This window comes from Jatropha curcas, chromosome 10 (assembly GCF_041381405.1).
Source record: "Jatropha curcas cultivar XTBG-Jc1 chromosome 10, XTBG_Jcur_1.0, whole genome shotgun sequence".
In the NCBI taxonomy this organism is placed as follows: domain Eukaryota; kingdom Viridiplantae; phylum Streptophyta; class Magnoliopsida; order Malpighiales; family Euphorbiaceae; genus Jatropha; species Jatropha curcas.
In genome coordinates, this window is record NC_143160.1 from 24,846,486 (window position 1) to 24,918,574 (window position 72,089).

The 72,089-nt window shown below is 35.9% G+C and overlaps 1 protein-coding gene, 1 long non-coding RNA gene, 1 other non-coding gene and 2 pseudogenes across 3 annotated transcripts; 2 read left to right on the plus strand and 3 right to left on the minus strand.

The window, feature by feature from the left end:
* Nucleotides 1-1,489: 1,489 nt before the first annotated feature.
* LOC149493326 (LEM3 (ligand-effect modulator 3) family protein / CDC50 family protein) lies at nt 1,490-7,927 on the plus strand. Its single transcript, XM_089715412.1, has 8 exons — nt 1,490-1,749; nt 2,555-2,613; nt 2,708-2,782; nt 2,876-2,989; nt 3,105-3,175; nt 3,796-4,093; nt 6,638-6,927; nt 7,649-7,927. The coding sequence occupies exons 1-8, from the start codon at nt 1,662-1,664 to the stop codon at nt 7,701-7,703; spliced, it is 1,050 nt and encodes a 349-aa protein (XP_089571538.1). The 5' UTR covers nt 1,490-1,661; the 3' UTR covers nt 7,704-7,927.
* Nucleotides 7,928-22,969: 15,042 nt separating this feature from the next.
* LOC149493327 (uncharacterized) lies at nt 22,970-24,165 on the minus strand (annotated as a pseudogene).
* A 4,641-nt stretch (nt 24,166-28,806) lies between these two features.
* On the minus strand, nt 28,807-28,914 carry LOC149493328 (small nucleolar RNA R71). The gene has a single exon (XR_016318612.1). It is a non-coding gene; the product is annotated as a small nucleolar RNA R71 (small nucleolar RNA).
* A 27,058-nt stretch (nt 28,915-55,972) lies between these two features.
* On the plus strand, nt 55,973-57,992 carry LOC149493329 (uncharacterized). Its single transcript, XR_016322806.1, has 3 exons — nt 55,973-56,162; nt 56,293-56,377; nt 57,784-57,992. It is a non-coding gene; the product is annotated as an uncharacterized LOC149493329 (long non-coding RNA).
* Nucleotides 57,993-58,384: 392 nt separating this feature from the next.
* Nucleotides 58,385-59,489, minus strand: LOC149493330 (uncharacterized; annotated as a pseudogene).
* Nucleotides 59,490-72,089: the final 12,600 nt, after the last annotated feature.

Sequence of the window (72,089 nt, forward strand, 5' to 3'; positions counted from 1 at the left end):
TTAATTGAATTTTATTTAATTACTAAGTCGAACTAAATTCATATACTAGGGATTCAATGTAGTTTATTTTCTATTCCAATTTATAATATTAGATTTATTTTTTCTTGTTCAAGGTATAATTTATTATTAAACTTAATACTTCAAAGAAAAGTTTCTCCTCTGGATTGATTTATTTTATTAATTACTACGAGAGAAAGGTTTTTGATATGAAAAAGAGTAATAAATGACATGGGAATAATAACTTGATATAGAAGCTTATGGTTTGAATCATTGGGCGTGTTTATAAGTTAACGAGTTTAGGTTATGAATTCATTAATAAACTATAAAACTTAATGAGTTAATTCATATTTGATTGCGCTATTGGAAGATAGGTAATTAAACCGGGTTAAAATAGCTAATAATACATCGAGAGAGTTTATTAGCGATTTTAGAGTTGTTTTTCCTACTTGAACAATTAAAATTGATTATCAAACTAATAAACTAAATTGGATAGAAATATGTGAAGTTAAAAATCCCTATTAACTTTCAATTCTTGATTTCTTTTCATCAAATTATCTTGTTTGATTTCTTATTGCTTTCATTTATTTCTTTTACTTTTCAATCTATTCTCTTTATTGTCGTTTAAATAATAATAGGTCAATACAATTTAGATACTTGGTATACAATCTTCGTCGGACAATACTCTACTAAATCTTTATTACTTGTTTGCGATTTTGCGCACTTGCGAATTTTCATGTCAATGAGCTCTCAAAACCTATAGGTTACAAAACTTAAACAAGATAATAAATATAAGGAGCTAGAGAATTATCAATTTAAGTAGGGTTGAATACATAAATTCTTTCCTGAACTTTGTAACTTTAACCTTGTGGCACCCTGAATTATACGAATGACCTATCATGCACTTGAATTTGTCAATTTTGGTAATATCACACACCTTTCAACATTAATATCTATAATTTTTAGGATTTTTGGCTTTTATCTGTGATAAATCGACTTTATATGTAGTTGATATGTAGTTAGCATGACTTTTGGAAAATAATTTCATAAATTTCAACTTTTTAATAAGTGTGTAATTGATCTAATTTTACAAGTCAGAGTGTTCAATAAAATAATTTTAAAAATTAAAGTGTTTAATAGTCTAATTTTATAAATTGAAATATTTATGGCTCGAAGTAAAAGTTGAGGGTGATACAAAAGTAAAGTCACAAAGTTTATGAGTGAATTTATGTTTCCACCGTTTTAAGTAGTTGATTAGCTTTTATGGTCATCCATTAATATATGAGTTATAATAAAGATGAAATAATTATAAGAATAATAGTTATAATAATAATAATCCAAAAAACAACATTAAACCGGGTCCAAGTCCAACTAGTAAAGCGAGTTTTGGCATAAAGAAAAGGTGCGTTGTTAAGTTTGACGGCTTAATAGTCTAATAAAGCGTACTCTGCTTTTCTCTCTAAGAAAATTCAGATTCAGTCTTAATTCCTTGTTTCTAGAAATACAAGGAAGTAACGCGTTTAGCCGGCTGGCTCAGCGAGCACATTGCCTACTCTTTTCCAAAGTCAACAATTCTTAAACGCTCTCATATCTTTCTCGTAATCAGAATCCACCTCTCTGTCTTCTTATTTTGACAACAAAACAAGCTTGCATCTGTTCGTCCGATGAGTAACAATACGGCGTCGTCTAGTGCAGCAGCCAACGGATCGGCTGATTCTGCTGCTCCTAGAAGAAACTCTAAGCGACCTAAATGTGATTTTCTCTTCTCTACTCCTTTTCAGTTTTTAAATCCCTTGCGAGGTTTATCCCTGTGATGGGTTTTTGTGATTTTGCTTTTCTGTTTGGTTCGCGATTTAGATTTGTTACATATGTGCATATGCCTGTGTGTGTTATATAATCGATTAGTTGTCTTGTTGTTGATTTAGTTATAACTAGATGTACTAGGAAATACTGCTTTGATATGGTAAAAATGTGTTAGTTGAACTTCGTTATTAATAAACCTGATCGGGTTTGGTAGAGCACAAAGTAGTTAATTCAACAAATTCTAATAATTTGAATTTTCTGTTTCAAATTTGATACTTTCTGATAATTTGAATTTTCTGTTACGAATTCTAAGCATGAAATGCAATTATTATTGTTATTTTGGGTTTCACTTGCTGATATTTAAATTCTTGCTTTCAGCTAAAACTGAAAGCTGAATATTTGAAGTATCAATCATATGTCTAACTCAAGGACTCGTCAATACAAATCCTCATAAAACCTAAACGTTGAATGACTATCTAAACATTTGACATTTTTGAGAATTTATTACAATGGATGGTGAGCCATCTAGTCTGGGGATATTCTTTATTATTTCCTTATAATCTGCAAATTATGTTGCCTTAGATGTGCGAATTATTATTTTGGCCTTTTGGGTATCAAAACGCAAGTATTTATGTACAAAGCAAAGTGAAGAAATTGTTAAACCTCATTTATCTTCTATAGTCTTGGAGCAACGAGTTACAAATTCTCTGATTATTTTTTTTTGCAAAAAATTTTTAAATTCCTCTCTTTTCAGATTCAAAATTTACCCAACAAGAACTCCCAGCTTGTAAGCCAATTCTCACACCACGATGGGTAATCTTTTATAATTTCTTTTTTTATTCCAGTATCTAATTTATTATCAAATCAACACAATTGAGAGTGATGAACTTTGAATGGCTCTGTACAGGTGATTTCGGCATTCATGCTTGTTAGCATTGTCTTCATTCCAATTGGAATTGCTTCATTGTTTGCTTCCCGAGATGTAAGCTTTAGTTCAACCTAACTCCTCTATTTGTTTTACAGTTTCATTAGTAGTTGATCATGGATTACTTTGTTGAAACCATTTTGTTATCAGGTTGTTGAAATCATTGACCGATATGAGACTGAATGTATTCCTGCACAAAACAGAACTGATAAGGTTGCTTATATTCAGAGCTCTGCTGATAAAACCTGCAACAGAACAATAAAAGTGAGGGTCCACTTTATCATTGTATTATGTTGGCAATCATGATATCTGGTTATTTAATTGACGAACTATCTTCTTTTTATTTTTAATCTTAATTTGTTTTTTCCCGTCCTGATAGGTTACAAAGAAGATGAAGCAACCTATTTATGTGTATTACCAGCTTGACAACTTTTACCAGAATCATCGCAGGTACATAACTAGATAGTGCCATTACCTTCTCAACTGCTAAGGTGTCAAAAAACCATGTAGAATTTATATATCAGTAAGGTGATTATTCATTAAAACCTTGTTGTGATTGTTAATGTCTAGAATTATCATGATGCATTAAGATATGCAGAACATGGACATTAGCAATTCTGAGAATGGATGAATCATGGTACAGTGAAGTGTACTGTTTTTTGTTAATTTTTTTGTTAGAAATTGGGGAACATGACCTAGGATGTTATGTAATACTGCAATTTGTTTCCTGTTGAGAAAATTAATTCATTGCCTACTTAATTTCTCTTTACTATTGCTGCTCTTGTAAATATAAAATTTACATCATTTTTTATTTTCCAAGTATTGTATGTAATATTATAATTATAAATAGTTTAAGTATTTGTCAGTAATTATTTTCTTATTAAAAAAAGATAGTATTATAGATATAAATATAATATACACCTGTTCATTGCTTTTGACCTACTGATTTTGCTTGTATGAATTTCAATCTTATGAAATGGTGGGTGGTTGGTTGATAGCTTAAATACAATTAATTGAATTCTTCTGTAGTGATTATTTGATATCATTGTAATTATGGCTTGATAATTCAGGTATGTGAAGAGCCGAAGCGATAAACAATTGAGAAGTCGAAGTGGCGAAAATGAAACCAGTGATTGTAAGCCCGAAGATACTGTGAATGGGAGAGCAATTGTACCTTGTGGTCTTATAGCATGGAGTTTGTTTAATGACACCTATAGCTTCACTCGCAACAATCAGCAGTTGCAGGTGAATAAGAAGGGGATCTCATGGAAAAGTGACAGGGACCACAAATTTGGCGATGATGTTTTTCCTAAAAACTTCCAGAGCGGAGGTCTCAAAGGTGGTGCAAGTCTGAATACATCAATACCAGTAAGTATATAACTATTGCTCGTTTGATCAGATTATATCAGAAATATTATATTTTCATGCATAATGCTTTTTTGTAATTAAACTGATTTGTATCCATGTCTGCAGTCACTGTGTGAAAACATGCATTTTTTCCTATAAACTTTATTGCTTGTTTGTAATATTTCTTATCAGTTAGCATGATGTTGGAATGCTAACAATTAGAAAGTTGACCTCTTAGTCAAAACTTGTATGTTCATTCCCTGCTCGAACAGAACTGCCAGCTAATCCTTGCACAATAAGCGAATAAGATCCACCTTCAGAATGGCTAAAAAAGCACCCATTTTCTTTTGTTTAACTTTTCCAATTTTCCCTCAGATGCTAATTACAGATCCAAAACAAGACACTCTGATTTCCTTCCTTTTTTGCCCATTTTCCCAACAAAATGTAACACTCAATTGTCCAAAATGCCCCCTAGGCGCCAAAGAGCAAAATAACAATTAAAAAGTAATTTAAGTTCCTTGTGACATTCCTCTGTGTTGTGTCACTACTCACATGGCCAGCTCTTTAGGTTGCCTAGTTGGAACTGGGATTAGCCTTTTATTACATTAGATTATACTGTTTCTTAATTACTTTAGTGATGCCCCTAATGACCAAGAAAAGATGAACTTTAGCATTTTTCACAAATTTGTCCAATTCTTTTAATTTTGTTGATTAGGCACATATATTTGGGCATTGTTTGGTTCAGTGGTTTGGGCCATTGTTTGGTGGTTGAGTTCTCTAATTCCCAACAGATACAAAAAATAAGAAAAATCATTAAAAGGCCAGGACTGTAATTGACAGCAATTCTCACAATATGCTTTTATTATATTATATTTGTGATCCTTTTGTAAGAATAAGTTAAAATGGCATTGTAGATTTGTTACCCTTTCCTTCCATAGATATTTTTCACTTTCATCAACATTTCTGGTACTCAACAGCTGACCACATAGCTGAAGCTCATATGTGACCATGATCCTGCATTTTCACATAACCCTGTTATCAAGTACTTGCATTAAGCCAACTTTATCTGTGCATTATCTTGCTGCCGTTAAGTTTCCCTTAATACTATAGGTTAAAACCTTAAGTCTTTTAGTTTGGTGATAGTAATTTGCAAAAGTGAATGTGCATCAATGATGGGAGCAAAGATAATTATATGATTCATCTCATATGGTTAATGATCCTCCCTTGCAAGTTTCTGCTCAATTTCATATGCCTTTGGAAACCAGAAGTCTGAGGTTGTATAGGAGGCTGTTCCCCTTTTTGACACTATTTAGATGGAAATTTAGTATGTGTTTACTTGTTGAAAACAGTTTTCATAGAAATAATTTTTCCAGAAAATGAAAAATACAAAACAGAAAATGGAAAATATATTAACTTGCTAATAGTAAAAAATAATATTTCAATTCAAAAAATTAACAAACAATTATTCATAACTTTCGTAATTAAAAAAAATAAAATATTATAAAACATATTAGAAACTTTTTATTTTGATTTTTTTTAAATATTTGATATTGATTTATTTCTAATAATAATATCAATTTTTTATAATTTTGCAAACTTTTTTTAAAAATAGACATTATCATTATAATTATATTTTTTGCAGTGTTAAAATTAATTACATATTAAAGAATAATATAAAATTAAAAATAATATTTTGTTCTTTAAATATTTTTTATGATTTTAATAAAAATATTTTTCAATAAAGGCCATATGTATTATAATTTAAATTATGGAAAAATTCATGTGTTCTTTTAATGGAAAATAGTTGTAAAAAATGACTTTTTCTGTAAAGAAAAACTGTGGAAAACAACTTAAATTTGTTTTTTAAATCTTAAATTTCAGAGAACTGGTTGGAAAATAGGTTTTCCATTTCTTGAAATGGAAAATTGGCATATTTGAATACGAAACTCTGTTTTCTAATTTTCTTGGAAAAACTTTTTTGGAAAACTACTCCAGTTTTCTATAAATAAACATGTCCCTATATTCTCTGGGTAAAGAAGTGGAAAAGAAGTCTGAATTGTTGATGGAATTCATTTTCTCATCAGGATTCCTCTAATTGAAAGGTCTCAATAAATATTTAAAGGAATTGTATAATGACTGCATATATAGCAACTTTAAAGTGCAAGTGGTAATTTTGGATTGTTTAATTTAATTTGATATTGATTTTGACATCAGTTTTTATTTTATACATATGGCGTAGTAGCAGTTATATAAGAATTGTTGATTTTATTAACAGCTGGCAATGGGAACTGAAATTCCCATGACAATGAAATGTTAAATGTTTAAATTTAAGATGAGTGGCACTCTTAAGGAAAAAAAAAAAAAATTTACAAGAGGCATATTTTAAAGCCATGAACTATTAGAAATGCAAGTCTGATTTCCCTGCTTTTTGTTTCTCATTTTGAACATTTTTAAAATTTCCTTTAGCCACAACATTTTTCTGTATTTTCTTTCTCTCTGATAATGGAAGGGCTTTTTAAGCTTATGCCACGTCGCTGACCTTGTTATATCTGTCCTTTATAATAGTTGGATGAGCAGGAGGACCTCATTGTTTGGATGCGGACTGCAGCTCTGCCAACTTTTAGGAAGTTGTATGGGAAGATAGAGCAGGATCTACAAGTCAATGATGAGATACATGTGATATTGGAGAACAACTATAATACGTACAGTTTCAATGGCAAGAAAAAGTTAGTGCTTTCAACCACAAGCTGGCTTGGTGGAAAGAATGACTTTCTTGGCATTGCTTATCTCACCGTCGGGGGCCTCTGCTTCTTTTTGGCAATGTGTTTCACTGTTGTATATCTTGTCAAGCCCAGGTAACATCTTTTGCCTTATAAACTCAAATTATTCTTAGATTGAAGTCTTAAAATAGAGAGCCTGTCAAAAGTACCTCACATCTAAGATCTCCCATTTTATGTTGAGAATTCTTGTATATGCATTTGTCATGTCGGGAAAAAATATAATAGTTGGTTCTGCTACCTGTCTTATGAACTTCCTACAACAGCAATGCAACTCATAATTTAGTGAAGGGATTAACAAAAGGAAACTGATACAGTTCCCTGTTGACTCAACAGGCACATTTATGCCAGTTCTGCAATTCCTAAAAGAAATCCAGTTTAACATTTGTTGGAATTTGTATAATTTATGTCTAGGAACTACTTTGGTCTTAACGGTCTTTATAAAACCATAGTACATGTTCATGAGGTATCATTTGATTATATTTCCAATCTCAGTTTATTTTGCTGTATGTTCTCCGAATTGGATTATGAGCTATTCTTCGTAAACATTGTTGCCTGTTTTAAGGCAACTATGTGAACAAGCTTTGTTTTGTTCGAGTTATTTGTGCATATAATGGGATTAGAATGTTTTCAAGAATTTATCATGTACATTAAGAACAGGTACAAAGGCATACCATTCTACATTTTTCTTGGACCAGTAGTATAGCATGTGTTGATGCATATTTGAAATGACGAGTTATTGGCATATTGGTTGGCATCTGTCGTGTTTGCTAACTCATAGCTTTTTGCATTATATCAGGAGGCTTGGAGATCCTTCTTATTTATCATGGAATAGAACTCCAGGAGGCCGCTGAAAAAAAAAAAAAAAGGGCTTTTGGGATTTCACACCAAGGGATCTCACTGGTTGATGCAATTCTTTGTATTAAAAAATATTGCCTCGGTTTGGAAGCTTCTCAGGCTTACTTTAATTTTTCAGTAGCAGCAAGACATGGATTTAACTGCAGCAATAGAGTTGGATGTGATATAAATTGTGACAATATATGACATTCCGGTAATGTCAGTATATACTATTTGTTTATCGTTTGTATACGAAAATTCGTTTCTGGTATAATGTAGTAAGGTATGAGCCTACTGGAGTATAAAGGTGATAACTTCTCTGGTGGAAGTTGTCTTGGGATGGCCATTAGAAACCAGCACCGTCTCAGCCACAGGTAAAACAGATGAAGCGAAAAAGGAAAAAAAAAAAAAAAAATGGAACAAAATTACAGGACTCGTTATTTTATCCACAAAAGTAGAAAGGAAATTGTTTTAATTATCATTAACTATAACGTTCTGCAAACTCTACATCCATTCGCCAAACATATAAATTTGCTTTTAAAGTTTGCGAATTTGCTTGCTACCCCACAAGTTTATGGAGAATCTTTTATGATCTTATATTTTAACATTTTAGAAATAATTATACTTCAGTTTATGGAGAATTTTTTATGATCTTATATTTTAACATTTTAGAAATAAATAATTATACTTTTGGCCAAAATAAAATTTGACAAGAGATTATTATTAAAATGTGAAAGTGTATTCGTGACAGGTATCTCCCAAATTTGAGAGTGTCATAAGGTAAATTGCACAACGCAAATTTGGAAGTGTCACACAAATTTGGGATTGTTACAAGGTAAACCGAGCAACGCAAATTTAAGAGTGTCACAAGGTAAATCGCATAAACTTTAAGAGTAAATTTATATATTAAGCCGTTATAGATCATGGATCCAAGACATAGGCATGGCCAAATTACGGTTCCGGGAACCGGAACCGTCGGTTCGAACCGGCCCGGAACCGTAACCGGAACCGGTGAGAACCGGGACGAACCGGAACTGGAACCGGAAAAATCCGGTTCGGTTCCGGTTCCTGCAAATGAGGAACCAGAACCGGCGGTTCCAGAGAACCGGTCGGAACCGGACTAGAACCGCCGGTTCTCCGGCCGGTTAGAACCGCCGGTTCGAACCGGCGGTTCTAGCCGTTGTAACTGTCAGATTTTTGATTTTTTTTTTTGTTGTGAAATGTCTTAATTACCCCTCCCAACAGCCATAAACGGCTATATAACGGCTAGTTTTAAGGGTATTTTTGGAAAAATGAATTTTTGGATTTATTATAAATACCTCATTTTATTTACAAATTCATTACAAAAAAATCTCAACTCTCTCTACTTACTCTCTCTACAATATACTACACTCTACTCTATATTATTCATTTATTCTTCTCTACTCTACAATATCTCTTATTAAGTAATTATTCTCTCTAATTTTTTTTATTCAATTTTCCAAATTATATTTTATTATCATATAATGGCAAGTGGAGAAAACTCAAATTCGGGTAAGGGCAAGGGAAAAATTGGAGAATCATCTATCCCTACAAACGACATCTATGATATGATTCCCGACCAATTTAATTTTGAAGGTTTTCCAAATGAAAATTTGGATATTCCAACTCAAGAATCCGAATTTAATGAGCAATTTCAAGAAGATGAAGAGCAAGAGCAAGAGCAACGAGCAAAAATTGTTAGAAGAGCAAGACAAAGTTCCGACATATTCTCCATTCATTTCACAAAAAAATTCAAAGGTGAGAAAATGTACGATGTAATTTGCAATTATTGTGGAAAATCTTATAAATTTAAACAAGCGGGCGGCTATGGATCATTTTGGAAGCATTTGGAGGCAAAACATCCAACAAAAATAGGAGTTGATCGGTCTCAACAACAAATTTCCGGGTACGCTTCTAACCTTTCTTTATTTAAATATTCTGATAAAATACAAAAAGAAGAATTAGCAAAAATGATTTTTATGGAACATTTATCTTTTAGTTTTGGTGAAAAATTAGGTTTTAATAATTATTGTCAAAAAGCTTTAAATCCTTGTGCTAAAAGAGTACCAAGAAATACTGTAAAACAAATTATTATTTCTTTATATAACAAAGGAAAAAAAGAGTTAGAACTTTTATTTTCTCAATTGAAAATTCGTGTTTCAATTTGTTGTGATGTTTGGAGTGATCATTGGCAAATGCATTCTTATATGGGTATTACATGTCATTGGATTGATGATGATTGGAAAATTCAAAAAAGAATTATTGGTTTTCGTGTTTTTAATGATAAACATACTGCAATTAATATTTATAGAGTAATTGTTTCAATTTTAGATGAATATAGGTTGACAAAAAAAAATTTTTCTATTTCATTTGATAATGCTTCTGCAAATACTAGATCAATTATTGAACTTAAAAAAATTTGTGAACCAAATATTGGTGGTAAATTTTTTCATATAAGATGTGCATGCCATGTTTTAAATTTATGTGTACAAGATGGTTTGAAAATTCTTGATTCTTTTATTTCTCCAATTAAAAAAGCTATTTCATATTTATGGACACATCCCCAAGTGATGAAAAGTTGGGCTAAATTTTGTAAAGAAAATAATAAAAGACCAAAACGTTTTCCAAGGGATGTCCCAACTCGTTGGAATTCAACATATGAATTACTAAACGAGTCTTTTTCTTATAAAGAATTATTATGTTTTTTTGTTACTAATAATATTGAGGATATTAATTTATATCCACAAAATTGGGAGATTTGTGCAAAAATTTTAGATATTTTAAAAATTTTTAATGATGCTACCTATAAATTTAGTGGAGTTTATTATCCCACATCTAATTTATTTTTACCTATGTGTATTAATATTGTTACTGCACTACAAGAATTTCAAAATGATGATTTATTAAAAGATTGTATTTTTTCAATAAAAAAAAATGGTTATTTTATTTTAAAAATATACCACCTCTTTATCTTGTTGCTATTGTATTTGATCCTAGATGTAGAATGGATATTTTATGTGATTATTTGACTATTTATTAAGACGTATTAAATCTTGATGTAGAAGATAATGTTAATATAAATGTACTAGTGCATGAAGTTAAACAAAATATTATGCAATTATATAATGAATTTGTTCAAGTTTCTAGTTCATCTACTTCTATTTCTACTTCTTCTCAATCTAATATTCCATAATTTTCAACACAAAGGGTAAGTGGTGTTGATGTTGCTCAACAAGTTTTATTGCAAAGACAAAAAAGAACAAGGGAATCCAGTTCTATTTCTGAATTTGACAATTATCTAACAACTTCTTTTGAGTTTGGTGATAATTATGCAGATGCAGATTTTCCAATTTTAGATTGGTGGAGTCGTCACGCAAATACTTTTCCAATTCTTTCTTTACTTGCAAAACAAATTTTAGCAGCTCCGGTCTCCACTGTTGCGGTTGAACAAGCTTTTAGTCAAGGAGGTAACATACTTGATGAAACACGATCTCGTATGACACCCGATTCATTAGAAGCACAAGCGTGCGTGGATGATTGGACCAAAGCCGAACTAAGAGCCCAAGAAAATCCAAAAGAAAATGAAGATTTATTTGATTTATACGATGGGTCCTCAACGGGAACATCAACCGGTGGTGCAAATAGCGATTAAGGTAAAAAGGGGTGAAATTGATATAAGGTAAGTAAGAACTACGTGGGCTTTGATTCCTCTAAATCCCAAGAGGATACGTAGGCAACTTAATTTTTTTTTTAAAAAAAAAAAAAAAAAAGTTCAAGCCCATTTTTTTTTTTAATTTTGTTCAAACTTAAAAAAAAAAAAAATTCAGTTCAAAATTTTTTTTAAAAAAATCATTATGTTCAACACTCAACAATTCAAGTCTTTAAAAAAATAAATTTAATTGAAGTATTTTTTAATTTTTTAGGTGTATTTTTTAATTTTTTATGTTCAAATAATTTTTTTTAAACCGATCTTCAAAATTTAAAATTTTTTAAGTGTATTTTTAAATTTTTCATGTTCAAATAATTTTTTTTTTAACCGGTCTTCATATTTTAAAATTTTTTAACTGTATTTTTTAATTTTTTATGTTCACATAAAATTTTTTTTTAAACCGGTATCCAAAATTTAAAATTTAAAATTATGCGATTCGCCGGAAAACCAATTGGAACCGTCGGTTTTGTAATCGGATCGGAACCGGAACCGGAACCGGACCATTTCGGTTCGGTTCCGGTTCCAGCTTTTCTGGAACCGGAACCGCCGGTTCCGAAACCGTGGCCATGCCTACCAAGACATATATGTGCGTTGTCTATTTTTTTTTTAAGGTATTTACTGATAAAACTTGTATAGGTAGGTACTAAACAATAGAAAAAGAATAAAGCAAAGATAGGGGACAAAGTTTATCTAAAGAACAAATAAGCCTTCCTCGTAGCAGAGTCATTTGACAAATGGGCAAAAAAAAGGACAATTTGTGAATACTCAAATTTTGAGGCTCAAAGAGCCATTTTTTTCGGACTGCAAACAGTCCGGTCGGACCGGAGGTCATTCAAAAAAGTTCACCGGAAGTGTGCCAATATGGTACTTGAAATGTCCGAAAAATTACGAGGATCACGGAACTGGTCTCGGAATATTTTTCTGAGATCCGGAACTCCCGGAAAAGCCTCCGGAATAATAAGGAGAAAAGGCACACGTGCCCGCCCACGGGGGCGGGCCTGCCCGCCCAAGCCAGGCGGGCATGCCCGCCTCGCATGGGCGGGCACACCCGCCCAGCTTGGGCGGACACACCCGCCCAAGCCAGGCGGGCATGCCCGCCCAGCTTGGGCGGACACGCCCGCCCAGCATGGGCGGGCACACCCGCCCAGCTTGGGCGGACACGCCCGCCCAGCTTGGGCGGGCACACCCGCCCAAGCCAGGCGGGCATGCCCGCCCAGCTTGGGCGGACACGCCCGCCCAGAATGGGCGGGCACACCCGCCCAGCTTGGGCGGACACGCCCGCCCAGCATGGGCGGGCACGCCCGCTCTCTTAGGCGGGCACGCCCGCCCTCGAGGGCGGGCAGGCGCGCCCGGGGTGCGTTTTTTTCCTATAAAAAGAGGCCCCGGGGCTCCATTTTACTCACTCAGTCTGTGTTGACGGACGCTCCTTCTCCCTACGCTCTTTGCGATTCTTTACTGCTTTCTTGCATTTTTTTAGTTTTAATTTTATTTTATTGTTGTGATACCTGGTCACTTAAAATTAAATTAAAATTAATTCCCTTAACGAGGAGCTTAACCTGGAGTTAAGAAGCGGTCGACGATTAAATCAGGTATGTAAACAAAACTCTGCCTATTTAATTTTAGCACTTCATGCATGCTTCTCTTCTACTCCGCCTAAATTCTATAACGGCATAAATGCATTCATATCATCCACCAGGCAAATAAAATGGTCTTAAATAAATAAAATTAAGCTTAAGTGCCCGGTTAATTAATAATCGCGATATTAAAGCTTAAATTCGACAATATTGGCTAAAAGCCTAGTTAATCAATAACTATGGTGAAAGTGCCTTATTTCGAACAGTTTTTTTTTGCCTAAGTCTAATTAATCAATAATTGTGACTAAAAGGCCCTGATTAAACACTTTTTCTTTTTATGGCAATAAATTGCCTATATTTCAATTTAATTAATCACTTTAGGCAAACAAATTGCCTATAAGTGAGAATTGATTCTTTTCCATAGCGACAAATCGCTTCAAGCAATATTTTGGCTAAAAGCCTTTAATTAATCACTTTAGGCAAACAAATTGCCTATAAGTGAGAATTGATTTCGTTCTCATAGCGACAAACCGCTTAAATCAAAATTTGGCTAAAAGCCTTTAATTAATCACTTTAGGCAAACAAATCGCCTATAAGTGAAGATTAACCTTTTTGTAGCGACAAATCGCTTAAATTAAATTTCTTTGGCTAAAAGCCTTCGAACAATTTTTTTTGGCAAATAAACTGCCTTAAATCAATCCATTTAGGCGATAATCGCCCAATTAATATCATTTGGCAAATTAAGTGCCTAAACCAATATTTTGGCTTTAAAAGCCTTAAAACAATTCGTTTTGGCACAAATGCCTTAAAAAATCAATCTTTTGGCAAGAATAAGCCCAAATTAAACTCCTTTGGCTAAAAGCCTCAAAATCAACATTTTGGCACCAAGTGCCTAAATCAATCAGTCTTTTGGCAAAAAAGCCTAAACAAAATGCACGGAGCATACACACACTCATGCATAAAGCATCCCATTCAAAGCCCTCTAAAAGAGGCGTATCGAACTACGTCGACTTTGATCTTCCATTCAAACGGAAGTACGTAGGCACGTTTGGGATTTAACCCCGAGCGGCAAGTCAAAATCACATAAACCTTTTATTTGGTCCAATCACATCATTTACCTTGCAAAGCATTCAAGCATTCATTCATGGTTAGTTTATCAGCATGACATAGTCTCGGGATCCATCTCGGGTTTGCACACCATGCTTTAGACATTGGGTAATTAATCTAGTAACTAGGTTAATTAAAAATGGAGTCACTTAGGGTTTTTTCCTAGTTTACCCTGAAACAATTAAACAAGGTGGCGACTCACACATCACGTGCATTTCTTCCTTAGTCACATGCCTTCATATTGCATTTGATACTTTGGGGAGGGGTTCACACAATTTTACCAAGAATTTCATCGGGGCAAATCTATCCATAGATGGATTAGTAGGTGCATCAACTACAGTTGTTTCATAAACAAATTTTACAAATTAGTTAGCCTAGAAGAGACAATTTGCAAAAATTCTAGCATCTACTCCAATTCCATCAAAGATAACCACCAAAACTACAAATTCATCTTCATTTCTCGCTTCGTTCTTTTGGCTGCAGCCCATCAAAACTCGTTGATCAACAATTATTACAACATTTGTTTACCCTATCATATATTTAATCGTGCCCAGATAATTGCAACTGAGCAAACTATCTCTTCAATCGAGTCACAGAGGATTTTGCTTTGATATTTGGAAGCTGCAGATTCTCACTCCAAGCTAGTGTGAGATCTCCCACTCCCAGCTAGCTCCACCAAGCACCCCCATTTTTTTCTTTGTCAAAAGTATAAGATGTAAATGATTTTATATCCATTTAACTTGACCATAGGAATTAGAACAAAAAGAATACATAATGATTTTTCTAGCTAGACGTTAAGCAACTGAATTACAATTACTTTTTACAAAAGAGAAGATATTACTAGATTTTGAGCATCCTCAATAATTCAGGCTTAAGGAAGCCATTGAGGAAATTTCCCAACGACAGCATCTATTATGTTCATGTTAGGGTTTGCTAACATAAATCTAGAGTTAGCACAAATCAGGGTCTGTTCATAGATGAGAAGTGAGAGAAAGAGAAGTCTAGAGAGAAGAAATTATGTGATTAATTCATCGATTCTAATAGTCTTTGACAGCTCATATATATAGTGTAGCTTATGTAGCATACATTTCAGCAATACTTTACCACATAGGCTCCAACTCAGCAATACTAATATATAAAATATAATCAACTAAAAGATGCATAAACTAAATAAGAAATAGCATTAATATGCTACTTCATTACAATATGACCCATATTTCCAATTACTCTAACATGTATGTCCTCACAATTACCCTTCTCTTTAACTGCAATCTTGTCCCCAAGATTAAACTCAAGAAACTGCTTCTGAATAAATGATGCATCTTCCCAGGTAGCTTCAGTAGGAGATAGATACTTTCAGAGAATAAGCACTTGCAAGAATTTATGGTGGTTTGTGATGATGCTTCTGGTTTGAAGGATCTATTGAGATTCTATAGTGATGTCACCCAAATCTGAAGATAAGGGAAGTGTAGCAGTAACTTGAGATTGTGGAGGCAAGGACTTCTTAACTGAAAAACATGAAAAATAGGTGAAAAGAGCCCTAAGGCAGGTTCAGTTTGTAAGTTGTTGTTCTAGTCTTCTTAAGAATGGAAAAGTGCCATAAAATTTTGCAAAAAGTTTGAGATTCTTCTTGAGAGTCACAGTTGTTTGTCTGTAGGATTGAAGTTTCAAATAGACCCAATCACCAACAAAGAACTATCTCTCAGTTCTATTTTGATAAGCAAACTGCTTCACCCTATTTTGAGCATGGAGAAGGTTCTACTTAAGCAAATGAGACATCTGTTGTCTCTCTAACAATAAATTTTCCACATAAGCAATAGGAGAGAATCTAGGACTCAATTGAGGCAATAATGGAGGGTTAAACCCATAAAGTGCTTTTAAAGGAGACATACTCAAACTGATATGAACGCAAGTATTATACCACTACTTTGCTAGGCTTAACCAATGGACCCAAGCAAAAAGCTTAGAAAAGGTCATGCATCTGAGATAAGCTTCTAGGCATCTGTTTAATCTCTCAATTTGACCATCAGATTGAGCGTAATAGGCAGTAGTATAATGCAATTTAGTTCCCAAAGAATTAACAAGTTCTTTCCAAAAGAGACTAGTAAAAACTTTATCCCTGTTAGAAACAATAGTTTTAGGCATACCATGCAACCTAAAGATATTATCAATGAATAATTGAGCAACTTTAGGGGCTGTGAATGGGTGGGAAAGGGCTATGAAGTGGCCATACTTTGTAAATCTATCAAACACTACCAAAATAGCATTTTTGGTAGCAAACTTAGGCATTCTGTCAATGAAATCCATAGATATATATAACCATACTTGATCAGGAATAGTTAGGGATTGTAAAAGACCAGGGTAGGGGACTGTTTCTGGTTTACACCTTTGGCATTTATCACACTGAGATCTATTGAGTGACATCCTTATGTAGGTTAGGCCAATAAAAATATTGCTGGAATCTATGACAAGTTCCTTTTATACCAGAATGGCCCCCCTATTGGTGATTGGTGAAAAGATGAGAGAGTTGGAATTTAAGGTCACTAGAGCTACCAATGTATATTTTGGAATTATGCATGAGTAGATCCTATGAAAAAGAGAAAGGAGGTTTGGCTGGCCTGTGGAGAAATGGTTAAAGTTTTGATGAGGTTTTAGGCAAAAAGGTCATTGTTATAGCTGGCAAAAACTTCATTTAACTAGACTGGAGTTACCTAAGAAAGTGCATTTAAGGTTGATGAAGTGTTATCATGCTCACGAAATGGTAATGCATATCTAGATAATGCATCTACCACTTTGTTTTCAGCCTCTTTCTTATATTAAATGACATAAGATAAACCCAAAAGCTTAGTTACACCCTTCTGTTGAACATAATTATGTAGTCTTTGTTACAACAAATGGGTTAAAATGGAATGATAAGTTCTAATAATGAAAAAGTGTCATGCTCAAGATAGTGTCTCGCTCAAGATAGTGTCTCCAGTAGATAGGCCCAAGTGCTTGGAATTTAAAGGTTTGCTAATGAATGCAAGTGGTTTTTTAGTTGCATGAGTACTACTCCTAAACCTTCTTGACTACAATATGTCTCAATGACAAAGGGGAGTTTACAATTTAGTTAGGCCAAGATGGATGGGAAGATAAAGCTTGTTTGAGTTTGGTGAAAGCCATGTCAACAGTTGTTTGAGTTTGTTGACCAATGAAAGGCATCTTTCTTGAGCAAATTTGTCAATAGTTTACTAAGAATACCATAACCCTTTATGAACTTCCTATAGTACCCTGTTAACCCAAGGAAACCCCTTAAGGACTTAAGACTGTTAGGCTTTGGCTAATGCAATGGCTTCTATTTTCTAAAGATTAATAGCAGCTCCATCACTACTTATAACATGACCTAAATACTCTACAGAGGTAGTGCCAAAAGGGCACTTAAACATTTTTTTCTCCGGTTTCTGCGTTGACGTTTCCGGCGACAGGCGACAACTCTATTTCGCGCCTGTCAGTCTAGGTTACCCACCTAGGCCTTTGCTTTTGTCTCACCACCACCCAAAGGAGGAAGAGTGACCTTCGATCAGCGTCTCCACCAAATCCGGTGACCTGAAGACCGGCGAGTGTGCCTCACGCGCCGTTAGAAGAATTGGACGTCATCTTACGCGCCGGCGAGTGGAGGCACGTCCGGCAGTTTCCGGTGACCGGATTTCATCTCCCAGGATCGACTCGACGTCCAGATTCTTTTCCAGTGGTTAGTTTTCAGTTTCGGAAGCATCTGGTAGGCGCTTTCTTTGTTTTTTGCTACTGTTGTTTGCTGCTTTCGGTTTCTTTTGGTGTTGCTACTGTTCTGTTGGGTTCGTGCTATTATTTGGTTGCTGTTGGGGTATTTTTTTTTTATTAATGGAAACTACACCCACAGATTCTAAAGCTATTATTACTGAATTGATCCCAGCAATGAATAAAATCACAGAGCATAAATTGAAAGGAACTAATTATTTAGATTGGAGTAAGACAATTAGAATTTATTTGAGGAGTGTTGAAAAAGATGATCATCTAATTGATGATCCACCAATTGGTGACAATAGACAAAGTTGGCTAAGAGAAGATGCTAAGTTATTTCTCCTGATTCGCAACTCTATTGACAATGAAGTGGTTGGGTTAATTAATCATTGTGAGTTTGTTAAAGAATTAATGAATTATCTTGAATTTTTGTACTCGGGAAACGGTAATCTGTCTCGTATGTATGAGGTCTGCAAAGGATTTTATTTGGCCGACCAGCAAGATAAGCCCCTTACAACTTATTTCATGGAATTTAAGAAGATTTATGAGGAACTTAATGTTTTAATGCCTTTTAGTCCTGATGTTAAGGTTCAACAGACGCAGCGAGAACAAATGGCTGTAATGAGTTTTCTTGCAGGTCTGCTCCATTTTTTGAAACTGCCAAATCACAAGTTCTTTCAGGCAGTGATATTACCTCTCTTCAGGAGACTTTCGCTAGATTGCTACGTATTGAAGGTTCTCATACGCCTTCCCCTTTTGATAATAGTGCCTTTGTCGGTCGTAATCAGGTAGCTAGATAGCCAGGACACAGAGGAAGATGAGGAAATAACCGTAGTAATGGAACAATCACTCGAGAGGCAAGCATTCTTATTTGCCATTATTGCCATGAACCTGGTCACACTAAACGGTATTGCAAGAAACTGATCAATAAGCCACCAAGGGTAAATATGGCAACTCACGATTCCGCAGTTACTTCTTCTGACGACAATGTAACAATTTCTGCTGCGGAGTATATATGTTGAGCTCTCTAAATACCGTTCTTCTAAGTCTACTGATTCCTCAATTGCTGCTGCTGCTGCCAACTCAGGTACTCCCCCTTCATGTCTTATGTCTACCTCATCGGAGTGGGTCATTGATTCTGGTTGCACCAATCACATTACAGGTAACCCTAGTCTCTTATCCTCATTAAAAGAACCTGAACAATTTAATCGTCATGTTACTCCAGCTGATGGGTCCACATCTCCTATCAAGTGCATTGGCACCGCCAATCCCATTCCATCTCTTCCATTGTCTTCTGTTTTTGGTTTGCCTCGTTTTTCATTTAATTTATTATCTGTTAGCAAAATTACTCGTATGTTGAATTGTTGTGTCAAATTTTATCCTACATATTGTGTGTTTCAGGATCTTTTGATGAAGCGGATTATTGGTAGAGGATGTGAGTCTAGTGGCCTTTATCTTCTGGACGAACACGTTTCATTATCTCTGGCTTGTGCTGGTGCTCTATGTCCTCTTGAGGTTCATTATCATTTGGGTCATCCTTCTTTGTCTACTTTAAAGAAGTTGTGTCCACATTTTCAGTCTTTATCAATTTTAGAATGTGAATCTTGTCAATTTGCCAAACATCATCGTTTACCTTTAGTTCCTCAAGTCAATAAATGGGTTTCATCCCCTTCTGAGTTATTTCATTCTGATGTTTGGGGTCCATGTCCTGTTATTTCTAAAACTGGCTTTCGGTATTTTGTAACTTTTGTGGATGATTATTCACGTGTTACTTGGTTATTTTTAATGAAATCTCGTTCTGAGATATTCTCTATTTTCTATTCCTTTTGTGCTGAAATTAAAACTCAATTTAATACCTCTGTTCGCATATGGCACAGTGATAATGCTAAAGAATACCTATCTAGTTCCTTCTAATCTTATATGTCACAGAATAGTATTCTCCATCAAACATCTTGTGTTGATACTCCTTCTCAAAATGGGGTTGCAGAAAGAAAAAATCGACATCTTCTTGAGGTTGCTAGGGCACTTCTATTCCAAATGAAGGTCCCTAAACATTTTTAGGCTGATGCTGTCTCTACTGTATGTTTTTGATTAATCGCGTGCCTTCTTCTGTGCTTAATGGTGCAATTCTTTATAATGTTTTGTTTCCTTCTAAACTTCTATTCCCCATTGAACCTCATATTTTTTATTGTACTTGTTCTGTTCGTGATGTTCATCCATAGGTTTCCAAATTAGATCCAAAGTCCCTTTGTTGTGTTTTCCTTGGGTATTCTCAGCATAAAAAAGGGTATCGTTGTTTCTCTTCCGATCTTGACCGTTATCTTATTTCTGCAGATGTCAAATTTTTTGAGAATACTCCATTTTTTCTTTCTTCTATATATAAGAGTGAGGGGGAGGATGATGACCTTTTAGTCTATGCTATCCAGCAAGTTCCTAACTCTCCTGCTCCCGCTCCTGCTCCGATTCCTGACCTTGCTCCTGCTCCTACTCCAGTGTCTGCTGCTCCTATTCCTGCTCCTGCACCAACATCTACATGCCCTCGTTTTGAACAGGTTTATTCCAGGAGACCAGGAACTCTTAACTCACTTCCTCCACCTGCCGCTTCAATAGAAGATCTAGTTCTCTCCACTCAACCTGAGCCTATGCCATCTACTCCCCAATCAGACCTTGACCTTCCCATTGCTCTTCGAAAAGGTAAATGCAAGTGTACCTACCCTATTTCCTCTTTTGTCAGTTATGATCATCTTTCTTCTTCATCTCGTTGTTTTGTAAGTAACCTCGACTCTGTCTCTATTCCTAAAATTGTTGTCCAAGCTTTGTCCCATCCTGGTTGGTGTGCAGCAATGAAAGAGGAGATGGCTGCCTTAGATACAAATGGTACTTGGGATCTTGTGCCTCTCCCGGCAGGTAAGAAGGCTATTGGTTGTAAGTGGGTTTTCACCGTTAAAGTGAATCTTGATGGGACTGTTGCTCATCTCAAGGCTCGATTAGTTGCAAAGGGCTATTCTCAGATTTATAGCCTTGATTATTCTGATACTTTTTCTCCTGTTGCCAAATTATCTTCTGTTCGTTTATTTATTTCTTTAGCAGCCACTTTTGATTGGCCTTTACATCAGCTGGACATTAAGAATGCCTTTCTTCATGGGGATCTTCAGCATGAAGTTTACATGGAGCAACCACCAGGCTTTGTTGCTCAGGGGGAGTCGGGTAAAGTGTGTAAACTTCGAAAATCTCTTTATGGTTTAAAACAGAGTCCTCGAGCTTGGTTTGGTAGATTTTGCAATATGGTACATCAATTTGGCATGCAGAAGAGTACTTCTGATCATTATATATTTTTCAGAAGTACTAGGACTGGTTTGATTCTACTTGTGGTTTATGTTGATGACATTGTTATTACAGGGAGAGATTCAGCCGGGATTACATCACTCAAGTCAATTCTCCAGACCCAATTCCAGACAAAAGACTTAGGATTGTTGAAGTATTTTTTGGGTATTGAAGTGTCTAGGTGTAAGAAAGGCATCTTCTTATCTCAAAGGAAGTATGTCCTTGGCTTACTGAAGGAAACTGGAAAGTTGGGTGCCAAGCCATGCAGTGCTCCAATGACTCCTAATTTGCAACTTTCAATTGATGGTGAGTTGTTTGATCATCCTGAGATGTATAGAAGGTTAGTGGGCAAATTGAATTATCTTACCGTAACACGTCCAGATATTGCTTACTCTGTGAGCGTCTTAAGCCAGTTTATGTCTTCTCTTACTGTTATCCATTGGGAAGCTTTAGGACAGATTTTGTGCTACTTGAAAGGTAATCTAGGTCGTGGCCTGCTTTACAGTAATCATAGGCATTTGAACATTGAATGTTTTTCAGATGCGGATTGGGCAGGTTCGAAGGTTGATAGAAGATCAACTTCAGGATATTGTGTCTTTGTAGATGGAAACCTGATATCATGGAGGAGCAAGAAACAAAATGTAGTCTCACGATCAAGTGCTGAATCAGAATATCGAGCTATGGCGCAATCTGCTTGTTAGTTAATTTGGATTCATCAGTTGTTAGAGGAAATTGGCTTTAAGTCATCCTTGCCTGCAAAGTTATGGTGTGATAATCAAGCTGCTCTTCACATTGCATCAAATCCAGTATTCCATGAACGAACAAAACATATCGAGATTGATTGTCATTTCATTCGTGAAAAGATACAACAGGGTGTTATTTATACAAGACATGTTAAAACAAGTGAACAGTTAGGAGATATCTTTACAAAAGCTCTAAATGGACCTCGGGTTAACTATCTTTGTAACAAGTTGGGCATAATTAATATCTATGCTCCAACTTGAGGGGGAGTGTTAAGGATTAGTTGTAAATAGAACTCTATTAGGAGTTAGATTTCTAATAGGTTTATAGTATCTTGTATGTGTATATATATGTGTCCCCATTGATGAATCAAACATAAGAAAATATTTTCCCCCATTAAATTTACATTAATGATTGAAAAGTAGCAAGGGCATTGGTAAGGCCAAATGGTATAACTCTAAAACTCAAAATGGCCATGGTGTGTCCTAAAGGCTATTTTTAGGATATCACTCTCTAGCATTTTGATTTGATAGTAACTTGATCTTAAATTAATCTCGAAAAATATTTAGCTGAGGAAATTTCATCTAAGAGGTCATCAATGATTAGGATAGGGTACTTGTTTTTGATTGTAAAGGTGTTAAGCTGCCTATAATCTATGCAAAGCCTCCAAGTGTTGTCCTTTTCTTAGCAAGTAAAACAGAGAGGCATAAGGGCTCCGATCATGCTGGATGAGGGAAGAGTTGAGTAATTTTGTTATTTATTTTTCTATTTCATCTTTCTATGAGTTGTTGTATCTGTATGGTCTAATAATGACTGGTTTAGAATGAGACAGTAAGGGTATGGAATGTTCATACCCTTGGAAAATGTCCTAAAACTATTAAGAATATCAAGAAGGGGAGGATAGTGGCAATTGGAAAATGGTAGAATTGGGTACAATTGGACAAGGTTGAGTGGAAAAAAGATGTGTAAATTGGTCACATTTTTTCTTAAGGAATTTATGAATGGATTTGCAAGAGATGAAAGTAAGGGAAGCTGATTCAGTGATACCTTAAAGTACTAAAGGTTTGCTATCCATTTGAATGGTAAGAGAAGGAGAAATAAAATCAAACAAAACATGATTAAATTGTTTAAGCCAGTTGACTCCCAAAACCAAATGATATTCCACTAACTCCAAAACTCTAAGACTATAACAAAATAAAGTACCCTGCATTTTCCACACCAAGTTGTGACATTTAGTCTTACTTACTAAATTTTGACCATTGGCTACCTTAATATAAAGGGAAAAAGCTTTAATCAATCTCAACTGAACTTGTTTGGCCAATTTAAGATTAATAAAACTATAAGTGCTGCCACTATATATCAATATGACAATACTAGTGCTTTGAAGCTTTCCTTTAATCCTAAAGGTAGTAGGTGACACATTACCTTTTAGAACACTAATAGAAGTAATGGTATTCTCAGGATTATCCTACCCGAATTCCTCTACACCTTCCTTAGAATCAACTAAATTACCATCCAACTCAAGATCACAAGCATCCATGGTTAACAATTGTTTAGCTTTACAAACATGACCAGGGAAGTATTTTTCACCACATTTAAAATAAGGCCTAGGATTTCTAGGCGGTATTTCAGAGGGTTTAGGTGGGGCAAGTTTAGTTAGCTTAGTCATAGTGGAAGGTGTTGGGGGCTCAGGTGTGTAAGGCCTAAAAGATGGCCTATGGACTTTGAACATAGCTTCAATTGATTGTTCTTGGAGTTTTACTTATTCAAAAACCTGAAATAAAGTAGTTGGGTTAAGGAGCTTGACCATAGGCCTAAATTGTGAGTTTAAGCCACTAATAAAGCTAGAGATATAAAGTAAGGTTCAGTGAGGCCGGAGTTGTGATTTTACATCAAGGATTTGAGGTATTCAAACCTCTCTTGGTAGGCATGGACTATTTTGTCTTGATGGAGTTTATTGAACTCCTCAACTATATCAGTGGGAGTCGATTCACCAAATCTGCTGCAAAGATCCTCATCAAACTAATTCCAAGTAGCATTAGGGTTATGAACTTGCCAATCTTGGAACCAAGCATTTAGGACCTCACTCAAAAAATAGGTAGCAAGTTCTATCATGTGGTTTTCAGGGATAACATAAATAAGGAAATATTTATGGCATTTTCTTATCCAGCCACGGGGATTGGACTCATCAAAATATGCAAGGTTCATTTTCAAGTTCAAGGAATTATTCCAAGGATTGCGTTGGGTAGGTTAGGGTAAGGGTGGGGTTATGGTGGTCACAGTTGGCCTAGGTGGGAATATGGTTCTTGGAGGTGTGTGAGTAGGTATTATGACTGAGTTCCCCCCTAATATCTATGAGACTATGGCCAGGAGCAGTACTATGCAAACCAAATAACCTTATACTAGCATTAAATCTAGGCATACCCAATGTAGAAGAGGGCCAAAAAGGCCAAAATTAAGTATATTGGGATTTGGGTGGGTGGGAATTGAGGATTCCCCCAAATCTTGCCCTTTAGGAGTCTATAATGATCCTTTGTCCACAGACAAGTGTTTACCATCAACAACATCTACAAAAGAAAAGACAGGGCCCTTACCTTTTTGTGAAGCTTTAAAAAGCTCAATGAGCATTGTGAGTTGTTGTGAGAGATCGACCAATGTCTTTGATTGATTTGCATGCATTGAATCTACCACCGATCAAAGCTCAAGAAGGTTGGCTTGAGTATTCGCCATACTACAGTTGACCATCTCTTCGAGCCTTTGGAACCAATTGCTAAAAATCCCAATCTATTTCTCATGGTGGGAGGAACTTTCTTCTGAGGTTTGAAGTCTCGCGGCATTAGTCATTGTCATCTTTTTTTGGGTTATGAGAAATGAAATCAGAGATTAGTCAAGGTCATTGGTCTCTGATACCAAGTTTGTTAGGGTTTGCTAACATAAATCTAAGGTTAGCACAAATTAGGGTTGTTCATCGATGAAAAGAAGGGAGAAAAAGGGAATAAGAGAGAGAAAGAGAAGTCTAGAGAGAGAGAAGAAATTATGTAATTGATTCATTAATTCCAATAGTCTTTGATAGCTCATATGTATAGTGTAGCTTATGTGTACATCTCCAACAATACTTTACTACATAAGCTCCAACTTAACAATACTAATATATAAAATATATAATTAACTAAAGATGCATAAACTAAATAAGAAATAACATTAATATCCTAATTTATTACAATATGACCCATAATTCCAATTACTCTAATATGTATGTCCTAACAATTCATTGCATCTCCTTCAACGATTGCCTTATTTAATCTATATTGTTTTATCATAAAAGAAGATTTTCTAACTCTAAGTGCCATGGTTTGAAGGACAGCAAGGTTCATTGTAAACTTGAATTGTTCAACTCTTCATGTAAAGCTTTCCTAGTTGAATCTCGTCAATGGCATGCAAATTCACCAATCTTTTCTCCGATTAACTTGTGCATCAAAATTTAAAGCTTATATGCTATCTGCATACTAACATATAATCTAGTAGTAAGTGCATTACGATTTGACAATAGATCCAGGTTTGAATCCCTCCTCCCCTAATATTAAAAGAAAAAAAAAAAAGCTTATATGCTATCTCAGCTCTTCCAAGCAGTCTTTTTAGCTTATATGCTATCTCAGCTCATCCAAGCAGTCTTTTTGAAATCCATATTAAAGCATTGGAAAATTAAAGACGGGGAGGAGAACATCAGAAAACGGAGTTCAAGAATGGTACTAAACATTAGGGACAAGCTCCATCCATCCATTTACCTAGTTGGCCACCTTGCTCAAAGCCCTTCAGACCTGATTGACTTATAAAAAAGATAATGGAGAGTCCTTGAGGCAATAACAAATTCTAGAAGCTAGCCTTGCAAATGGATAACTTGAATGATGAAGTTGTCATCAACACCGAAGCAAAAAATTATTTGTATTATAAACTTTTTAAATTAGTAAGTGATGCGAAGCAACTTGGACTTTTAATATATGGATGATTTGGATCGTTGCAAACTAAAGAAGAAGGGGCATCACCGTGCCATATCCAGCACGTCCGTGCTAGCCTCCGGAAGTCCAGGATGCAAGACACGCCTAGGCTTAAGAAGCACAAGCACGCCCGTGTCACAGCCAGCCTGCTCGTGCTACCCCTGAAGTCCAAGCACGCCCGTGCCATGTCACGCACGCCCGTGCCGACGCCGATGAGCCCAGTTATGTTTCAAGTGCCGGCACGCCCGTGTCATACCAAGCACGCGGGTGCTAGCCCTTGGAAGTCCACGTACGCCCGTGTCATGCTAAGCACACCCGTGCCACCGACTTTACTAGGGTTTTAACCAGTTACGACTTTGTGTTATTTTAAGTCTTTTTATATGAACAACCTAAACCTATAAATAGGTTGTTTTTGTATCTTTGACATTATTATCTTTTGATCATTATTCCTATCAATAAACTTCTTTCAAGAGTTTAGTTCTTGATAGGTGTTAATTTTATAGTATTTTTAATATAGTTTTTATTAGAATTTTAGTCAATTTTATCACTTTGATTTGTTTTTAAATTCATTTTTAGTATAATTTTGTTAAAGCTTCCTTGAATCATAACTCGCTTGATCTGAGAGAATTTTGCAGGGTTTTGGCATAGAAAAGGGCATTTCAAGGCAAAATACTCAGCCTCCAGCACTCCCAGCCCGTGCTAAGTAGCACAACCATGCTAAAAACTAAGGAAATCAAGGGAGAGTCAGGAGTCAGCACGCCCGGAGGCATGCCAGAAGGCACGGGCGTGCCTAGAAGAAATTCAGGGCGTGCCAGCCTAGCACGCCCATTGCAAACTCTAGCTGGGGAGGACAGCCACAAGCACGCCCAGCCTATGCTATATGGGACGCCCGTGCCACAAAGATTCAACAGGGTGTGCTTGCCTAGCACACCCCGTGCTGCATCAGCCAAACTTCCAGACTTAAGCACGCCCCAGCCGTGCATAATGGCATGACTTAAGCACGCCCCAGCCGTGCATAATGGCATGCCCGTGCTTCGAAGGTAGAACTAGAGTGAACTAAAGACGCAAATCAATCTTTTCCTCACATGGGCCCGCCTCGGAGAGTTTCCTAAACGTACTAAACAAGACCTAGACCTATTTTGGAAGAGAAAGGAGTCCTAATTAAGAAGAAATCCAAGACCTAAATAGTCATGATCTCCTATAGAGGATTTGCACTAAATAAGGATTCTATTTCCTAAACGGAGTCAGATTTGCCTTCAGGAGCTCTATATAAAGAGGGGAACTTTTCATTGTTGGATATCTCGTTTTTTGTGCTATTCTCTGCATAATTCTCTCTCTCTCAAAAGACTTCAAGCATCCAAGGTTTGTGCCAAGATTCAAGGAAGCCATCCACATAGCTGTGATCTAGTTTTTATCTCAACTCTTCATCTTGTTTTTCTTTTCATTGTTATCATTAAGTATGATGATTGATTCAAGTATGATTGAGTTTTATTTAATTATTATGTCCAGCTAAACTCTTATACTAGGGGTTTGATGTAACTTAATTCGATTCCAATTTATAATATTAGATTTGCTTTTCATTGTTCTCGTTATAATTTATTATTGTGCTTAAAGCTTCCAGGCAGAATTTTTCCCCTGGATTGAATTATTTCAATAATCGCTATCGGGAGAAGGGTTTTTGATATGAAAAAGATAATAAATTACTTGAGAATAATAACTTGACGTGGAAGCTATATGGTTTGACTTAAGGGGGGTTTTCATAAGTTAATGATCTTAGGTTATGAACTCACAAAACAACCACAAAACTCAAAGATCTAATTTATGTTTGATTTCACTATTGGAAGATAGGTAATTAGACTAGATTAGAATAGCTAACAATACATCGGGAGAGCTTGTTAGTAATTCTAGGGTTGTTTCTCCTACTTGAACAATTAAAATTGATTAATGAACTAATAGAATAAGTTGGATAGAATTAAGTGAAATCAAATTCCCTAGTAGTTTAAATCCCTGATTTCTTTTCACCTAAATTTTGTGCTTGATCTCTTTCTGTTTTTACTTTCAAATCTATTTTCCTTACAGCAATTCTCTCTTATTATCGTTTAAATAATAATAGGTTAACATAATTTTGGTACTTGATATACAATCCCTGTGGATACGATACTCTCTTACTCTATATTACTTGTTGCGATTTCATACACTTGCGAAAATACTGTCAAGTTTTTGGCGCCGTTGCCGGGGATTGGCGTTATCAATATCAATACGAATTACCCTATTGTTAATTTAGACATTCTTTTATTTTTATTTAATTTTCTTTTAGAAATTAGTTCAGGTGTTTTATGCAAAGAAGATCAAGAAAGACTGAGCCTCTAATCTTTGATCCAGAAATTGAAAGAACTTTTCGTAGGCACAACGCTGCAAGAAGAGCACGAGAAATAAAACTCGAACAACAAGCAGACATGGCCAACGAAAATGAAAACGAAAACGAGAATGAGAACGTAATCGGACCTCCACTTCAACATCCGGTCCGTACCTTGCGAGATTACACAACACCTAATCTGAATGGGACAACCTCAAATATTACAAGACCTAGGGTGGAAGCTAATAATTTTGAGATTAAACCCGCAATTATCCAAATGCTCTCCACTTCGATCCAATATGGGGGTTTGCCTAGTGAAGATCCTAATGCCCATATCACAAATTTTCTGGAAATTTGTGATACTTTCAAACAGAATGGTGTTTCTGAAGACACAATCAAACTAAGACTTTTCCCTTTCAATCTTAGGGATAAAGCGAGATCCTAGTTACAATCATGTCCCGCTGGGAGTTTCACAACATGGGATGAATTAGCTCAAAAGTTTCTAGCAAAATTCTTCCCATCCTCAAAAACCACAAAGTTGCGCAATGAGATAATGACATTTGCTCATCATGATCAAGAGAGCCTGTATGAAGCTTGGGAAAGATTTAAGGACTTGTTGAGAAAGTGCCCACATCACAGTTTGCCTAAGTGGCTACAGGTACAAACTTTCTATAATGCATTATCTCCTAACATCAAAATCACTTTAGATGCAGCTGCAGGTGGATCCTTTGAAAAGAAGGGAATTGATGAAGCATATGAGTTAATAGAAGAGATGGCAAGCAACAGCCATTACCAAAACAATTCCGAAAGGAGAAGAACCGTAGGAGTCTATGAAATAGACGCCATTACAACACTTAATGCCAAGGTGGATAACATGGTAAGAAAATTGGACATGTTAACCACTAATCCTGTGAATTCTATTATGCAAGTTTGTGATAGGTGTAATGGACAACATGGAATTGGAGAATGCATGATGGACTCTTTAAATCCACAAACTTTGGAGCAAGTAAACTATGTGATGAATCAAGGAAGGAAGAATTACCCTTATTCCAATTCATATGATAACAGATTAAGGAACCATCCTAATCTATCCTATGGTAATCCTAATAATGCCTTGAATGCACCACTCGGTTTCCTTCCTCCAGAAAAGAAATCTCATGATGACCTCCTCACTGCCCTTTCTAAATCGCACATGGATTTCATGAACGAAACTAGAGAAAACCATAAAATCCAGCAGGCTGCGATAAGAAATTTGGAGATTCAGCTAGGACAATTTGCAAACATGATGGCATCTCGACCTCAAGGTACGTTACCTAGCAATACTGAAAAGAATCCTAAAGAACAAGTGCAGGCTATCACCTTGAGAAGTGGCAAACAATTAAAAGAACCACCAAGGAAAGAGAAGGAAGAAAAAGAACAGCCAAAGGTGCCCATCATTGACCTAGAAGAACAAGAAAAGGTAAAACCCTATGTTCCACCTGTTCCCTTCTCACAGAGATTAAATAAAGCACAAGACGACAAGAGCTTCCTCAAATTTCTGGACGTATTTAAAAAGCTTCAAATCAATATTCCTTTTGCTGAAGCTCTTGCTCGAATGCCTAGCTATGCTAAATTCCTAAAAGATATCCTGAGCAAGAAACAAAAAATCGATGATGAAGGAACAGTAATGTTAACTGAGGAATGCAATGCAATTATCCAAAACAAATTGCCTCCAAAGTTAAAAGGATCCAGGAAGTTTTTTTATCCCTTGCAATATTGGTAATCTTGACTTTGAAAAGGCTTTGGCAGATTTAGGTGCTAGTATTAATCTTATGTCCTATGAAGTCTTTAAGATGCTAGGTATGGGAGAGCTCAAACCAACAAGAATGTCTTTACAATTAGCGGATCGATCAATCAAATATCCTAGAGGAATTGTAGAAGACGTGCTTGTAAAGGTAGGTACATTCATCTTCCCTGTTGATTTTGTTATTCTTGACATTGATGAAGACAGGGAAGGATCTTTAATCCTTGGAAGACCTTTTCTTGCAACTGCAAGAGCACTGATTGATGTCTATGAAGGTAAGTTAACTCTAAGAGTTGGACAGGAAGAGATTGTCTTTGATGTGCTTAAATCTTGCAAACTTCCTATGGACTATGGAGATTGTTTTCGAATTGATGTTGTTGATGAGTATGTGGAAAACACTTTGCATGTCGAAAATAACATTAATGAATCAAGCATCATGAATGAAAAAGAAAAGGAACCTCCTAAACAAGAACTGAAACAACTTCCACCTCATTTAAAACATGCATTCTTAGGTGAGAACCATTCTTTTCCTGTTATTATTTCTTCTCACTTAACGCTTGATCAAGAAGAAAGGTTGTTGCAGGTTCTACGAAAGCATAAGAAAGCACTAGGGTGGTCTATCTCAGATCTACAAGGAATAAGCCCAAGTGTATGCATGCATAAAATCTTAATGGAAGAAGACTACAAACCTTCAATCAAGCATCAAAGGCGATTGAATCCAAACATGAAGGAGGTAGTCAAGGCTGAAATCATAAAACTCTTAGCTGCCGGTATCATTTATCCAATTTCCGACAGTAGTTGGGTAAGTCCTGTCCAAGTTGTTCCAAAGAAGGGAGGTATGACTGTCATCTCTAATGAAAACAATGAATTAATTCCTACAAGAATAGTCACAGGTTGGCGTGTGTGTATAGATTATAGAAAATTAAACAAAGCAACATGCAAGGACCACTTTTCCCTACCCTTTATTGATCAAATGCTTGAAAGACTTGCAGGTTATCCTTTTTATTGTTTCTTAGATGGCTATTCAAGATACTTTCAAATACCAATAGCTCCTGAAGACCAAGAGAAAACTACTTTCACCTGCCCTTATGGCACTTTTGCCTATAGGAGAATGCCTTTTGGGCTATGCAATGCCCCCGCAACCTTCCAAAGGTGCATGATGTCCATCTTCTCTGATATGGTGGAAAAATTTATTGAAATATTCATGGATGACTTTTCTGTATTTGGTTCTTCTTTCGATGCATGTCTTCATAATTTATCTTTAGTAATGCAACGATGTGAAGACACTAACCTTGTTTTAAATTGGGAAAAGTGTCACTTCATGGTTAGTGAAGGTATTGTCTTAGGGCATAAGATCTCTCAAAAAGGGATTGAAGTAGACAAAGCCAAAATCGAGGTGATTGAAAAACTACCTCCTCCTAACTCAGTAAAAGGAATAAGGAGTTTTCTTGGTCATGCAGGGTTTTACAGGAGATTCATAAAAGACTTCTCGAAAATCACAAAACCTCTTTGTAATTTATTAGTTAAAGATGTTCCTTTTAATTTTGACAAAGAGTGTTTAGACGCTTTCAACAGGTTAAAGAAGGAGTTAAACTCAGCCCCTATCATCACTACACCAGATTAGACTCTACCCTTTGAGCTCATGTGTGATGCTAGTGATCATGCTGTTGGAGCTGTTCTTGGACAAAGAAAGGACAAGAAGTTGCATGTTATCTATTATGCCAGTCGCACATTGAATGATGCGCAATTAAATTATGCAACTACTGAAAAAGAATTGTTAGCTATTGCTTTTGCTTTTGACAAATTCAGGGCATATTTAATTGTAGCCAAAACAATAGTTTACACAGATCACTCAGCCATTAAATATTTGCTGGAGAAGAAAGATGCAAAACCGAGACTAATTCGTTGGGTGCTTCTATTGCAAGAATTTGACTTAGAGATTCGTGACAAAAAGGGGACTGAGAATCTCGTAGCTGACCATCTTTCCAGGCTAGAATTGGGGGAAGAAGATACAAGCGAGCTACAAATCAATGAAAGCTTCTCCCATGAGCAACTTCTACTATTGGCAAATACTCAAACCCCCTGGTATGCTGATATAGTTAACTATCTTGTTTGCAAAATTCCCCCTCCCAATTTTTCTTACCAACAAAAGAAAAAGTTTCTTCATGATATCAAATACTACTATTGGGAGGAGCCCTTCTTGTTCAAGTATTACAGTGATCAGCTATTCCGGCGATGTATACCGGAAGCTGAAATGGAAAGTGTCCTTAAATTCTGCCATTCAATGGAATGTGGAGGTCACTTTGGAGCAAACAAGACAGCTGCGCGTATATTAGAAAGTGGTTTGTATTGGCCTAATCTATTTAAAGATGCTTTTAACTATGTTCGTCTTTATGATCGTTGTCAAAGATTAGGTAACATTTCGAAGAGACATGAGATGCCCTTAAATAGCATCATTGAAGTTGAAATCTTCGATGTGTGGGGTCTGGACTTCATGGGACCTTTTCCACCATCATACTCCAATCAATACATTCTGGTGGCGGTGGACTATGTGTCAAAGTGGGCAGAAGCTGTTGCTCTTCCAAATAATGATGCTAAAAGTGTAATGAACTTTATCAAGAAAAATATTTTTACACGTCATGGCACTCCCAAGGCAATAATCACGGACGGAGGTAAGCATTTTTGCAATAGATATTTAGATTCCCTTCTTGCAAAATATGGTGTTACTCATCATGTAGGTACTCCATATCATCCTCAAACAAGTGGACAAGTAGAAGTCACAAACAGAGAAATCAAAAAGATCCTGGAAACCACTGTTGGACAATCAAGGAAGGATTGGTCCAAAAAGCTAGACGATGCTCTATGGGCCTACAGAACTGCATTCAAGACACCTATAGGTATGTCTCCATATCGCATGGTTTATGGTAAGGCTTGTCATCTTCCTGTTGAGTTAGAACATAAGGCGTTTTGGGCAATTCAATTTCTTAACTTCAATGCAAAGGAAGTTGGTCAAAAACGGTTACTTTAATTGAATATGATGGATGAAATGCGCCTCCATGCTTATGAAAGTGCCAAAATATATAAAGACCGCACCAAACAATGGCACGATAAGTATATTATCATGAGGAATCTAAAGGTAGGCCAGTAGGTATTACTCTATAACTCTAGACTCTGCCTATTCCCTAGTAAATTACGCTCTAGATGGTCCGGTCCATTCACAATCAAGGAAATTTTTCCTCATGGAGCCATAGAAATAGTGGATGGTAAGTCAAATCGAAGTTTCAAGGTTAACGCTCAACGTTTGAGAAATTATCAAAATGACAACTTTGAGCCCATCAAGAGTACAATCGGTCTCGTTTAACCTGAACTAGGTTAAGTGCGTCGAGCTTAACGACGTTAAACAAAAGCGCTTGTGGGAGACAACCCATACTATTTGCTTTTTTTCATTCCATTTATTTCTTTTATTTTCTATTTTTATTGCAAAAATTTCCAAATTTCTCCATAATTGTTCTTTTGTTTTAGTTAGACCTTTTACTTTTAGGAACAAGTGAAAGTCCAGAGAAAAGCACGCCCTGGCCATGCCCCATAGCACGACCATGCCATGGGGTGAGAACTCAGCACGCCCAGGCGCGCCCTACAACACGCCCGTGCGCTTCAGAAGATGGATTCGCTTGAGAGGCAGAGAAAGAGCACGCCCGTGCTTTAGAAAAGGAAAAAAACTCATTGAGAGTCAGGGACAAGCATGCCCCAGGCGTGCCCTGTAGCACGCCCGTGCTATCTGCGAGAACATCTTTCCGCTTGAGGGACAGAGAGAAGCACGCCCGCGCCGTGCTTGAAAACACGTCCGTGCCAGGTACGCCCCATCTTTTGTCTTGTAGGTCAGAAGAAAGCACGCCCTGGCTGTGCCACGATCAGACATGAGCATTAATTGGCGCCCCTATTTAAAGAGCACGCCTTAACTGTCTCATCCCTCACTCGCACGCCCTAGCCGCCAACCCCTTTTCTCCCAAAAATTTTCTCTCTTTTTCTCCCCTTTCTCTCAAATCAAACCCTCTCCACACCAAATTTTCATATCATCAACCTCAACCATGCCTCCTAGATACAAACGCAGCAGACCCGCATCCTCAGTTGCCGCTAGAAAACGGCCAATTGCAAGATCCTCCACGGCTCCTCAACCTCCTTCAACGCCTGCCCTTCCATTCGAGTTCACCTCATCCGAGCAACAAGAAAGGTACAATAAACTATCACTTCGGCTTATTTTACCAAATAGATTTATTGATGAGGCTGCTTTAGCACAAGTGGGTCTTGGGGATATTGTGCTAGAACAACTTAGGCGTATAGGATGGGGTCAATTTTTAGAGATGAAGGATCTAGTTTATGCACCTTTAACTCTAGAATTTTTAAGTTCTTATTCCTCTTTCATTCGGTTTTTGCCGACATCTCCGCCAAGCAAAATTCGCTTTAGGCTAATGAGTAGAAATTTTGAATCATCTGTGAATGAAGTTAGCCATATTTTTGGATTCCCAACGGAAAATGCTCAAATACAAATATCTAGTGATTTTAATGCACGTAATACTTGGAACCATTTTACTGATAAAGTGAATTATAATCCTAGATATTCAAAAGCTTCTAAACTGAAAAATCCTGCCCTAAGATACGTGCATAAATTCTTATCTAATACTATCTTTGGAAGGAGTGAAAGTGATGGAGTTCTGAGTTTAAATGAGTTATACTTCTTATGGGCAATTGAACGAGGAATTTTACTCAATGTTGGGTATTGGTTGTGCCAAAAATTTGCGAGGGTGGCTAGAGCCGACAAAGGGGCTATAATGATACGGTGCTTTGTGACCCGCATTACTAGATATTTATAGGTCTGGAACCCGACTAGACTAGTACATGATAGTGTTGGAGGAGGAAAGGGCACCCGACTAGATTTGGATGTTATGATCCACATGAAACTAATTGAAAAAGTCGGAGATGCATATCGGGTAGTAGGTGCTCGAGAGGATAATTCTGATGATGAAGAAGCTGAAGCCGCAGGTGGTGCTGACATGGAGGAGGATAATCCTCCCCCTTTCACTTCTTCTTTTGGTGCAGGTACATCCGGTGCTGGTCCATCCTTTCAAGGTACGTCAAACATGTCCAACGATGAAGTCCTTGCAAGGATGATGTCTCGAATGGACATATTTGACACGCGCCTTAACGGGATGGAGACGATGATTGCAGACCGTTTCCAGTCCATCAAAATTATGAACGGAAGCCTTAATTCTAGGGTGGATACAATGCAAGGCCAGCTTCAGACCATTCTCCAGCTTTTACAGCCACCCCCACCACCGGAGCAGTGATGGATTTTTCATTTATCACTTGTTTCTTATTTTTATTTTTGGTTCTAATTCATTGATCTGGTTGATTTTGTTTTTATTTTTAGTTTGTCTGTTATTTAAACTATTATAACTTTTAGTAGTTTCTTTTCTCTTAATATTTAGTTTGCTCTTTTAGTTATGACATGTTCCAGCACCCGTTCTATTGTATTGTTCAATACAATTTTGGTAAAGTTTCTTCTGCTCTCTTAATGCTTTTCTTCTGATAATGCAATACGTTTGGGGAATTTATTTTGTACACATTGGGGACAATGTGTTTGATTGAATTGGGGGAAGGAAATTTTAGCTAAAAATTTTTTTTTTTCTTAACATGGTTGGAATGATTACAAGCAAGCTTGAAGGTTCTCATGATCTAGTAATAGGTGTTGAATTTAGTTGATTCTCAATTCTAGTATACTTAAGCTCTGAATTTGAAAATTTTTTAAACAGGTTCATTGGTTTAAACTATCTGTTTCTAAGATCCTAAACACTGATTTTTGTGAAACTTATGGTACATAGGCGTGTTTTAATCCAAAGCCATTTAAACCTTGGCATTCCTAGAACAAATTAGAATTCCCTTTGAGGCGAAAATTTTAAATGCTTACAATTTAAAAGAGATGATTTAGGCATTCTTTGTTGAAACCCATATTTAGCGTAAACCACCTAAGTTAAAAAAAAAAAAAAAAAGTGACCTTTGCAACCAATTTTGAAGCCTATAAACCATAATATTTTCTTGTTCACCCTCAATAAACTGAGCCTTCAAACCAATTCCAAATTCCTACCCTAAGGACAAAAGATTGTATGATTGAAAGATTCGACTTTTAATTAGAATATAGCAATAAAGAGGGAGAATTCTTCAAATGATACTAGCAAGTTTACCAAATAAGAAAAATAAAAAAGAGACACATAAAAAGCAATCAAAAGGATTCAAGTTGAATTGAAAAAGCAAGGAAGAAAAGTACCAAAATATTATGGAAAAACCTTGCCAAAATGTCTCTAGCTAGTAAAGAAAGTTCAAAATAGACACTCCCTGGAACCAGTAAAATTTTTTATTAAAATAGAATTCTAGATATTATACATTCTTTTGTACTCTTGTTCTACCTATTATCTTTTTTTTTCTTTGATTAAGCAAAAATTTACACCTCGGAAGCCCCATTACAACCCAAAATAAAGACCTTTTGATCTTTTAATCGTATGCAGTTAAATTGTGGAGAAGGGATGACTAATTTTGCATATGGGAATGCCACATTTGCACTATCAATTGTCTTATTTATAAAGGTTAAAAATTCTTTGGATCATTCATATCCTATTTATCGTAAATTGAATGAGTATTAGTGTTGACAATCTCTTTAAACTTATATTTTAGTCAATGAACATGCTTTATTTAAAAATTAAAATCAAGCTTAAATATGAGTAGCATGGAGAACAATTGATTTATTCACTCATTTACTAATTATGATATCTTGAAGGTTTACGATCAAATCATCTCCAACCATGGTAAGCTAGTTTTGTCAAATTATTTTTCTCTTAAAAATTTAGTTTTGTTGCTTGAGGACAAGCAATGGTTCAAGGTTTACGCCTATTGCAAACTCTAACTGGGGAGGACAGCCACAAGCAGGCCCAGCCTGTGCTATATGGCACGCCCGTGCCACAAAGATTCAACAGGGTGTGCTTGCCTAGCACACCCCGTGCTCCATCAGCCACACTTCCAAACTTAAGCATGCCCCAGCCGTGCATAATGGCACGCCCGTGCTTTGAAGGCAGAACTAGCGTGAACTAAAGACGCAAATCAATATTTTCCTCACATGGGCCCGCCTCGGAGAGTTTCCTAAACGTACTAAACAAGACCTAGACCTATTTTGGAAGAGAAAAGAGTCCCAATTAAGAAGAAATCCAAGACCTAAACAGTCATTGTAACAGACTAATTTTTCTTTTAGTGTCGGTAATAGTGATTTACCGGTCTGTGAATAGTACCATCGGTCCGGGACTTGGTATTATTTTAGTCCGGAAAAATTACTATGCTTAGTTAATATTTTATTTACTATTTTTGGAGCATGTTTGCATGATTTAGGTGGGTAGAAAATATTTAATGAATATTTTTGGAGAGTTTATGTATTAAATGCATAATATTTCTAGTGTGGTATATTAAGAAATAAATGAGGAATTATTTTAGTGGAGTTAATTTAATTAATTGGTGGAGTTAAATAAGAAGTAGAAGAGAATTATTTGAGGAATATTTAGAGCCATTGGATGAGATTACTTAAGACTTGATCTTAGCCACACATTTTGCATGATTTTAGGAAGTCAAATTTGACTTTGGCTCTTAAAAGTAAACACCACAACATTTTTGTCTTTCTTCTCTTCTCTTCTCCACGCCATTTCCATTTTCTTCCTTCTTCTTTCATTTTCTTCATTTTCTTACCTCCAAATTTACCACCAAACTACCTAATTAAACCATAGAATAGGACTTAATGCTTAAGAATTAAGGAGTAGAAGTTGAGATTTGTGATTAAAAGCAAAGAGAAGTGAAGTTACCATTGAAGCAAGTAAGTTGTGGTTTTTGAGTTTTGTGAATTGTTAAGTAGAATTCATGGTTTAGACATGTTATTGATGCATTAAATCATGCTCCAACTATTTCTTTTGTCAAGTTTTGCTTGTAATGTTGATTTTTCATGCTTTGAAGAGGCTGGAGAACCATCCTCAAAGGGGAAAGAGAAAGCCAAGGAGTAAGGCTTTCCAAGCTTATTCAAGCTTGTTAATAAGGTTAGTGCAATCATAATTTCAGTTGTTTAAGTTGTTTTACATGGTTAGGGTTTTGAATATATTTTGGGAACTTTGTATGTTTTGTTGAAATTGCTGAATTTTAATGTGAGATGTGTTCTGCCGTGGGATTGGAACTCATTTTTGACCCCTTTATACTTCCCATTTGTTTCTGACTTATTCATGAAAGTTGTAGCTCTATTTCTCAGCTTTCCAAAACATATTCTTATGTCTAATTCCAATACTTGTAGCTCAACTTATGATTGAAATACCAAAACTGGTTCTGTTATGATGTCTTACCTGTATATCCGAAATTATTGTCCATTTTGACCACTCAAATGGCAAAATAATGTCTTATGTTCTTCATAAAAGTTATATCTTTACTTCTTATCTTTCCAAACCATCCTCTTGTGTCCAAATTGGAGATACATAGCTCACCTTATGGCTGAAACACCCAAACTGACTCTGTTGTGTCGGGCGACATGCATTACTAAATTGAGTGCCCATTTTGACCACTATAATGATAAGATTAGGTTCTGAGTTCTTCATAAAAGTTGTTTCCCTGTGTCTTTATAATTCTCTCGTTCTAGATTGGTTTCATTTGAGTGTTTGGTGAAGTAGGAATTCAAGAAATATTGGACTTGGTTCTGCTGAATCAGGTCTAATCTGTTGGTCGGTGTTCTGAGCTTTTGTTTGTTATCTTACTCTATGATCTGGGCTGTACTCCCTTCTGAACATTTGTAGCATTTTGTCTTATCTTTCTAATGAATCTGATTTCATTTAGTTTGGAGACCCATAACTCAAATTATGTGTTAAAAACCCAGCAGAGGTCAAGTTTTGGAAATGCTGAAAAGTTCTTGATTTATGTACTTTTATACTATATTAAGTATATATACATTTATAGTGTTTTGAGTAAAACTTTTTAACTGATGAGTACTAAATGAAGAGGTTTTGATTAAGAATTATTGCTTTTGTGAAAGAATGATTTTGATTTGGGCTCTACTATGCATGATTGAGACGTGGTATGATGAGATGGATTTTGTTATTGTGAAGCTATGATCATATGCTAGGGTTATCAGCCCTTATAAATAGGCGGACGCGCTTATTTGTGTGATGGGGTGGTGCTTTCATAGGCCACGATTGTGTGATGGGGGTGGTGCTTTCATAGGCCACGAGTATGTGATGGGGGTGGCGCTAATATAGGCCACGATCAAATCTGCTTATGTTCATTCTGCATGAGTACGAGCCTCAACAAAAAATGAAATTTTATTGTTGCTATAAAAGAATGAAGACATATTTGTATTTATAATCTTCTCATTGATTTCAAAGTATTTGAATTAAATGAATGCGATTTCAGTATTTATATAGTTGAGTAATTTCAGATTTGACTTGGCTTTTCTATTTAATTTAATTGTTGGTTATTTAGCACCACTGAGTCTTTCACTCAGCGCGTTGATTTTTATCACGTGCAGGTTAGGAGCGGAGGGTGTTCTTCAAGACCAGAGGACAAGCATCAGAGTAGAGATCACATTTTGGGTAGGATATTTTGTAAATGGTGATTTTTGGCATGTATATAAAGATTGTATTATGGAGGTTGTATATAATAAGTTTATAATGTATTAAGAGTTATGATTATTGAAGGAAATAACATTTTATTATATTTTTGGTGTATGATGATTATATATTCCTTGAAAAGAATGTGTTTAGACTATGATGCGTATGTTGAATTGGAGTTTTGGGGTTTGGAGAAAATTGGAAGTGTGTATATTTTCTTTGTGTGGCAAGTTAATTTTTAGGGGAAACTCTTGCGAAATTTTCATAGGAATTTCCTTAAATATTATTTTCGTTAACAAAAAAAAAAAAAACAAAACAAAATGTTAATTACTTGCCTCCTTATGAAAATTTAACCACTTCTAATTTGTGATCTAGCTTTAATAAGTGACATAAGACGGTGCTCCGGCACCGATTGTGGCATCCGCCGTCTGGTTCTTCGGGATTGGCCGGTGGGTGTTACAGTCATGATCTCCTATAGAGGATTTTGCACTAAATAAGGATTCTATTTCCTAAACGGAGTCAGATTTGCCTTCAGGAGCTCTATATAAAGAGGGGAACTTTTCATTGTTGGATATCTCATTTTTTGTGCTATTCTCTGCATAATTCTCTCTCTCTCAAAAGACTTCAAGCATCCAAGGTTTGTGCCAAGATTCAAGGAAGCCATCCACATAGCTGTGATCTAGTTTTTATCTCTAAACTCTTCATCTTGTTTTTCTTTTCATTGTTATCATTAAGTATGATGATTGATTCAAGTATGACTGAGTTTTATTTAATTATTATGTCCAGCTAAACTCTTATACTAGGGGTTTGATATAACTTAATTCGATTCCAATTTATAATATTAGATTTTCTTTTCATTGTTCTTGTTATAATTTATTATTGTGCTTAAAGCTTCCAGGCAGAATTTTTCCCCTGGATTGAATTATTTCAATAATTGCTATCGGGAGAAGGGTTTTTGATATGAAAAAGATAATAAATTACTTGAGAATAATAACTTGACGTGGAAGCTATATGGTTTGACTTAAGGGGGATTTTCATAAGTTAATGATCTTAGGTTATGAACTCACAAAACAACCACAAAACTCAAAGATCTAATTTATGTTTGATTTCACTATTAGAAGATAGGTAATTAGACTAGATTAGAATAGCTAACAATACATCGGGAGAGCTTGTTAGTAATTCTAGGGTTATTTCTCATATTTGAACAATTAAAATTGACTAATGAACTAATAGAATAAGTTGGATAGAATTAAGTGAAATCAAATTCCCTAGTAGTTTAAATCTCTGATTTCTTTTCACCTAAAATTTGTGCTTGATCTCTTTCTGTTTTTACTTTCAAATCTATTTTCCTTACAGCAATTCTCTCTTATTATCGTTTAAATAATAATAAGTTAACATAATTTTGGTACTTGATATACAATCCCTGTGGATACAATACTCTCTTACTCTATATTACTTGTTGCGATTTCGTACACTTGCGAAAATCACTGTCAGTTCTCTAATTTATTCGTCGGATCAAACATTATTGATCAAAACTCCTAACGGAGTATAATCGCTATTCTCATTCACATAACCATTCTGCATCAGTTGGTATTAGAGCCGAAAGGTAAAAGTATCTCTATGGCCGACAATTATGAGACACGACTCACCGCGATAAAGGCGAGGTTTGAAGAACTATCCGAACATATTAGACAGTTGACTCTCGCTATTGAACAAGGCAACCCACAACTTGCAACTGCAACAGTAGCTTCAAATCCACTGCAACCAGATTATACAAGACACCAAAATCATTATGATGGAGGCCGAGATTACAGAGGCAATGGAGATAATTTTCATGAAGGCTACAAGATAAAGATAGACCTTCAACACTTCTCAGGATTGCTAGACATAGAAAGCACTCTTGATTGGATAGCGGAGGTTGAGTGATTCTTCGAGATCATGAATGTCAAGGATGAACGTAAAGTTTCCATTGCGGCCTATCAACTGAAAGCGGTGCAGCAGCATGGTGGCATTCTATTCAAAACGAATGCATTCTATTCAAAGTTTTCTTCCCAATGATCACTCTCAAATACTATACAACAGGTATCATGACTGTTTCCAGGGAAACCGAAAGGTTGATAAGTACATAGAAGAGTTCTTGAGATTGCAGGCACGATGCGGCAATTGTGAAACTGAATCCCAGCAAGTGGCTCATTATCAGAGGGGATTGAATCATGATAGAATTTGTATGATGGTCGTAGTTGCGATTTTTACCTTGGCAGATGCAATTGAGATGGCCAAACGTGCGGAAGATTGCATTAATTGGCAACTGGGACAATCAGTTAATCGTAACCAGAATTTCAAGCAACCCTATTCACCTGGAAATCAGCAATTCTATAGAAATTCTGGTGGGCAGAACTCAAAAGCAGCCACTCCTGCCAATAACCAAAGTTCTCAGCAGTTCACAACAGAAGAAAAGAAACGCTCCCGGGGAAAGGCTCCCATGACAGAAAGAAGCAACAAACTGAATTCGTATCAAAAGCCAACCGTAGACTATTGTTATCATTGTAGAAAACAGGGGCATACATTTAATATATGTCCAGAACGTAGGGGGAATAATGAAGGGCATGGACAGGTGAATGTAGTTGATGAGGTGACTGAGGTTGAAGAAGTAGAAGACTAAGATGATGGATCCATGGCCAGTTCTGAAGATGGAGAAGTTACTTATGTCATTCAGAAGATTTTGTGTTCTCCAAAACAAAAAAGTGACACCTAATGAAGAAAAATTTTCTAAGCTAAATGTCGGGTTGGTGAAGCGGTTTACTAACTCATTATCGATATTTGCAGTTGTGAAAATTTGATAGCCAAGCAGCTGGTTGAAAAGCTAAGTTTACCCACAGAACCACACCCTTCGCCGTACAAGGTAAGGTGGATTAAGGAGGGTCCAACAACTGAAGTAAACCAGGTTTGCAAAGTTCCTATCTCAATGGGAAAGTCATACACAGACTCCGTTAGTTGTGATGTTATGGATATGGATGCTTGTGGAGTACTGTTAGGACGTCCATGGCAATTTGACGTAGATGCATTGCACAAGGGAAGGGAGAATTCATACTTATTCACTTGGAAAAATAAGAAAATCATTTTCTTACCTTCTAGATCTTCTGCCAAGCTTCTAAAGTGGAGGGGAAATCCATAATAGTTGTCTCTTCCAATGTGCAGGAATTATCTGGTGCAATTAAGAAGTCCAGAGGTGCATTGGCATTGCTGATCAAACTAGAGACAGGCCCTAATGGAGGGGCACTAGTACCCCCACCAGTTAAGGAGTTGATAGATGAGTTTGATGTCGTAGTTGAAGAAACATCTACACTTCCACCTTTGCGGGACAATGAACATCAAATTGATTTTATCCCTAGATCGAAAATACAAAACCTGCCCCATTACAAAATGAATCCAAAGGAGAGTCAGCTCCTTCAAGAACAGGTAGAAGAATTATTGAAGAAGGGACATATCCAAGAGAGCATCAGCCCTTGTGGTGTTCTGCCCTATTGGTACCAGAGAAGGATGGGACTTGGAGAATGTGTGTGGATAGTCGAGCCGTCAGCAAGATCACGGTGCAATATCGATTCCCTATTCCTCGCTAGAGGACATGAGGGACCAACTGTCAGGTTCTACAGTGTTTTCTAAAATCGATCTTCGCAACGGGTATCATCAAATTCAAATCAAAGAGGGAGACGAATGGAAGACTCCTTCAAGACCAAAGAAGGATTATATAAGTGGTTGTGCTCATGCGACTTATGACTCAGGTTTTGCGTCCTTTCTTGCACAAATTTGTGGTTGTTTATTTTGATGATTACTTAATTTTCAGTCGCAGTGAGGAATAACACCTTTGGCACCTTCGACAGGTGTTGGATGCTTTGTAGAAAAATGAGTTGTACATCAACTTGAAGAAGTGCAATTTTATGACAGAGCGAATTTTGTTTCATGGCTATATTGTTAGCTCGGAAGGAATTCATGTTGATGACAGAAAAATTGAGGCCATCCAAAACTGGCATATTCCCAAAAACATCACTGAAGTTCGCAGTTTTCATGGTCTTGCTACTTTCCATAGGCGGTTCATCAGGAACTTTAGTAGCATTGTCGCTCCTATCATCGATTATTTGAAGAAAGAGAGAGTTCGTCATTTTGTATGAACCGAAGCTGCAAACAAAAGCTTTGAAGAGATCAAACATAAACTTAATTCCGCCCCTATTCATGCTTTACCTAATTTTGATAAACTGTTTGAGGTTGATTGTGATGCTTGTGGGATTGGAATTGGTGGTGTTTTGACTCAAACTGGAAAGCCTATTACATTCTTCAGTGAGAAATTGAATGAAGTTAGGCAGAAATGGTCCACTTATGAGAAAGAATTGTATGCAGTTTTCCAAACCTTCAAAACTTGGGAACATTACTTGTTGAGCGTGAGTTCATTATTTACACTGATCATCAAGCTTTAACTCATTTTCAAACTCAAAAGAAAGTGAGCAATATGCATCCGCGTTGGGCAACTTAATGTGGTGCTTTTCATTATGTCATTAAGCACAAATCGGGCACTTGTAATACAGTTGCCGATGCTTTGAGTAGGAGAGCAGCCTTGTTGATTACAATTAGTTTCTTAAAGATATGTATGCCTCAGATGAAGATTTTGCTATCACATATGCAAAAATTGTTGCTAAATAGCCTACCAATGGTTTCTTGGTTCATGACGGATATTTATTCAAGGAAAGCATATTGTGCATCCCTAAGTCTTCACTATGGGAAAGTTAATCCGAGAAGTACATGGTGGACTTTGTGTTATTTTAGGTCTTATTATATGACCAACCTAAACCCATAAATAGCTTATTTTTGTATCTTTGACATTATTATCTTTTGATCATTATTCCTATCAATAAACTTCTTTCGAGAGTTTAGTTCTCTAATTTATTCGTTGGATCAAATGTTATTGATCAAAACTCCTGACGGAGTATAATAGTTATTTCCATTCACATAACTGTTCTACGTCAGTAAGTATGGACCCCCTTCTCTTTTGCAGAACTTATAGCTCGGGCACACAAATATGAAAAAGTCAATAAACTTCAATGTAGCCGAGGCGCTTGAACTTTTACCAAACGTTTTCCAACTGGGACAAATTATTGAAACACCCTCTGAAATCTTAGTAAAATTTTCACTAGAATAGGCGCAAAGTCATAATACTCGATGTTCATTCTCTTGCCTTTCTCCCACAAAAAAATATGAATGATACTACCAAAGTCCTCCTTATGCAACTACCTGTATCTCGCTATAACCCACTAAGGTAGAAAACAAGAAGCCAACTCGAGCTCTCATACTTAGCCTCTGTCTAGCTATTTTCGTACCGCCCCCGAGCGACTCGAAAAACGTCTCTTTTTATTTTTGATGGAAAGTGATTTTATTATGGACAGTGGTGACAAAACATTTTATTGGATGCGATGCCGATAAATCGGTCTTATAAAACATTTGAGTCGCCACCCATTATTTCGGTAATGGGACCTTTTCCAATTTTATAACAAGATGACTCCATTTTAAACCCGACTTTATTAAAGGCCAAATTATCTAGAAAACTTGTCAGGCGCACCAATGCGGTTCTGGGTAAGGGAATTGGGTACGCCGACCCGTTGGAAGTCGACGGCCGGAAAAATCGGCCTCTTTTAACTTACGATTTCTAATTTATTTTAGTTAGAAAAGCCAGATTATTTATTTACTTAAACCCAACCCAAATGAATCGGACCGAGTTCTTATATGGAAAATTAATTAATCGTCCCAATCAAATCCAATTATTGCATTTAAAATCATTCAAACCATTCAAACCAAAGCAATTAAACCAAATAAATAAAAGACCTGCTCTTGCCTTATGATTAAAGGCAGGCCACAAACCGAACCTAAGAATACATTCTACCCGATTCGAAATTAAACCCAAAAACCAAAAACCCAAAAATCATGCATAACTACATTTTAATATTCTAAACTTAATTAAATTGCAATCTGTTCATAATTGGTCATTTTCGGATTTATTGAAGAAATTAACTCTGGAAGCTTAGAACAGTTGTGTCACACAGCTAACAGTTGCGTCTCCCAGCTGTTCCTGGATTAACAGTTGCATGACGCAGCTGTTCTGGCCCAAGCTCGTTTTCAAATGCTTTATTTAGATCATTTTTTATTTAAATGTGATATAAGGACATATAAAATGGCCAAATATGAACATAATACAATTTAAAGAAGCTTAAATTACTAAAACCACAAAAAGTATGTAAAACATACAAAAAATGTTAAAGAAATTACCTAATCCTCAGATTGAGGATTGTTAATGGATCAAATGTCTTAACAAGTGATAGTTAAGATCTCCCATAAGCTTAGTTTCCAAGGATTCAAGTGTTCTTTGTTTACCTTTTGTTATTTTCTCTCTTTTTATGGTTTGATTCACCTAAAATTGATATCTAATGGCAATTTTCCTTCAAATCAACTCACAAGAGTTTCTGGAGGAGAATGTGGCCGCAGGGTGTGTTTTTTAGGGTTTCAAAAATCGTCCTTCAAAAGTGAGAAAGAGATCTATTTATAGAAGTAGGTCAGAGCATAGATGCGTGACGCAGCTTACTTGCTGTACCAGAGCTATATGTCGTTTAATACAAAAACGTCATGTAGTCTAACATAGTTGCGTGACGCAGCTATAGCTGTGTGAAGCAGCTATGACCCAGTCAAAGACTTAACATCTTTTTTTTAATTTAAATCCTTGGATTAAAAGACTTCTAGATAGCATTAACCCATTCGTTCCACATCCTCGTATCATCATTGGATCAGGCGGGGGCATAAAGACACGCGTCAACAGTTTGCCCCCCCCACTTTATCATTAATTGTATAAACAATTAATGTTAAAGTGGTCTATTGACGCGCCTTCAATCTTGGGTTGGATGGTATGTTTGTCTTGATCATCTGGTCACGTCCAAAGCTCAGTCTGATCGGCTTTGTTGGATCCAGTCGGATCAGTAATGATCTCCAAAACTCGGTCTGATTGGTTTTGAAGATACCTCCTCAGCTCAGTTTAATCGACTTTTAGAGGGTTTGAATTGACCTGAAGGCTCCAGTCAGACTACATCAGCGTTCTAAGCATCGGCAGTCATCTGGCCACGTCCAAGGTTCTGTTGAGATCATCTGGCCACGAACAAAGCTCAGTCTAATCGGCTTTGTTGGCTCCAGTCGGATCTGTGATCATCTTCAAAGCTCGGTCTAATTAGCTTTGAAGTCACCTCCGAAGCTCGATCTAATTGGCTCGAAGGATTTGAATTGACCTGAAGGTTCCAGTCGGACTACATCAGTGTTCTAAGCATCAGCGGTCATCTAGCCACATCCAGGGTTCTGTTGAAAAGAGCGATTTCTGTGTACAAACAGATCTCGCCTTGTCCTGATCAGTTTCACAATACACCATCACTTAATCAGGATTGGAATCCAAACAGCTTCGCAATGCACCATCACTGCTTGGTGGGATTAAACGGCTTTGAGAAATCATCACCGGTTGACCTGAAAATATTTTCAAGAGAAAAGAAAGAACAATTTCTGTGTACAAACAGATCTCGCCTTTATTAAATGTTGGAGCATCATATGCTCCCATGCATCAATAATCATAAACTTTGAAATTTGAAATTTTGCATCAGGGCAAAAGATTTTATTTTTGCCCCCAGTCTGGAATTCCATCCCGAGACCAAAAATATTATCTTTTAAGCAAACTGTGAAAACTTTATTTTCTATCCATTGCAAAGCAAAAATGTTGCTAAATTTTTCTAGCAAAAATTTTGTTAAATTTTTCTAGGCCTAAATTTTCAGGTATACCCTTCCTGATGCGATGTTGAAAGAAAACTCACCTGAGGGTAATTTGGTGGGTGTGATGAGTTTGACCCCTATGTGGCGAGTAGACGGAATTTATTTGCAGTATACGAGCTGCACACCGACTCCAAATTGCCTGAATAAGCCAACTTGGGCTTTGATGGATTCTTGACGGACTTGGGCGCTTTATTTGGATGCCAAATGCCCATCTGTTGTATCTCCGGATGCTTCCACCGCTATTTTTCTATTTGATTCCTGTTTTCTGCACTTAGAGACAGCAAAAGACAGCAAATCTTTTCTTTCAAAATTTTTTGCTTGATTAGCATTTGGGCCTCCTGCCCTTGGATTAAGAAATGAAAGCACATTAAAGTGGATTTTTTTTTTTTTTTTTTTTAACTGAGGACAGAAACTTACATTATTGACAAACAATGGGGTGACCATTTTATCACCTGCAATATTCAAACAGATAAAATATGCAACTTCCTCATGTATGCACGAACCTATTTAAGTGCTAGGGATTTTTATTCATGGTTTTTCTTTATCGATCCTTCCAAGGAAACCACTGAGAAAATAGTGTTTGACCTCCTGATCACCGTCTAAAAGAATCCAATGCTCAAGCAGGATCAACAACCAAAACATCTTCAAAAGCCAATTTTTGACCAAATAAGCAGAGAGCAAGGTCTTGTAATCAACAATCATACCCTAGAAAAAAGGGAAGAAAAATCTGAAAATCAAGCTCTTTGTGGATCTTACTTCTTTCAACATCATACAGAAGTAGAGAGTAACTACTTTAATAAAATAGTCATTTATTCTAACTACTCATTCGCCTATTCTCCTTCTAGTCAGGTTGATGGCATTGAGCAACCGGTCGCAAGTATGTCACGAATGCATGGCATAGATCTCGCATTTAAGGTAAGCACCATGCGTTAATCTCAAAAGATTTTTTTTTCTTATTATTATATTTGTTATTTATAGACTCTAACTTTTGCCTAGGCCACCCTTTACAATTTTTCAACCTAGCGAGCTCATTTCTTGCCTAGGTCGCCCTTTTGGGTTTTCAACCTAGCCCCTTTTTTTTTCTTTTTTCTTTTTTTTTTTAACTTTTTTTTTTAATGATCGAAATCATCATCTCAGATATAGAACCTTTTTCTCTGGTCTTGATTAACGATCCGATTAAAAGGCTTCCCTTCCGTAGTGACCAATTCGGCGGTACATTTGGCCAACAGTTTCTGAATTCTGAACAATCTATGCCAGTTGGGCCTGAATTTCCCTCTAGGATGACGTCTGCTCGGAAATGAAAACCATTGTCTGTAACTATGTGATGAGAAGCACCATAGCGACAGAAAATGTTCCTAGCCACCTGTTTGGCAGTCAATGAATAAAACAGACTTTTTGAAAAACTCACTTTCGGCCTCTTTTTTCTCTTTATTATTTTTTCTTTTTTTTTAACTAACATTTTATATTTTTTTCTATTTCATCATCATTTTTTCTCTTTTTCCTCTTTTTTTGTCCGTAATGGAATAACATCCCATTCTTGCAACACTTGTCGATCAGAACATCTATATGTGGGAGAGGGAAGTCATTTTTGGGCGAGGCTTTGTTTAAATCTCTGTAGTCGACACAGACTCTTAGTCTCCCATCCTCCTTGAGCGCAGGGACTATGTTTGCTAACCACTCAGGGTAATGCACTACCTTCAAGAAACCTGCATCTAGCTGCTTCTGAACCTCAGTCTTCATCTTGTCTTGCCACTCTGGTCTGACCCGTCTTCTTTTTCGCTTTACTGGCTTGATGTTCTGATCGGTAGGGATGACATGCTCTGTAATTGACTTATTGACCCCCAGTATATCAGCATAACTCCAGGCGAAAACTTCTGAATTCCTCTTGAGACATTCTTGGAGATCGTTTCTGAGCTCAAGCTTAAAGTCTGATCTGATTTCGATTATTTTGGGATTTTCAGCGATGCTTAGGTTAAATGCAAAATGATGCAATGCATTTATGCCAAATATGCGTGTGGTATAATCAATTCCATGAACATAACAATCAGGAGAAACAAGAAAATAAGTAATCCAAATTCACTCCCATTGATTGAAATAGTAAAGGAAATCCATCCATATTGTTCTCAAAGCAACATTCAGAAAAATAAAAAACAGGACTAAGAGCTTGTTCAATACACTCATCACAACTAACTTTAATGGTTTCTGGGCATCAGCTTACTATGCTCAGAAGGCTTGGTGATCTTCCCACTATCTATCAAATCTTGTATATCATGTCTGAGCCTGAAGCAATCATCAGTAGAATGGCCTTTGCATTGATGGTACTCACAACCCCGGTCCACAAACCTACCTCGAATAGGCCTAGACGGATCAATTGGTAATTTTGATAGCACACCATTCTTGATGCATGACCTCATAACCGTGCTTAAAGGTCTACCTAGATCAGTGAATTCCCTTCTCATTCTCTCATTAACAGCTCCAACTGTATCGCTACTCCCCGACTAGTTTGTAGCAGCATTATCAGCATTTCTATTCTGATCACCATAGGAAGACCGGTAGTTACCAAACCCCCAGCTTTTCTTCTTCTCTTCTTTGTATAGCTCTTCAATATTCAAGCCAGCCCTTTGTACCAGAGAAAAGTCGGTGAGGGGCTGAACCAGCATCCTCTCCTTAAAGTAAGGTAACAGACTTCGACTAAAAATCCTGATCAGCTCTTTATCCTTTGGCCTTGTCTAGACCATGAACAACTTTGTCCTCCATCTTTTGTAGTACTCGGAGAAGCTTTCATCCTTCCCTTGCCTTAAGCTCTCCAAATCACGAAGACCAAACTCATCACTGTCATCAGTTTTAAAGTGCTTGAGAAAAGCAGTCTGAAGCTTGACCCAATCTCTCTGTATCTCCATCTCCAAACTGTCATACCATCTCCTATAGCTCTTGTGCAATGTCTGAGGAAATGCCCGTAATACATCCTCTTCATCATACTGGTTCATTTGGGCAACACGAATGAACTCAGACAAATGGGACCTCGGGTCATTATCCCCTTCAAATAAGGTATGTTTGAAGGTCTTGGAAGAAGTAGAGCTTGTGGGCTTTAAGACATATTCAGCCACATGGAAATTGGAGACTGGATCCTTTTCTTTCGAAACAGACATCTTCTCCACCTTATCCTTTAATTCTGCTAACTGCTTAATCAGATCGTTCTCAACCGGAGCAGCATTACCAGCTGATGCTTGGTTACCCAAAATGGGTTCTGGAGTCTCCCTTTCCTCAACTACAGGGGAAGATGTTTGATTACTTGAAGAAGGAGGAACCTGATTCTGTGCCCTCTCTTGAGCCAAAACAGTGGCTATTATATCAGTTATAGCCCTTAACTGGGTCGGAGAAAAACCAGTCTCATTCACATTACCGTCAGCCATCTCAACTATTATCGGATCTAAATCAGGAATCGAATCAGACGAACTTGAATTGACCACAGAACCAACGGAGCACGCTCGGGGATTGGGGACACTCTAACCAGACATTGACCAGGCTGTCGGCGCTAAACTCTCGAAGTGATTTCCTGGGACGGATCAATTTTGGCTGACAGATAAAAGGACCTAAGTTAAAGAGGGTTCTGCATGTATGCATGAAGAATAGAGGCACATAGGATGAGAAATGCAAGTCTAATGTGCTAATAACCAGCATGGAAATAAGATCTCATTTTCGACGACTGGACCTAAAATTCGGCATGAATAACATAGCAATAATTTACTTTGTACTTAAACATTTCCGGCATTATCCGTCGTCGACCGTTCCTTTTGGATTTTACAGTCGGCTATTTTCTCTCGAGTCCCTAAATTTTGCCTTAGAATGAAAGAATTTCCAAGCAGGATATTTCTCATTATTTTTGTTTTTGTGTCCTTACTTTTTGCCTTGGAACAGATGGTCCCAAGCAGGATCTCATTTTGATTAATTACAAATTTTGCAACCTCACGCTTACTTTTAAATAATGCAAGAAATGTGAAAATTCAAAGGAATCGCAACCCCCTTATAACTCCCTTTTCTTTTGGGTATTAATTCACTATAAACGATTGCATTATGTTATTCAAGACGAATTAGAGGTCCACTCTCAAAATCAAGGTCAAACGTCCATACCGAAAGTTAGCCCTTATTAATGCATGGCTGAAACGAAAAACAATATGTGATGCATGAATGTCACAGCATATGAACAGTTTATAACACGCAGGGGATGGGAGTTGGGAAATGCATGCCTTCCAACCTTATCTCTCCCACACACGAGTTCCGTTGGTAAAAATTTCGACATCTGTTTCCTAGGATTTGGTCTAATCTCGACAACCAGCAGGGGGTCTTGAGATTGGCGAAATAAACTCTCAGAATGAATGCGACAGAACAACAGCAAACATACTCAGGTTTTCCTTACGGGGAAGTGACTAAGGCTTTCAACTACATGCATGGGCTTTGGTCCATTGGGCTTACAAAGTTCGGGTTCTGCAAACAAGATTCGAGCTTTCACGTGGGCCTACTCCTTTTGACATACCTTTAAAGGTACTGGGCTTGTGGTTGGTAAAATTACTAATTCTCGGGTGGATGTGCCTAAAACGCAAGGTTTAGGCTGGATCCACCTTCAAAGTCAACAATGATACCGAGGGATAATTTGGGTAGAAAGTGGTGAGAAGAGAGAAATGCAGTATGAATGCAAGAACTTAGAAAAAAATAAAGGAAAGCAAATAAACAAATAAGGACGATTAAAGAATTTCCCGACGGCTTTCTAACCAATTTTATTTCCATTTTTAGAAAACGTAGATTTTTAGAGTTAATTCCTAATTGCAACCGACTAGTTATTAAAAAAATAACCGGGGATTAGTGGATGCATTCCCCAGCAGAGTCGCCAATCTGTTTTCGTACCGCCCCCGAGCGACCCGAAAAACGTCTCTTTTTATTTTTGATGGAAAGTGATTTTATTATGGACAGTGGTGACAAAACATTTTATTGGATGCGATGCCGATAAATCGGTCTTATAAAACATTTGAGTCGCCACCCATTATTTCGATAATAGGACCTTTTCCAATTTTATAACAAAATGACTCCATTTTAAACCCGACTTTATTAAAGGCCAAATTATCTAGAAAACTGGTCAGGCGCACCAATGCGGTTCTAGGTAAGGGAATTGGGTACGCCTTCCCGTTGGAAGCCAACGCCTGGAAAAACTGGCCTCTTTTAACCTACGATTTCTAATTTATTTTAGTTAGAAAAGCCAAATTATTTATTTACTTAAACCCAACCCAAATGAATCGGACCGAGTTCTTATATGGAAAATTAATTAATCGTCCCAATCAAATCCAATTATTGCATTGAAAAATCATTCAAACCATTCAAACCACAGCAATTAAACCAAATAAGTAAAAGACCCACTCTTGCCTTATGGTTAAAGGCGGGCCACAAACCGAACCTAAGAATACATTCTACCCGATTCGAAATTAAACCCAAAAACCAAAAACCCAAAAATCATGCATAATTACATTTTAATATTTTAAACTTAATTAAATTGCAATCTGTTCATAATTGGTCATTTTCGGATTTATTGAAGAAATTAACTCTGGAAGCTTAGAACAGTTGTGTCACACAGCTAACAGTTGCGTCACCCAGCTGTTCCTGATGAACAGTTGCGTGACGCAGCTGTTCTTGGATGAACAGTTGCGTGAGGCAGCTGTTCTGGCCCAAGCTCATTTTCAAACACTTTATTTAGATCATTTTTTATTTAAATGTGATTTAAGGACATATAAAATGGCCAAATATGAACATAATACAATTTAAAGAAGCTTAAATTACTAAAACCACAAAAAGTATGTAAAACATACAAAAAATGTTAAAGAAATTACCTAATCCTCAGATTGAGGATTGTGAATGGATCAAATGTCTTAAAAAGTGATAGTTAAGATCTCCCAAAAGCTTGGTTTCCAAGGATTCAAGTTTTCTTTGTTTATCTTTTGTTATTTTCTCTCTTTTTATGGTTTGATTCACCTAAAATTGATATCTAATGGCAATTTTCCTTCAAATCAACTCATAAGAGTTTCTGGAGGAGAATGTGGCCGTAGGGTGTGTTTTTTAGGGTTTTAAAAATCGTCCTTCAAAAGTGAGAAAGAGATCTATTTATAGAAGTAGGTTAGAGGATAGATGCGTGACGCAGCTATAGCTGCGTGACGCAGCTTACTTGCTGTACCAGAGCTACATGTCGTTTAATACAAAAACGTCATGTAATCTAACATAGCTGCGTGACGCAGCTATGACCCACTCGAAGACTTAACATCTTCTTTTTTAATTTAAATCCTTGGATTAAAAGACTTCTAGATAGCATTAACACATTCGTTCCACATCCTCATATCATCATTGGATTAGGCGGGGGCATAAAGACACGCGTCAACACTAGCTTGACCTTGGATCCCTTTTGGTCCTTACATTAACTCATGCCAAAATCAGTCATCTTTCGTACTTTTCATAAATTGTATTTTTTTTTTAAATATTCGTTTATCATTTATGCATATACATTATGCATTATCATCTTACAATTATTACTGCTTACTAGAAATGCAAAAAATAAAGGAACAGAAATTATCGTCAACATTTGTATTCTTGCGTAAAGGTCTTAGTCTTAGCATCTTACTCCTATTACTCCTCATGGATAGCCAAGTTACTTAGGGAAGCACCTAGCATAGCGATCGCCTGATGAGCCACATCATAAGTATGATATACACAACATGCAGGAAATTGCAACATGAAAATAAATAAAAAAAACCCATCACTTAGATGATCATTTATGGTAAGTGAGTTAAGAAAAACTCATCACTTAAAAGATAATTTCTTATAAGCGAAATTAATCAAAATAAATCAATCACTTAGAAGATCCTTTTTTATAAGTGAATCTAAGAATAATTGAAGATCAGACATTCATCTCAATCATATCTAAGATTCACTAAATTTATCTCTAACTGGAAGAAATCTCCTATGGACATCAATCACTCGTTAATCTATCATTAGGCTCTCGCCTTCAATCAATTATTAGGCTCTCGCCTACGGCCAATCAATTAGCAACTGAAAATGATCCATTTACTCACATCAATGAGCTCTCACCAAAACATGAAGACTATTTATAGGATGTACCAAAATGGAGGGATGAAGTAATAAATTAAGTAAAATCTAAGAACTAAATAGTACTTTTCTCTAAAAAAGAAAACACACATTTATTGATTCATTGACCAATAATAAGAACAATTATTGATTATCAAATATCAATTTTCGACATTGCCTACCACTAGTACCAGATCGATAACTACCACAATATATCATTCGTATGTATATTTTTCATTATATTGAACAATAAAATTTTGAAACAAGAAGTTTTTATTGTTTAAAATATTTTTACAAAAATCTTAAAAAATTAAATATTTTTATTTTTTAAACTAATTTTCAATATTGCAAACAAAAAATAGAAAATGAGTTAGTTAAAAAAATATTTATGAAAATATCCAAAAAAGCAAATAATTTTGCGGAGAAAAATGAGATTTAGTTTAATTTTTCTATTTAGGATTTAATTTGGTTTTCTAATGTAGGGGAGATTATATTTTTCCCATTTAACTAAGAAATTACTTACATGAATTGCTTTACATTCTTATTGTATACATACTTTTTTATGAACCACATGTCTAGTAGGTTAGGATTAAATCCTGCTCGCATTGGGTCAGCTACTAAAAAATAAAGTGCTCCCAGTGAGTATTTGCTCCATCCTTAAGGATCAGACTCTCGACCTCACTTAAAGGAGAAAGGTTTCGACAATTACATAGCATAAAATTTAATAAGGGAGTACAATGAAAATATATACTTCACAAAAATCATATACATAAAATAAATATAATCAATAAGAATTCCTTGTAAATAAATGTAACGCCTCATTTTTTTTCCTATGTTTTAATAGTAGTTTACTGGTCTGTGAATAGTACCACCGGTCCGGAAGTTGGTATTATTTTTGGTCCGAAAAATTACTATTTATGTTTTATATTTTATTTAACATTTTTGGAGCATGTATGCATGGTTTTTATGGGTAGAAAGTAAGTAAGGAATATTTTTGGAGAATTTAGATACTTAGTGAATAGTGAATTATGGTGTTATATTAAGTAAGGAAATTTGAGCAATTATTTTTTTTATGGAGGAAAATTGAGGAATTATTTTTATGGAATAAATTAGAGACTTTTATGGAGATAAATAATATTTTGAAGGAATTTAATTGGAGAATATTTGGAGAGAAGACCAAAATACCCTCCAATTTGGAGAAAAGACCAAAATACCCCCTTAGTTGCTTTAATAAAGCAACTATCAATTATTGAGCACCAACTTTTGCCTTCTTCTTCTCCATACACGTTTCCTTCTTCTCCTTCTTCTTCTCCTTCTTCTTCTTCTTCTTCTTCATTTTCTTCAATTCCTACTTAGTAAACACCCATCCAACTTGATTTAAGGCATAAATCTTAGAGAGTGAAGCTAGAGAAGTAATCTTTGGTGACTAATTTCAAGGAATTTGGTGATTTTCCTACTTGGGTCAAGTAAGTGATTTTATGATAAGTGAATTATTTTTGGATTTAGAGTTGTCTTTTAGCATATACATGCTTAACCATGCTCCAATTACTTCTTTTCTTTGTTTTCTTTGTTTGATTTTGAGTTTCTTCCATGTAGAGGGTGGAGAGCCTTCTAATAAGGATAAAGGCAAGACCAAAGCTTGAGAAGCTTTGATTAAAGCTTGTTAAAGCTTGTTTTGAAGGTTAGTGTTCATAAACACACTTACCTTACTCAAATTTTGATTTTGTGCCTTTATGCTATTATGTGTATGTTTTGAGATTTTGTATGAAATGATTGGTTTGTTGAATTTTGGTTGCCATTACATGCTCTTGGATGATGTTTGATGAGTATTTATGTTGTGGTAGACATTTCTACCTTGTATCTTTGTGGTTCATGTTCCTTTCATGGCTCAAGTAAACTGAATTTGGGAAAAACGAGATTTTGAGTGAGATTTAGGACCATTGTTCGGTCATTTATAGTTTCCATTTGTGTCTGAGTCCTTCATAAAAGTTGTAGTGCTATCTCTTAGCTTTCCAACCCATCCTCTTGTGTCCAATTTGGAGATATATAACTCAACTTATGGCTAAAACACCCAAACTGACTCTGTTTGTGTCGGGCCACATGCATCACTGACTTTAGTGCCCATTTTGACCACTATAATGACAAGATTAGGTTCTGAGTTCTTCATAAAAGTTGTTTCCCTGTGTCTTGAGAATTCTCTCGTTCTGAATTGGTTTAATTTGAGTGTGGGGTTTAGTAGGAATTCAAGAAACAATGGACTTGGTTCTGCTGAATCAGGTCTGGTCTGTCAGTCTGTGTTCCTAGCTTTGTTTTGTTATCTTCCATATTGATCTGGGCTGTGATCCCTTCATAACATTTGTAGGATTTTGTCTTAGCTTTCTAAAAACTCTAATTTCATTTAATTTGGAGACCCATAGCTCCGGTTATGTTTTAAAAACACAGCAAAGGTCCATGTTATTTTTATGCTGGAAATTTTCTATGTTAAGTCATTTTGTTTAAGTATGAGAATTTTTATGAATTACTTAAGTTTAAATTAAGTTTTTATTATGAGAAGACTAAAGAAAATGAATTTTATGAGAAATGTTTTTGGGCTCTAATATACTTGGTGTGAATTTGATGCATGATTTGATTTTATTATGTATGATGAGCATGCTCGGCATTTGATGCCATTATGATAAGAAGCTATGATCATATGCTAGGCACGTGGGTGTCTTATGTTAGGACGGACGCGCTCTATATGTTATGAAAAGGTTGGCGACCTAAGGCCATTATGAATAAGCTATGAAAACTTATCTGTTTCTTTTTCTCCTAAGTGTATGTGAGCCCTTATACAATATTTTTAAGGAAGTGAAATAAATGAGATCACATTATGTTAATAACTCTTAATTTACCACAACTTATTTATGATATCAAATGAATTTCTAAAGCATGATGTGTTGGTGTGCATATGTACTGCATGTTCAAATTTAATGATTTGATGTATATAAATGATTGTTTTTAAGTATGTTGTCATCACAACATTGGTTTGTTGTGTTTTATGAGCACCACTGAGTTTTATACTCAGCGCGTTGATTTTATCACGCGCAGGTTGGAAATTGTGCTTGCTGCTTAAAGACCTGAAGAGTAGCATCAGAGTTGAAGAGATCCTTTGGTAGTTGATTAGTATTTTATGTAACTAAAAATTTTGGCATGTATAACGATTACATTTTTGGAGACTGTATTATTTCATTTATAACTTAAGCATGTTATTGTAAATTATTTTGGTGTATATATATTGGGAGATAAACTTGGACTTATTTAATGGTTACAGCATTAGAAGTTGATATATTTAAATGAATGTATTGAAGTGATGAATATTATAATGTTATTGAGGAACTATGGAGTTATGAAATTATAGAAGTGCTATTGTGTTGTTATTTGAGTTTGATGGGGTTTGGAGTTTGAATTTGGGAGTGCTTTGTATTCATATGTTTGGCAACTTCTATTTTTAGGGGAAACTCTTGAAGTTTTTCTGTAGGATTCTCCCAAATCATTTTCAAAACAGAATACTATTACTTGCTAAACTTGTGAATACTAAGTCACTTCTAATTCATAATATGATTGTTTGATTTATATGTAGGTTAGGACGGTGCCTCCGGCACCGAATGTGGCATCCACCGTCGGGTCTTTTGGGATCAGGCGGCGGGTGTTACAATAAAAAATAATTAGTTACAATTAAATTACAATATCCTCGTCTATTTTTCATTGATTGAAATGTATTTATAATAACTTCATTGTCAACTCTTATAAATATATCTCTTTCAAATGTAAGTCACCAAAAAATCATTCAGTAACTCATCACTCATTCTATTACAAAGTGAATTTCTAATGAGTTTCATTGCAGAATGACAATTTGAATAACAAATACACTCAAGGAAAAATAATATGCCTTCTTGTAGTAACTATTTTCTTTGCAAGGCCTTCGATTCCACTTACTTCTCAAAGATAAAGTTTTCAAGTTGAGGTTCAAGTTCAATTAAAGTAACATGAGAAAATTTAGATGGATAAAACTTTGCAAGTTCAATCAATTTATCCATATTAAATACAAAAAATAAGTCTTTAGGATTAAGACACGCCATACATAAAAGCAAATTTGTATTAACTTCATTACATTGATTATTAAATTCTTGAAACTGCATATCAATCATAAAATAATATAGCTTCGCACGATGATGATGAAGATTTGTCATTTCTTCACTTCTAAGCCTTGATCTCCTTCTAGCTACATAAACATCTTCCATATCTATTACACTTATATTGTATTTACTAGAAAACTCCAACACCTCAAGTAATAAAGATTTGTAATCATCATCTTTGATTACTTATAATAATATTTTAAACTTAAACCAAATTTATAGCATTTACTAAAATATATACTTCACAAAAATCATACACATAAAATAAATATAATCAACAAGAACAAGAGATAACTTGTGATTCCCAAAATTTTTCTCATAAGATGCAATATAAAAATAAATTCAAATTGATTTAAAATATCTATCAAATGCATCCTTGCATTAAAAAATAACGAAAACATACTATAAATGCATTAAACCTGCAATGATGCTCAATCTTTGATGTTCTGATTGTTTTCAAAAAGACACTTCAGTATGTTGAGTTTGGTCTGTTAAATCTCGACAAGCTAATCAACATTTATTATGATCACTAGTATGGTTTTCTAATTGTTCTCTTAATCTTCCTTTCTTATGCCAAATAGTAAAACATTCACATACAAAAGCATCATGACCTTTCATTATGTCTGAATAAAAAAAGATAAGACATACTATAGATGCATTTAACCTACAATGATGCTCAATCTTTGACTATTTTGATTGCTTTCAAAAAGACAATTCAATATGTTGAGTTTGATATATTAAATCTCGACAATCTAATCGAAATTTATTATGATCACTAGTATGTTTTCTAAATGTTCTCTCAATCTTTATTTCTTATGCAAAGTAGTAAAACATTCACATACAAAAGCATCACGACCTTTCATTATGTCCAGATAAAAAAAGATAATAATATAAACAATATGCAACATCTTTTTCACCAACTAATGAATTCATCAAAAAAAGATGCAATAAACTCCATTTTCAATCTCCATCTATTGTACGAGGAAATTTATGACGGCGTTGTTAACACGGACTATTTAGTAAGTAAGCTCTGCGTATTTGATCCATAATATTAGGTGGATATGTCATTATATTAGGTCGCACCCTGGATCAGAAGGAATGTTTTTTTTTTTTTAAATATAATTTATTAATAATAATATCAAGAATAAGCTTATAGACCAGACATAGTACTTTAATATTAGTAGCTAATAGAGTTTGCTGATCTTTTTAACAAAACAAATGAATTCATATCAATCAGAAGGAATGTTTTCTATATCAAGCTCATGATCTTTAATGATGACTTAAGTGGTGCTAGTTAAACATGTTGATTAATTGATAATGATGGAGATTCTGTAACAGTGGCTTTTTTTTTTTTTTAGAGTACTATTCCATAACTACATAAATAAAAATATTGTTATAGATACAATTAAAAATACAAAAGTTCTATTTTGGAATACTAATTAATTTATTAAACACCTAGAATTAGAATATGTAATTGATTTTTTAGTTTTGTTAAAAAAATATGTAAATTCCAAAGCGTTGAAAAACTAAAATTAATATTTATAGGTTTTAGTTAGTAATAAGAGTAAACATTGTAATATATATATATATATATATATATATATATATATATATATATATATATATATATATATATATAACTTTATAACATTTTATGAGTTTAATTTACAAATATTGATTGTAAAATCGTATCAATGAAACAATTATATTATTTTATATTTTATCCACTATTGTATCATCATGTGAATATATGTTTAAACTGAAAATGATGGACTTATGGACTGATGACATCAAGCTTTTATAAAGAATGCATATTTAGAATATTTTTTAATTAGCAAAAATAAATTTTATTAATTTTATTAATTTTATTTATATATAATGCACTTAACATTAACAAGCAAAAAGAAATCATATCTGTGGGTCCCGTATATGTATGGCACAACCAAAGAGGGGGGTGAATTGGATTTTAAAAAAAAATTAAGTATAACTTTCAAAAACAAAAAATCAGAATTATGTTGCAGCGGAAATAGAATATGTTTGTGAGAATAAGTTATCAAGATTAGAACTTCCTCAGAAAGCTTAATGTAGAAATTAGAAAAATTTTGTAAAGAGCAGCTATTGATTAGAACTACTTCAAAAATCTTAATCAATTTCAAAAACACTTTATGAAGGAAAGTTATCACGTTTAGAACTACTTCATAAAGCTTAGACAATCATTAAAGATTCTGTGAAAGACAGTTATTGAATTTTAGAACTGCTTCACCAAGCTTTAAGTAAACTTAAAAAACTGATAAAAACTCAACTTCTGATATATACTAAATATAGAAGAACAGATTAGAACTTAGTATAATTACAATGCTGAATTCCAGAGTTCTAATATTCAATAAAGATAAAGCTTATTCGAGTTTATAACAATAAAACTATTAACAACTTCGCATTGCTAAAAGATTAACAGAAGTGTAAGTAAAATGTAATCAAGCAGAACTTCAGAAAATAAAAAGATAAACTCAGCGATTTATAGTGATTCCGCACTAACTCGCGTACATCCACTCCTTAAGACTCATCTTGAGATCCTCTACTATGTTATCTCTTTTCAAGGGTAAGAGACAAACCAACAGTACAAGGCAATATATCAACACCTAGATCTACCGTTTGTCCCACTAGATTTTCCAAAGGTTCTAGTCAACGTCAACCCTTTCTGTTTTTGCAGAGAACAGAAACTCAAATCAAGACATTAGAATCCTACACAAGGAGAAGGTCGCTGGATAACCTATTTCACAATAGCTTTTCGCCTAAGCTATTACACAAAAGTTTTTCAAATAAAAACCTATCTACAACAGATTACAGAATCTATATAGACATAGAGAAATGCAAATATAAGCATAGGAAAAACAGAAATTAAGTTTAGAAAATCGATTTACAGAACAGAACTGTTTTTCAAAAGAAGTTGTTATGAAATTTTCTTTTCTCTTAAAAATGTTTCTTGAAGGCAAAAGACGAAAAGAAATAAGGGGATTGAGAAAGAGCTTTGAGTGATGAAACGTTGAAACAATTAACTCCTACTCTTGTAAAATGAATTACCCAAGTCTTCATAAGAAGAAGACGCCTTTTATAAAGGGATATAGATCCTGTTTTAGAATGTAATCTTTAGCCTTTAAAGAAGAATTTTAACTTTTCAAAACTTTAAAAAATACAGAGATCTTATTGTCAAAAATATTTAGAGTCAAAATCTTTTCTTTTAAGGTAAGCTAATAAAAAAAGATTTTGGACTTTCTTCATAAAACAATTTCCGTAAATAAAAGATATAGAAATATTTTTCAAATATTTTGTTACCAAAAATATTTAAGATGAAATCTTTTTCTTTTAGGTAAGAGAATTAAAATCGAGATTTTGACTTTTAAGGAAATATTTCAAAAATCATTTTTGAGAGAGAGAGAAGAAATACTTTTGTGCTTATAAAGGAATATTCTCTATCCTATAAAAAATCCTAAGATAAAAAAATCTACAATATTCTTCATAGTCTTCAATTAATCTTGGATTTGTAGGAACTTAACTTCTTTTTTAATTTCCATATATATAAATAAATAAATCTGCATAAAACAATATTAGCACAGAATATTAAATTTATTCGTTTTGCATAATCATCAAATTTCAAGATAGAATTGACCCTTGAGCCAACAATCTCCAACTAATAAATAATTTCAAAAACACAATTTCATACCTCCAACAAATAAATTAACAAAGAAAAGAAAAGAGACAGAATTTTATAATCTCAACAATTAAAAAATATAAATATCAAAGAAGAAAAGTTTAAAACAGAAATCTACCTTGGAAGTGTGGATTCCTATGATTGAAAAAAGTAAAAAGGGGCTGTGGGGCTGTGGCTTTGTCTTTGGTGAAAAATCACTCATCCCAACACTAATTGATTGGATACACACACTCGTTTTCTAATATGCTAGCCTTCTCTGTTCTAGTTTATGTACTGTATATGTTTTTCCTTCAAGCAAATTTTTAAGTTTTATATTTATACTAAGCAGGTTCTCACGCTTTGCACGGCTATATTGTATATTTATTTTTAAGACACAAAATATGTGTATTAAATAAATTGCTAAAAAGTTAAAGTGCATGCATAGACACTATGATTCAAATGTATCATGTGAAATTAAAAATTTTTATTCCAACTAATGAGTGAGGTATTTATGCAATAAACTTGAAAGGAAAAAGAATTATGTGTGCAAATGGAAATAAAGAAGCATATTCCTATACAAATATGAAATACTAATGGAAAAAGTAGTGAGAACTTATATCCCCTTAGAATAATAGCTTGAAGTATAAAAATGCATACATAAAAAAATTTGAAAAAAAATTATAAATGGTGAGTAAGATATATAAGTTAATAAATTTGAAAGAACAAAATTAGATAAGAAAAAATACCAAAAGTCCTTGTATTTAGGTTGACGCGTGTTTTTTATGCCCCGCCTGATCCGATGAGGACAAGAGGATGAATGGGTTAATGCTATCTAGAAGCCTTTCAAAAAAAAAAAAAAGGTGCTGCTACAGTATCCGTCTACAAAGTCCGTCTACAGTGTCTGTGCTACAGTAATTGTGCTACAGTAGCTGTACTAGCTGCGCTACAGTGACTGTTCTACTGTGCTACAGTAATTATGCTACAGTATTTTGTGCTAAGTAATTGTGCTACAGTAGCTGTACTAGCTCTGCTACAGTAGCTATACTACCATGCTACAGTGACTGTACTACTCACCCAACCTCTATAAATAGGCCTCTTTCTCACAATTTTCACACACTTCACTTCACAATCTTCAAACTCTAAAAAATAATACTGTACGGTCACATTTCTCTCAAAAAATTCTTGTGAATTAATTTGAAGAGAAATTACCATTAGATATCAATTTTAGGTGAATTAAAATATAAAAAGAGAGAAAATAACAAAATAATAAATATAAAGAAAACACACTTAAATCTTTGAAAAGAAAGCTTCTGGAGATCACTATTCATCACTATTCATCACTGTTCATCCGATTTCCAAAAATAATAAAAAAATATAATAATAAAAATAATAAATTTTACACATAAATAAAGTTTAATTTCTTCAATAAATTTGAAAATGGCCAATTATGAACAGATCACAGTTTAATTAAGCTTAAAATACTAAAATGTGATTTTGTATATTTATTTGTGTGGATTTTATAATTTTTGGTTGAATGCAAAAATGAAATTAAACTAAAAATAAAAAATTAAAATGTGATTTAGATATCAAATAACAATTATGTATGGCATTATTTTTATTGGTTTATGGATTTAATTTTTTGATTCGATTTATATATATATTTTTGGATCCGGTTTGTCACCCGCCTTGAACCATAAGGCAAGAGCGGGTCTTTTATTTATTTGATTTATTCTTCGGTTTGTTGCCCGCCTTGAACCATAAGGCAAGAGCGGGTCATTCGTTTATTTATTTTATTTAATATTTTTGACTCGGTTTGTCGCCCGCCTTGAACCATAAGGCAAGAGCGGGTCTTTTATTTATTTGGTTTAATTGCGTTGGTTTAATTGCTTTGATTTAAATAATTTCTATGTAATAATTAGATTTGATTGGGACGATTAAATAATCTTCCAAATAGAAACTCGGTCCGATTTATTTGGGTTGGGTTTAAATAAATAAATAATTTGGCTTTTCTAACTAAAATAAATTAGAAATCATAGGTTAATAGAGGTCGGTTTTCCGGGCGTCGGCTTCCAACGGGCCAACGTACCCAATTCCCTTACCCAGAATCGCATTGATGCGCCTGACCAGTCTTTTAATAATTTGGCCTTAAAATAAAATTGGGTTTAAAATGGAGTCATTTTTATAAAAACGGTCCCATTGCCTAAACAATGGGTGGCAACTCAAAATTGTTTATGAGACCGATTTATCGGCACCGCATCTAAAATAAAAATATTTTATCAAAAATCATAAAAAGGATGTTTTTGGGTCCTCCGGGGGGATTTTCGACGAAAACAATTTAAAACTCTCATAAAAATATAAATTAGAGAGACAATTTTTAATGAAAAATGTATTTTGTTCTTCAAAACCTATAATTTTTTTTTTTTCAAATTGGTGAAATACAAATATTCAAATATTATGGAGTCTCTCTCTTCAAAGAAAGTGTCATATCAACAACCAACAAATGCCAATGATTATCCTTTTCATATATACCGATAATGATATTAATTATGTGTAATGTAATTCACATGCATTGTTGAGGTAAGCAAGTTTTGTCCACATCACTTGTTCACATGGTAAAAAGTAAGTCCTAATGTTCTCAGCGATTTTGACAAAAATAATGCTCTTCAAAAGACCAATTCCCAATCTAATTCTAAATCAAAACTATTTGTCAATCTAATGTTTGTACTTCAATGAAAAGAGTCACCAAAATCACCAACTGAGTTGTGGTTTATAGTGTTATTTTTATAGTATTTTTAATGTAATTTTTATTAAGATTTTTAGTATTTTTTATTTATTTAAATTAGTTTTTATTGAATTTTGTTATGTTTTTATTTAAAAGCTTCCTTGAAACACAACTCACTTGATCTTGAGACAATTTGTAGGGTTTTTGCAGAAGAAAAGACAAAATGAAGCAAATTATTTTAGCACGCCCAGCCCGTGCCAAGCCGCACGCCTGTTCTGCATATGCCCTGGACTTCCAGAGCCTAGCACGGCGCAACCTTGCTAGGGTGCACGCCCGTACCACAAAGGAGATGCAATCCTAGGGCGTGCCCGCTGAAGCACGCCCGTGCTACAAATGCACAAAGACTTCCAGAGCCAGCACGCCCTGACCGTGCTAGAGCGCACGGTCGTGCCACAAGACCCTTTTCAAGCGTGCTAGACAGCACGACCCGTACTGAGTCCTCCACACTTCCAGAGCCTAGCACGCCCTGGCCGTGCTTCCTAGCACGCCCGTGCCAAAGATCAAGAGCTTAAATTGAGTCAAAGATTGCCAATAAATTCCTACCAATTTCAGAAGCTAATCTTGGACAACTTTCTTCACATGCAAATCAAGCCTTAATCTATGCACATGGAAAGTCATGATTGAGAGAAATTTAAGGCTTGATTGAGAACTTTATCTCCTAACAAAGGTGGGCTTTATTCCCTAAACTATGTGGATTTCTCTTCCAAGGAGTCTATATAAAGAGAAGAAGAGTTCATTGTGAAGATGTCTAGATGTCTCATATCATTCCACTCTATCTCACACCAGATCTCATATTTCTCTTATTTTGTAGATAGTTTTATTTCTTTAAGAGTTCAAATATTCAAGAGTTGTGCAAAGATTCAAGGAAGCCATTCAGAGTTAATTGTCAGCTAGTTCTTATTTCTAAACTCTTAATCTTGATTATTTCTTTCATTGTTCTTATTGATTATGGAATATTTATCAAGCATTACTGAGTTTTATTTAAGTACTATGTCTAACTAAATTCTCATACTAGGGATTTGATGTAGCTTGACTTCTTTTCCAATTTATAATGTTAGATTTGTTTTTCTTTGTTTAAGTTATGATTCATTGATAAACTTAATGCTTCCAGGCAGACGTTATCCCCTGGATTGATTTATTTTATTAATCACTATCGGAAGAAGGATTTTTAATATGAAAAAGTTAATGAATCACATGAGAATAACAACTTGATGCGAAAGCTATATGGTTTGACTCATTGGAGGTTTTCATGAATTAACAACCTTAATTTATGGATTCATAAACAAACTACAAAACTTAATGATTTAATTCAGGTTTGATTATGCTATTGGAAGATAGATAGTTAAACGGAATTAAAATAGCTAACAATACATCGGGAGAGCTTGTTAGTGATTCTATAGTTGTTTCCCCTACTTGAACAATTAAAATTGATTAATGGACTAATAAAATAAATTGGATAGAATTAAGTGAAATTAAAACCCCTAATAGTTTTTACTCCTTGATTTCTTTAAACAAATTTTGCTTGCTTGACCTTTGTTTATTTTACTTATTGAATTTAAGTTCTTGAATCAATTCCCTCATTTGTCGTTTAAATAATAATAGGATAAGACAATTTTGGTACTTGGTATACAATCCTCGTGGGAACGATACTCTACTTATCATATATTACTTGTAGCGATTTCGTACACTTGCGAAAGCACCGTCAAGTTTTTGGTGCCGTTGCTGGGGATTGGCATTACCAATATCAATACAAATTATCCTATTATTAATTTAGACATTTTTTTAATCGAAATATTTGTTCATATTATTTGTATTTTTTCTTTGTTTTTGTTGATTTTCTTTTTCATCATTTCCTTGCAAAGTATTTGAGATGTATTATCAACAAATAGTTGCAAATTTTAACCAACAACATTTGGAGCCATTTTATGCCAGTTGGGCAAGATTTAATGAATTGTTGGAGAGATTTCCTTATCATAATGTGAATACCCAAATTTTGAGGCTCAGAAAGCCTGTTTTCCCGGACTGCAAACAGTCCGGCCGGACCGGAGGCTATTTCGGAAGTTCACCGAAAATACGTCAATATGGTACCTAAAACGTCCGGAATATCGCGAGGATCGCGGAACAGGTCTCGGAATATTTTTCGGAGGTCCGAAACTCCCAAAAAGGCCCTCGGAGCGAGGCACGGTGTCCACACCGGCCACGGCGGCGCCGGCCGCCGGGCACGGCGGCAGCAGCCGCCCAGCCTGGGCGGCACCTGCCGCCCCACTTCCTGGGCAAGGCCTGCCGCCCAGCGCGGGCGAGGCCTGCCGCCCCGCGCGGGCGGGGACCTGTCAGCCCCGCGCGGGCGGGGCCTGCTGCCCAGCGCGCGGCGGCGAGGCCTGTCGCCCCGCGCGGGCGGGGCCTGCCGCGCGCGCGGGCGAGGCCAGCCGCCCAGCGCGCGCAGGGCCTGTCGCCCCGCGCAGGCGGGGCCTGGCCCCCCCGCGCCCCTAGGCGGCACCTGCCGCCCAGCTTGGGCGACACCTGCCGCCCAGACCAGGCGGGGCCTGCCGCCCCACCGACTGGGCGGCAGCTGCCGCGCTCCCAGGCGGCACCCCCCGCCCAGCGTGGGCGGGGCCTGCAGCCCCACCGACAGGGCGGCAGCTGCCGCCCTCCTGGGCGGCACCTGCTGCCGAGCCAGGCAGCACCTACCGCCCTGGACCCGAAAATGGCCTATAAATAGGCCATTTTCAGTCCAATTTTGGGTACCCCTGTCTGTGTTGACGGACGAATCCTTCTCCCTCTCACGCTCCTTGCGTTTTCTTTACCGCTTTTTGCATTTAATTTAATTTTTATTGCATTTTTATTGTGATATTTGGACATTAAAATTAAACAAATTAAAATTAATTAATATTTCCTAAGCGAGGAGCTTAATCCGGAGTTAAGAAGCGGTCGTCGATTAAATCAGGTATGTAAACAAAACTCTGCCTATTTAATTTTAGCACTTCATGCATATTTCTCTTCTACTCTTAATAAACTGCCTTAATTAATTTGATTAAGCTTAAATGCCCGGTTAATCAATAATCGTGGTATTAAAGTTTAAATCCGACAATATTGGCTAAAAGAGCCTAGTTAATTAATAACTACGGTTCAATTGCCTTATTTCTAACAAATCCGGCTTAAGTCCAATTAATCAATAATTGTGGCTAAAAGCCTTAATCAATCACGTTTCGACAATAAATTGTGATTAAGCTCGAACGCCCGATTAATTGATAATCGTGGCATTAAAGCCTAAATCGCACATTTTGGCAAACTAATTGCCTAAAACAACACCTTTTGGCCAAAGGCCTAAAATCAACCATTTTTAGCAACAAATCGCTTAAAATCAATCTTTTGGCAAAATGCCTTAAAATCAACATTTTCGGCTTAAAACCGTAAAATCAACCATTTTAGCGTCAAATCATGTAAAATCGACATTTTTGGCAAAATGCCTTTAAAATCAACCATTTTCGGCTCAAAGCCGTAAAATCGACATTTTTGGCGAAATGCCTTAAAATGAACCAATTTTCAGCCAAAGGCCTTAAAATCAATCTTTTAAGTGACAAATCGTTTAAATGAACCATTTTGGCACAAATGCCTCAAAATCAACATTTTTGGCAAAATGCCTAAACAAAAATCATGCACAAAGCATACACAATCATGCATAAAGCATACACACTTATGCACAAAGCATACACACAAAAATGCACAAAGCATACACACAAAAATGCACAAAGCATACACACAATCATGCATAAAGCATACACACTCATGCACAAAGCATACACAAACATGCGCAAAGCATACACAAACATGCACAAAGCATACACACTCATGCACAAAGCATACACAAACATGCGCAAAGCATACACAAACATGCACGGAGCATACGCACACACACTCATGCATTAAGCATACACCTTCAAAGCCCTTGAAACAAGGCCTATCGAACTACGTTGACTTTGATCTTCCATTCACACGGAAGTACGTAGGCACGTTCGGGATTTCACCCTGGGTGGCAAGTCGAAATCACTTAAACATTTCATTTGGTCCAATTACATCATTCACCTTGCAAAGCATTCATTCATCGGTTAGTTTATCAGCAAGACATAGTCTCGGGATCCACCTCGGGTTCGCAGACTGTGCCTTAAACATTGGGATAATTAATCTAGCAACTAGGTTAATTAAAATTGGAGTCACATAGGGTTTTTTCCTAGTTTACCCTGAAATAATTAAACAAGGTGGCGACTCATACATTCACGTGCATTTCTGTCCTTAGTCGCATGCATTCATATGCCAGTGATGTTTAGGGGGAGGGGTTCACAGTTTGGCGACTCTGCTGGGGAAAATTAATTATGTAATCTTTTTGCATAAAAGTGGACTACAATTGCTGTGTAAACTAACCTGCCCTTCTTTAGGGTATTATTTTGTTGTGCCTTGTTTTGCAGGATATCATAGCACGAATCGAGTGTTCTTTCTTTAAGAATACTTGATCAGGAAATTTGGACTTAATCGTAAAGCGTGATTAAAACATTAAAACTTGTTGATTTATTTGCACGATTGAGAATCTTTTTCTCCATTGCATAAAAAATGAATTTCAAATGAATTTCTTCTCTTTCTGTTCAAACTTCTGAGTCTGGATAGCAAGTAGCGCTGATCGGCAGGTCTCTTTGATTATGCCGACGGACAGCCAAAGCGTCCTCCCTGTTACCGCAAACCATCTCTAATCCTTTTGGAGGTGGCCCATGAGTATGCGTACCGTTGGACCCACGCGAAACTCGTTGTTTCACATGTGGTTAGGTATATCCATGCTCAAGGTTCAAGGGTCCCTTAATAAGCCAATTCTCTATTTGTGTCATAGCCTATAGAACCTATCCTTTAGGACTGTATGCACCCGATGATGCTGAATCATTCCATTAAAAATGGATTATGTTGTGATGTTGTGCGCATTCACGCATTCATCCCATATTTCAAAAAAAAAAAAATTTTTTTCCATTTCAAAGTTGGAAAATCACATTTTGGTCCCTGAGACCTGAAAATTCACAATTTTGGTCCCTAAGACCTGAAAACTTACATTTTGGTCCCTAAGACCTGAAAAATCACATTTTGGTCCTAAAATTTCCGATTTGGCCACAAAGGCCTAAAAATTCACATTTTGGCCACAGAGGCCCAAAAAATCTCGATTTGGCCCCAAAGGCCCAAAAAATTCATAATTTGGCCCCAAAGGCCCAAAAAATTCACAATTTGGCCTAAGGCCCAAACATTCACAATTTGGCCACTGAGGCCCAAAACTTCACAATTTGGCCACAGAGGCCCGAAAATTCACAATTTGGCCACTAAGGCCCAGAAACTCACATTTTGGCCTCTAAGGCCCAAAAAATCTCGATTTGGCCCTAAAGGCCCGAAAATTCCCATTTGGCCCATAAGGCCCAAAAATTCACGATTTGGCCACTAAGGCCCAAAAACTCACATATTGGCCCATAAGGCCCAAAAATTCACAATTTGGCCACTAAGGCCCAAAAACTCACATGTTGGCCCATAAGGCCCAAAAATTCACAATTTGGCCACTAAGGCCCAAAAACTCACATGTTGGCCTCAAAGGCCCAAAAATTCACATTTTGGCCCCTAAGGCCCAAAAAAAAGAATTTTCTTGAGAACTTAGGGCCTTTCGAAAAGTCGAGGTATCCAGCCCTAAACATTCTACCTTACATATCATATCCCGTTGGGTCCTATCCTAGGTGTCCTAGCATACCAACATTACCCTACCTCACAGTATCTCACATACCCTATGCAAACACCTTATATAGGATAGTCTAATCATTTTGACTATGCCCTTTCACAGGTACCCCTCCAAGGACCACCCGTACCCAGCCACACCTACAGTGCTATCACCAACCCCACCAACTTCAACTGCACCAATGGCATCCCTTATTGACATCAAAAACCTCATTGAACAACTGGAAGCCAGAATGGAGGCTAGAATGAATGAGGCATTGGCTGCCCAAAGAATTGCCCTATTAGCTGAACTAGGCGGTAGTAATGGAAATGGGGCTCCAGTTGGGGGAAATGATCATGCTGCCTCCAATCAAGGACCTGGTGCTGCATCTGCATCCTCAAACCCTATCCTTAACTTGGATGACATGCCTTCCAAAACTGCCTCTGAGCTAGAAGCTCAGAAAATGAGAGAAAAGCTAGAACTCTTAGAAAGGTCTGTTACCGCCCTCAAGACACACAAAGAAGTGGTGGACATGGACTCCTTGTCTCTGTTCCCCGAAGCAAGACTGCCAACCAAATTCAAAATGCCCAACATGGACAAATTCGATGGAACTACTTGTCCAAAAACTCACTTGAAAATGTATGTGGGTGCCCTCAACCCCTTTGGCCTGAACAGCGAGCTCCTTGCTCAGTTGTTTCAGCAATCTTTGACTGGTGCTGCATTAAGATGGTTTGTAAGCTTGGATCATTCCAAAATGAAGAATTGGGAGGACATATGCAATGCTTTCAACACGCAGTATCATTATAATATCGAAGTGGATGTTACCCGGAGGGAGCTGGAAACCACTAAACAAAAGAACAATGAGCCCTTCTCCTCGTTCCTTTCGAGGTGGAGAGCCAAAGCTGCTCAAATGATCAACCGACCCTCTGAACAGGAACAAGTTGACATAATAATCAAGAATTTACTGCCTGTCTACCAGTCACAGCTTCAAACACAGTACTTGCCTATGTTCCAATC

What these genes read in the sequence shown, in the direction of transcription:
- LOC149493326 (XM_089715412.1), top strand. Translation starts at nt 1,662, where the DNA reads ATGAGTAACAATACGGCGTCGTCTAGTGCAGCAGCCAACGGATCGGCT. An exon ending in TTTTACCAGAATCATCGCAG is followed by an intron (nt 3,176 to 3,795) that starts GTACATAACTAG and finishes TTGATAATTCAG; the next exon opens with GTATGTGAAGAGCCGAAGCG. An exon ending in GTATATCTTGTCAAGCCCAG is followed by an intron (nt 6,928 to 7,648) that starts GTAACATCTTTT and finishes GCATTATATCAG; the next exon opens with GAGGCTTGGAGATCCTTCTT.